The sequence below is a fragment of the Mercenaria mercenaria genome, chromosome 4 (genome assembly GCF_021730395.1).
Source record: "Mercenaria mercenaria strain notata chromosome 4, MADL_Memer_1, whole genome shotgun sequence".
NCBI classification, from domain to species: Eukaryota; Metazoa; Mollusca; class Bivalvia; order Venerida; family Veneridae; genus Mercenaria; species Mercenaria mercenaria.
The window spans coordinates 21,252,410-21,317,630 of NC_069364.1; the positions used below are offsets into that span (position 1 = coordinate 21,252,410).

Here is a 65,221-nt window from a genome sequence, read left to right on the forward strand (position 1 = left end):
GCCGACATTTAGTTAAGTATACATGTATACATTTACTTTACATAATAAAAAATGTAATATAGTAAATGATTAAAACTGATAGTAAAATGCCTTTCGAATACAACAGGTAAGTCGGTGCTTATTCCCTATGGTCATTCGTTGCATTATGTTGTACTTCGCAGTTACAATTTTCATACGAATCATTAAAAGTAGAGCTGTTTTTACATGTTTTTTTTCTTTTTCTTTAAACACCAACCACACCAGAGACACCATTAACATCTCAATTTTATAAACTGATTGAACAATTTTGATATGTGACCCCTACCTTGTATATGCATTTTTAAAGTACCTGATTTTATCATACAAGAGGTCCATGATGGCTACGAGTCATCCGTCTGCTCTTGACTGTTTGACTTTGAATATATGTCATGGACAGAAACCAAAATTATTGTGGTGTTTCAAAAATGCGATTTCTAAATATTAATGTTTTTTTTTTCTATTATTCAACCTAGTGACATAGATCGTGACAACGTATTCTGTAACTTAGGTAGAAAATATTACCTTTAGCGTGTTAACAATGTGTTGTTTCTTTTTATGATTTTACCAGCTGAACTTCCAGCTTGTTGGCCAAGGATGCCCTAGTTGAAAACTTGACCTTGACTTCATAAAGACACAAGTGCATGGAAATTATGGTCTCTATATTTAATTGTTTGACCTAGTTTTTATCCTAGGTAACGCAGCTTAAAATCTGAAATTTAATTCGTAAAGAAAAACATTTATATAGATCTGGCAGAAAATACAGCCTCCAGAATGTTAACAAGACCTTTCTGTGATTTGTTGTAGTGACCTAGATTTTTACTCCAGGTAACCCAGTGTCAAAACTGACCTAGATTTTATTATGACAAATGATAAACATTTTAACTAAGTTTGATTCAGATTGGTTTAAAATTGTGGCCTTCAGTCAGTGACGCCCGATAACGGACAACAACCGTATGCTTTTAGCTCACCCTGAAACTTTAATTTAGGAAAGCTAAAAATCGGATGATATGAATGCGCTATTTAAAACATAGGCCCTACTTTTCTGATGCTGAATTACACAACAAATTATTCATTGATAACAATGCAGCCAGTGTACATTAAATATTATATTTCTATTTCACTTACAATAAATGTTTACAAATTAAATGGATTTTCAGCGCAATGCAAATAAAGATAGCCGTTTAATTTACTTTCCCCCTCTAATCTGATTGATTTAGGCCTACGTTCTTATTTAACACCCAAAGAAATCAGATAAATGAATATCAAAGTTAATGTTGAAATGGTATCAGTACATATTAAACACGTTTTAAATCTCCTTATGTTTCAGGTAGTCAAGCAAGGAGTATTATATTCTATTTGGTTTCACTTTTTTAATTGCTACTATTTCTTACTGACCTGACGATTGAAAACAATTTTAATAATTATCTTGTTGGACACGACTGATTCTGCCTTTGCGACCAGTGTAGATCATGATCGTGCAGTGGTGGTATTCAAATGGCTATATCTTTTTTGCATGTAGTCCGATTTTGATACTTTTTTCGTTTCACGTAGTTCTAATAAGAAATGTTTCTACTCTTTAAATGAAAATGCACACATAAGCACCGACGTAGTATTATGTCATAAATTAACATTGAATGGTCTCTATGAACCCAATCTCGGGACCAAAAATAGTGATAATACTGAGCCCAACACGACGAGGATTTTGACACACCTTTAGTATAACTTGTAATTTAGTTTTATAAACTTTGAGAGAAATATTAAAATGAAGTCAGTTGTGTTTTAGTAGTATTTCAAAAGGATGTGTGCAGCATATATTTTGTCCGAAATTTAATAGTTGCTAAGATTTTTACAGCTTTTGTTGAATACCTGTAAGCTCTCATAATGTAATAAAAAACGATTTTATGATTTATAACATTCACATGAAACGCTAAAATAAACCAATTTAGTTTCACGTCATGTTGAAAATCCTCCTTTTGTAGGGCAGCTTAATTTATCGTATTTATTCTACTAAAGCTTGGATATGTCCGAAAGCAATGCATTGTAACGAAATAAAATTATTTTCTTGGACAAAGAGCGTCCATCCTACACTTAAACATTGATGAAATCTAAGTTTATACTATCTCGGGATCAATATATACCTGGGTTAGAAATATAAAACGTCTTTTCAGGAGGTATATACTTAAAGATGTATTCTGCTCATCTTTCATTGAAATATTTTATATTTAGATATTTACTTCAAATGCAGATAATCCTCATCAAATATATTCAGCTTTACTAAATCTATAAATAAATTGTCTATAATGAGCTACATTCATAATCAAATGTCATGTAGTAACAGCTGATTGTGTAAAAAAAAAAAACTTCCAGTTTTTTATGATAGTATACATTTATACTGCTTTCAGCTGTACATATATACAGTGTGTACTATTATTAACCAAATTCATCAGTGTTAATACACATAAATTTGTCTATTCTATGTTTACATAAACTACTGGTAGTATTTTTTTCATGTTTTCAAATATGAAAATTGGGTCTAGTATACCGTTAAACAACAATTAAACGCAAAACATACGTAAATGCAACAAATTTACAGCTGAAATAAACGAATGCAATATCACTGTCTATATCTATTTATTATTATTATTATTATTATTATTATTATTATTATTATACGTAACTGCTTCCGCTGCTACTGCTGCTGCTGCTACTGCTAATGCTACATTGTACTTTGTGCATTTAAATTACGCCAAATATTATGCAGTCATTTAAAAAAAAAATGTTTTTCAAGGATAGAGGTTTATGAATTGAAACTTTTGAAGCATAAAGGAACCAAAGTGACTGACCGCGGTTTCTAATGCTAATATAAAGATTTCACTCAGTAACCAAACTCCCACCCAATTAGTGCGTTTCCTACTTTTTCTGTGGAGGTCAGCCTTTGAGACAATATCTATACGAAGAAATGCTGGGAAAACATGCATGTGCTTGGTTCTAACATAAGTCTACAAAAGCATTCCGGAAAACGCAGTCTAATTAAGGTAGTTCTACACGTTTGATAAACCGGAAGTATTGGCATAACGTCATTTATGCCGAAAACGTAGATTAAAGCCGGAAAGGAAAATTATTTGATGAATTAATGGCGACTGGTGAGTAAATATTGAAATGCGTGAATCTCTATGTCAAAAACAAGCACACGGACCTATATACTTTATTTTAGCACACTTTATGCCAAATATTTATTTGCAAATATGAGAAGTTTCATTAAAATCTATACAACGTAGAAAAAATTCTATTCGCGAAAATGTTATAAAAATTGTGATTTCACCATACACTCCCATTATGAAAACATGTTTGAGGTCTTTTTTTCAAATTAGTCCAGCAAAAAAATCGAGCACACGACCTTATGGTTTTCATTTGCCGAATTGTCTAAGTATATTCGGCTGGAGTTTTGAAAAATCAGAGTTTTATCAAATTTTACATTGTTGGATTTTTTTTTGTATCTGAACGTTCAGATATACCTTAATTAACAAAGTAGCTTTTGGCGCCACATATGAATACGCAGGCCATCTATTATGTACAAGGTCAGTAATTCAGTCAAAATGGTGTAGTTGAAAGAACTCCAAAGAAAATATATCATAATAATTTCATTTTTACACAATTTCATTTAGAAAGGGTGTGTTAATCATATGTTTTCACTGCTAGATTGTATTCTGCATGAAATAAGACCGTTTTCATGTTAATACCGTACTCCAACGATGGCAAGTTTTGCAAATTGAAAAGAGTTTAAAAATGTGCGGAAAATAGCAAATATGCGTCATTTTAGGATAGCAGACCACAACTCGCTGGCATTTAACATTTACCTATTCATTCCCCTATTTTCTTTCCATTTTTGTTAATTTATGATAGAACATTCATGAAAAGTAGGTGAATGAGAAAGTGATGCGTAAATAAGCTGCAAATAGAAGATTTCAATTAGTGGCCTTTAGTCTGTGATTCTCACAGGTATGTATTTTACAGGCGAACCGGTTGCGAAACGAAAGACAAGAATTTTCCTTTTAGCTATCCTTGCATTCTATCGGTGACGAGGCATTAATACACTATTTCTTGAGGGTCACACTTTAACTGCTTGCAGTCTTACCTGTTATATGCAAATGTTTTGGAGAATGAATGATGACCATAAATAAGTATAAAAAGAATTATCGGATAATGTTGTAACGAGTATATGAATTCAAACACGTCCAGGCAATTAACCTACATACATTGTACAGTAGAGCAAAATCTATCTATAAATCTCTAGGTGCTATAACGTCAGCTGATTCCAAGTGCGTAGCACTGTCGTAAAATAGTAGTTACCATTTTTTCTAACACTGTTGATCTAGTATTTCGTGTTAGATTCGAAATAACAAGTTCCAAGTGTGATTTTATCGTAGATAAACCGAGATTTTTGTACTTAGCGAACTATATCACTCAGGCCTATAGAAAGTCTAATTATACAGGAATGACAATAGAGACCAGGTAATTCTACACAGCTGCGAAATACTTTGCCTCCGCCATAAGGAATCTGTAATAAAATAATTAAAACGAGGAGTTTTGACTTTAACGCTAATATCTTCTATGTTCTAAAATTTACATATTTATGTCTATTTTATTCTCAATTACGCTGCTGCAGGGCTTTTTCTTTCTTCTGCAAGATTAAAATACCGCGTCTGTAATCTCGCATTTTTGTCTGACAAAAAAAGTGTGCAAACCGTAAAATTTCGAAACTTGTTTATCAAGGATCTCGGAAAATTATAGGCTTTATTTAACACTATATTTGCAACATTATACCGCATGGATTGGTAATCATTAAAAGAAGTCAAAATAAATGCATGTATTTAAATTAGTTGTGTATGCTTTGGTTGGGAGCAGAAAATAATTGTATATATCATAATATTGTCCATATGACCGTATAACCAAATGCGCTGACCTTTGATATTTCATCGAGCACAGACGATATTTTAGTGACGATGGTATTTCACGCGGCTAGCTCTGTTTTATGTATGTAACCAAATTATTCATTGTAGAAGATGCACGGGGGGTCCTATCTTTTACGATGTATGGATCCTAATTTTCTCACCTTGTATAAGCATGCACTTTTAATATTTCACGTGGCTATCTTGTGTACCATGTATGTGTCTTGTGAAAATACTCGCTATAGAATGCTGCGTTTGTTTAATTTATCGCGACTTTCTGTAACGGGGTTGTTACAATATATAAGCATTGTAGAAGCATGCGTTAATGACGTTTACTTGGCTATCTGTGACGATGAATACGACCAAAATTTACCCATTGTAGATGCATGCACTATAATAATCTCCCGTGGCTATCTGTGATGATATATACGACCAAAAATTTCCCATTGTAGAAGCATGCCACTAATAAGATCTCCCGTGGCTATCTGTGATGTGATATATACTGTCCAAATATACCCACTGTAGAAACGAAGCAGGCATAATAAGATCTCCCGTGGCTATCTGTGACGATGTTTTACGGACTAAATATACCCACTGTAGAAGCATGCACTAATAATATTTCACGTATCAATCACTGTGGACTTTATTATGTTGGACTAGTAATAAATCACTATAGAAAGCTTGCGATGTTTACTTTTTAACGTGGCTGTCCTGTGACGGGGTATGTAAACAAATAATTATTCATTGTAGATGCATGCCCTAATTATATTTCACTTGTCTATCTGTGACGATGTATACGTCAAAATTACACACTGTTAAAGCATGCTTTAGATGAAAAAATTTTCCCGTGGTATAATGTGGACGTTGTATATGGGACCAATTATATCATTGCGAAGCATATATATAACCGGATGATATTTTCACGCGGCTATTTCTGACTTTGTATGTAATCAAATATGTCCATTGTTAAACGCATGCACTGAAGTATTTCACGTGGCTATCTGTGACATGCTATGACCAAATATACTTACTGTAGAAGCATGAAATTAATTAATTTTTCACGTAGCTATCTGTGACCATGTATGTGATTTGAATTAGTGAGTAAGAATGCTGCGTTGTTATATTATTTAAAACACGTCTATCTGTGACGGGGTATGTAACCAAAAATCTCATTGTAGAAGCTATGCGCTACTGAATTTCACCATGGATATCTGTGAGAATGTAAACGTCCAAATATACCCTACTGTAGAAGCTTGCACTTAAAATATTACCGTGGCTATTTGTGACGATGTACTAGTATGTGACCTAATATACTCATTGCCCTAGTACCATGCACAGAGATATTTCACGCGCCTATCTCTGACTAGGTATGTACCAAATTGTGTTATTGTAAAAGCTTTACACTGATGAATTCCCGTGGCTATCTATGGACGTGTATATGACAAATGCAACTCACTGTAGAAGCTTGGACTAATAACATTTCACGTGGCTCCTCTGTCACTATATGTGAATCTAAACAAAACTCACTACAGAATGCTGCGTTGGTTACTTTTACGCGGCTTCTATCTGTGAAGATGAATACGACTAAATTTACTCCCTATAAAATGGTACACTAATTAAATTCTTCAGGCTTACTGTGAGTATGTATTACGACTATATATACCCACTGCAGAATGTGGAACTTAACAAATTTCCCGTGGCTATCTGGCGAGTACTAATATGTGACAAAATATACTCCTTGTAGAAGCATGCACGGATGATATTTCACGCGGCTATCTCGGTCTTTTGTATGTAACCAAATATATTCATTATAATAGATAGCTCTAATGTTTTTTCATGTGGCTATTCATAACGATGTATTGACATATGTACTTCACTGTAGAAATTGTCAGCACTATTATTTTTTTCCGTAGCTATCTGCTTGCGACGTGTTATGGACTAAAATATTCCACTTACAGTACGCGGCTTATTGACGGGGTATGTAACATATTATTCTCATTGTTGAAGTATGCGCAAATGTTATTTCAAGTGGCTATATGTGACGATGTAAACGGACCAAATATACACATTGTAGATGCATGTAAACTTAACAAATTTCTTGTGGCCATCTGCGACGATATATGTGTATTTTAGAAGCATACATGGATGTTATTTCACGCGGCTCTCTCCGACTATGTATGTAACCAAATGTGTTCATTGTAAAAACATGCACTGATGATGTTTCAGGTGGCTATCTGTGACGCTGTATAATGCCATAATTAACACTCCCTGTGGAGCATGGACTAATAATATTTCACGTACTATCTGAACATTGTGACGATGTTTGTGACTTAACTATATCTCACTTAGGATTGCTGCGTTGTTTTTTTTTAACGCACGGCTTTCTATGACGATGTATACGGCATAAAAATATACCACTGTAGAAGCGTGCATAATAAAACCTCATGTGGTTATCTGGACTATGTATTCGTCCTAATTTTACCCTTGCAGAAGCATGCACTTAAAAAATTTCTCGTGACTATCTGATGAAGGTGTATGTGACCAAATAGACTCATCCGCCCCAATTGTAGAAGCATTGCATGGATATTTCACGCGGCCTATCTCTTGTATTTAACCAAATATATTCTATTGGATACAGTTAGTTCTGTTGATATCTTCGTGGCTTCTATGACCATGTATATGACAAAAATGTACTCATTGTAGAAGCAAGCACTTAATAATTTTACACGAAGCTATCTGTGACGAAGTTTGGGCTAAGTATTATCACGAAAGAATGCGGTGTTCTTTACATTTAACGCGGCTGGCTACATGTGACGGGGAATGTAACCTAATATACTCAGTGTAGTAAGCAGCGCTAATGGGGCTATCTGTCGACTATGTATACGGACCATATATATCACTGCAGAGGCATGCACTTAAAAATTTCCCATCGCTATCTATAACGTTGTATGTGACCAATAATATACTCCTGGTAGAACCAATGCCGGATGATATTAAAAGAGTATCTATGACGATGTACTCGACCAAATATTCTCGCTGTAGAAGGGAGGTCTAATGAAATTAACGTGCAATGTATGACGGTTTTTTATGACCATATATCCAATGATGAAGCATGCATTGATGATAATTCACGTAGCTATCTGTGACAATGGCATGTGACTAAAATACTCACTATATAGAATGCTGCGTTATTTACATTTAACGCGCCAATCTCTTGTGGACGGGTATGTAACCAAATACACTCTTTTAATTGATATTTCATGTTGCTATCTGTGTGATGTACGTTGGATTAAATATACTCATTGGAGAAGCATGCATTGGGATGATTTTACACGTGGCTATCTGTGACGATGTTTTTCATGACCCAAATATTCTCACTGCAGAAGCATGCTTTAATGATAATTTCGCGGTTGTTTAACATTTCACGCGCTATTGTGAACGGGGGTATTGTGACAAATTGTACCCATTATAGATGCATGCATGTAAATGATGATATATTTGACTTAGCTCTCTGTGACAACGTATATGACGAATTCTAATATGCTTGTTCTACTGTTTAAACACGCTTAACGCGTAGAATGCGATCACGTTAACGTGCGGTGACTTTTTCAACGTGTGTTTTGCAAACCAAGAAAGTGCGCCGATACTGTTTTAGATTAAATGCATTTAGATTGAAAAAAATTTATAGCAAAACGTGTTTTAAAAAACTATCTATACACTGGGCGGTAATACGTCGTACAAATAATATCACGCCCATCGTGCATAAATAGTGGTAAAGCGTTCTTTTGCTAAAAATTATATCTTTATTTACTACTGTGGAAAGTTGCATTTATTAATATTACACGTTGCTATTTTGGACCGTGAATGTGACTAAATATACTAACTATGGTTAGCATGCTTTGTTTATATTTCCCCGCGGCTATCTGCTACGGACGTTGTATATGTCCAAATATACCAATTATAGTAGCACGCCGTCTTGTCTTTACGATGACCTTTTTCACGTGGCTATTTTTATTATCATTCTTTTAGTTTTATATCGAGATGTTTATAACCATAATAGTGTTAATGCAAGAAACAGGCGAGGACTTATCCTGACAGTGCTATTTGACGATGAACATGCCAAATATCATAACTACTGTAAACACGCCATTCTGTTCTGATTCACAAGTTTTATCGCATCATATTATAAATAAATTAAGTGAGGTTTATGAAAAGATTTTAATGTCTTTTTAAACATAACCAGTCGCGTTTAAGGGACTCCGCTGAGATTCTTTGGTTTCTGATCATAATTTCCACGAACACCATTTGACAAATGCCAGCCCTATTGCAAACAATAGTTTTTCTTTGATTTGACCGGTTAAAGGTTTTTTACCTACAATGACCCATATTCGGATTTACCTTTGTTTGACACAAACTTCTGCAATGAGTCTTGAAGAAACAGGGTCATAAATGTGTACTCTCGAAGGTAACATAGGTTATTTCATTTATTCTTGGCTATGACACTTTTTTTGACCCACATGACGCAGTTTCAAAACTTGCCTAAGAGTCATGAAATACTTTCTGACCATAAGATTAGGTCATATCTGTGGCCTATAGATTTCTTAACAAGCAAATGGTTGACGCACGAACGGGACACCGGCAAGACGGTCACAATAGTTTTCTTTGCATTTCGTGCTCTGGTGAGGGGGGCTAAAAATTCCAGATTTTTGCTTGAATTAGTTCCTTTTAAGTGTAAAAACTTAATTATGTGCAAAATTTCTGGCCAATAATACAACATATTATTAAGAACCGCATTTTTCATCGTAATCTAGGTGAATTCATTATAATGCGTGGCGGTTTATATTCATGGCCGTAAATAAATATAATTTCTAACAAAAACAGTTGTGGACTTGTTGTTTAAAATTTTTCATATAGTCATCTGAACTGAAGTAAACATAAATATATAAAAACATCTAATTCTGCTCCAGTCACATAATGTCAAAACAAGTGCTCGCCAAGCGGGGCAATACAGCCGCAGGTTTACATCAAGGATGTGAGCAAAATTTAAAGAACTTGATGATGGAGCCCATAAGGACAGGAACAGCATAAGGAAGAAGGGGGGGGGGGGGGGGGGGGGGGGGGGGGGGGGGGGGGGGGGGGGGGGGGGGGGGGGGGGGGGGGGGGGGGGTAATTCCCATAATAAATCTTGAGAGGTAACAGAAAAATCTTTACAAGGGACAGATATGTCCAAATATATCTAAAAATTGGATGGTACCATCCATGTATTTACCATAGAAAGTGGTCTCGATATTTTTATTTCTTTTATATCTTATGTTAAATGTCATACTTCAAAGCAAAAGTAATTAAAATACTATCAGATGTACAAATTCATTTGTAATAATGAAATAATAGTTCTGTCATGAACTATATAATATCCTTTCCGCACCAGTTAACGTAATAAAAGTTTAGGTCCTTTCACGCTTCCGTAGGAATTTATCACTTGAAATCGAAATGTCTAGGTCTTAGCTTCAAATACGAAAATAGCTTACTCCGAGGCATATAATGACTCTTTCAGACACGTCACAAAGGGACCTTTTGAGCGATATGACGATGTTCCAAAAACCTCCATGTATTCTTGCTCAGTACGACCCTTTGGAATTGGTGTTTAATAAGATTCAATATGTAGTCGTTTGATGAAACGTGACAGTCGTGCAATAGCCCAGGTATTTTCAGATAGTTAGAAAACGCCTGGAAAATTGGCTCCCTGTACATTTGGACGGGGTGCAATGCACATGACCGCTGACTATCGACCAATGCAAAGATGACTTTCGTTTTCAGTTCTCACGTCTATTTTCCTTTTCGTTACTTCCGGAAATTGAAGATGTCAAGTTGACCGTCATTTTTCTGTGTTGTCAAAAAAATACATTATGACTGGTATCGTTGCAAAAACAAGAGCTGTCACAGGAGACAGCGAGACCAGACTATTTCGATGCTGGATAGTTGAAACAGGGCACTTCTGATGAAAACTGAGCTGTACAATGGAATGTTTATTGACTCAAAATGCTTGAGTCTTGTGTCAAAAACATTGAGTAATAACACAGGTATAATGATTTAAGTGTATTATAAATAAACAATATCAGTATAATTCTAGCAAAAAGGGGGATAATTTCTTAAAATGTGATGCAAGAGTTTTGCACTTGTGTTATATGATGTGGGTGTGATGGAATAGAACAACTATTTTAAGTTTGAATTCTCAAATCTATTTCGTATACGATATAGTGGAATATGAATCACAATATTAACTTAAATTTAAGTAAAAGGGGCATATTTCATGAAATATTGGTGCCAAGAGTTATGCACATTGTGTATTTTGATGAAGGTGGATTAGGTGGAAAACTACTTTCAGACTGAATCAAATCCAATTAAGGAATTTAAACCGAGATAGAGTGCAACTGCATCAAAAACCTGAAATTCTTAAGTAAAAAAGGTGTTGGGGGAATTCGTCAAAAATAGGATGTGAGAGTTATGGCCCTTGTGCCCATATGATGTGCGTGATGATGTAGAATAACTATTTTATGTTTTTAAAATCAAATCCATCAAAGTAATTAAGAGATGAGGAGAAATAAGTGAAAATGTAACAAGAGGGGTCATGATGACCCTGGATCGCTCACGAAGTCGAGCTTACCCAAGGAACATTCCTGTGAAGTTTGGATGAATTGGCCTTGCATGTTTATGGGAGGGTGCATTTAAAATAAAAGTTTATGGGATCGGACGACGGGAGACGCGGACGGTGAGTGATACACATAGCCCACCTGAGCCTCATGGTGAGCTAAAAGCTTTTAAACCAAATGCTGGGATGGCGAAGGACGCCGAAAGACCGGGTGAGTGGATAGCTTCACCATATACTTCGTATAGCCGATCAAAAATGTGGCCCGGTGTCCTAAAGATATATAACTGCAGAGCTTGCTTCTTCTGGTTTCTGTAACAACTTCACTTAGGTCCAACTGAGTTTTCTAGGCTACGTTTTCTGAACTTTTCCAAAGGCCAGTGCTTGTCCAAGAAAACTGTCTAACCTTGTAAGTCTTTAACTACCAGTACATGATGTCTTTTGTGCAGCTCTGGAAAAAGATTGGATAAATATTAAATGAGAAGTTGGTTATACAAGCATCTTACACAAACGACTTATGCTACAATATTAATGATAAATATACTATTATAAGCATGACGTTTTAATTTTAGGCATTTTTTCACTTAAAAAAATCCCTATCCTTGTGACCAGGGGCGGGCCGGTTTTGGACATTGTGGTGGATAATTTGAAAAAAATTGGTATAAGACCACAAGATGATGCTACTTACAAATATTAAAGCCATGGTGTAATTCTGCCCAGTGGTTTTCATTAAGATTTTTTTTTAGAAAATGCTTACGGCCGGACCATCATGAAAGGGACGACTGACACTGTGCGTCACAAAAGCTCCACCATGAACCTTAGGCTCAGGTGAGCTGGAAAATGATAACTGCTATCGGTGCAGGCAAAGAAATTGTTGACGTGTGTTGGACGACAAGCATCAGGCGGTCCATGAGCTAACTCTACAAGAATAAGCCACAGATAAGAACAATCTGAAGTCTGGATTTTATAAACTTACAACTTTGAAGTCTCTTAAAAACCAATAATCGCGTCTGGGAGGTTTTTCTTCACAATAGTTATTGGTGTGCTAATTGGCAAGCCATGTTGATGGAAAACCTGAATAGACAATATTGATCACAGTAAAAAGTTATTCAATTATAATCCCAGGATTCTATTTAATGAAGCAAAAAACTATTCAGATCCTTTAGATAAGCTCGTGTTTCTATAATTATATTTTTCTTGTTGGTAACAAAGTAATTACATGTTTATATTTTCCTTTTTCAATCAAACACATTTAATTAACAAATCTTTTTTAATTTTTACTTCCATTGTGTTTCGGCAAATGGCATACATACAACCCTGTGAGGACGGTTAGAATAATCTTGTAAAACTCTTGAATATGAAGCACCATAACCTTGGTATCTCTCCTGAGCACAGAAGGTTTCTTTCCATCTTCAAATAAAGCCATTGCTCATGCTGCAAAGAAAAATCGTTTAATTTTTTTACATCTGTGAATAAAAAAATGAACAGCATAGGTAAACAAGACATCAGAGTGTATTTGTAAATTTCATTTGAATCTTACTTTGTCAAGAATGAATGAGGAATACCTTTTGCTAATTGCATTCAGTTCAACAAACATTTTTTGGGATTTTGTCTTTTCCTGGATGATTACAAAACATTTTTGCAATACGTATGATCACATTTATTTGATAGGGGAAAAGTACAATCATTCTTATGTTATTATAACAATAATTGAATTATTGTTTTTCCCATATCAAATAAATGATTAAAGACTCTTTAAATCACCATGTGTAACTGTACTAGTACAAGTATAGTACAGGTATGGTAGTTTCATCACAGATAGCCACGTGAAACTTTATTAGTGCATGCTTCTACAGTGTTATTTTGGTTGATATCATCGTCTCAGATAGCCACGTGAAATACTTCAGTGATTGGCTTATACAATGATTTTATTTGTTCACTTACGTCGACCTGTTAGCCATGCGAAATTTCGCGTTTGCGCATGCTTCTACTGTGAGTATACTTCGTCATGATCCCCGCGTTAAATGTAAGCAACCATATTGATTCTATAGTGTGTACTTCTAGCCACATTTCATGGCACAGTTAGCTTCGTGATATATCGATAGTGCATAATTCTTCAGTAGGTATATGTGGTCATATACATGTCACAGTTAGCTTACGTGGGAAACATCTTAAGGGCTTTTACTTCACTACAGTATAGTATATTAGGTCAATATATCGTCCCAGATAGCTACGCGAAATATCTATCGTCACAGATATGATACGTGAAATATCTTTAGTGCAGATTCATACATTAAGTATATTTGGTCACACACATCATCACAGATAGCTACGTGAATTTTCATATAGTCCTTTTACTTCTACAGTAAGTATATTGTAGTCACATCATAGTCAACAGATAGTACGTGTAATATCTTTAGTGCATACATTACAGTTTAGTTTATTTGGGCCACACAACATCGTCAACAGATGCTCGTGAAATTTCTTTAGTGCATACTTCGACAGTGAGTATTATTTGGTCACCACACATCGTCACAGATTTAGCTACGTGCAATTTACTTTACTTGCATACTTCTACAGTCGGTATTTTTTTAGTGATACTTATTACTGTGCGTATATTTGGCTACTCACATCGTCACAGATAGCTACGTGAAATATCTTTAGTGCATACTTCTACTGTGCGTATATTTGGTAAAAACATCGTCACAGATAGCTACGTGATATATCTTTAGTGCATAATTCTACTCTGAGTATATTTGGTCACCCACACATCGTCACTGATTAGGCTACGTGAAATTTCTGTACTGCATTCTTCTACGGTGAGTATATTTGGTCCACTCACATCGTCAGATTGATACGTGATATATTCTGTTACTGAATACTTCTACTGTGAGTGAATTTGGTCACACACATGTCGTCCTGTTAGCTACGTGAAATATCTTTAGTGCATACTTTACAGTCTGTATATCTTGGGTCACATAATCGTCACAGTTAGCTACGTGGAAATTTCTTTATGCATACTTCTACAGTCAGTATATTTGGTCTCACAACATCGTCACAGATAGCTACTATAAATTTCTTTAGTGCATACTTTCGATGTGAGTATATTTGGTCAAAACAAATCGTCACAGATAGATACGTGATAAATTATCTTGTGCATAATTCTACTGTAAGTATTATTTGGGCAAAAAACACATCGTCACAGATAGCTAGTGAAATTTCTTTACAGCATACTTCTGCAATTAAAGTATTTTGGTCACACACGTCGTCGCCAAAGATAGCTACGTGTAATTTCTTTATGCATACTTCTACTGTAAGGTATATTTGGTACACAACATCGTAAAACAGAATAGCTACGTGAAAAATGTTTACTGCATACTCTGACTGTGAGTATATTTGAGTCACACACATCGTCACAGTTAGCTACGTGAAATATGTTTATGCATTTCTTCTACTGTGAGTATATTTTGTTCACACCGTCGTCACAGATACGCTACGTGAAATAGGTTGCATACTATTCTGCTGTGAGTATATTTGGGTCACACCACATAGTCACGATAGCTACGTGAAATATGTTTACTGCATCTTCTGCTTGGTAGATTTTGTCACACACGTCGTCACAGATAGATACTAGCTATCTGTGGACGTCATTGTGTGTGAACCAATTATACTCACAGTAGGAAGTATGATTAAAGATATTTCAAGTAGCTATCTATGACGATGTGTTATGACCAAATATATCACAGTGGAAGTATGCACTAAAGATATTTACACGTAGCTATCTGTGACAGGTGTTGTTGGACCAAATATACTCACAGTGGAAAGTATGCTGTAAAGATATTTCTAGTAGCTATCTGTCAACGTCTGTTGTGTGACCTAATATACTAAATGTAGAAAGTATGCATAAAGACTATGTCTGTTGGCTATCTGTGATGATGTGTGGGACTAAATTACTGTAGAAGTTGCACCCTAAAGTTATTTCACTTAGCGTTTCTATGACGATGTTGTGTGGACCAAATATATTCACAGTAGAAGTATCACATAAAGATATTATACTGACTGTAAAAGTATGCTGTAAAGATATTTCACGTAGCTGTCTGTGGACGATGTTGTGATGACAATTATACTTACTTAGAAGATATTGCACTAAAGATATTTTCACGGGCTATCTTGATGATGTGTGTGACAAACTTATTGTAGATGTCTGGGTTCCACTAAAAGGATTATTTCACGTAGCTATCTATGACGATGTGTGTGACCAAATATATTCACAGTAGAAGTATGCCTACAGATATCTATATGACTGATAAGTATGCGTAAAGATATTTCACGTAGCTAGTCTGTTGACGATGTGTGTGTGACCAAATATACTTACTTTAGAAGTATGCACTAAAGATATTTCAGTAGCTATCGGTGACGATGTGTCGTTGTGTGACCGGCCAAGTATAACTCACTGTAGAAAAATGCACTAAAGATATTATACTGACTGTAAAAGTATTGCAGTTAAAAGTTATTTCACGTAGATGGTCTGTGACGAGTGTGTGTGACCAAATATAACTTACTGTAGAAGTATGCACTAAGATATTTCACGTAGCTAATCTGTGGACGATGTGTGTGTCCAAATTTACACTTTCCACACTTATAGTTAAAAGAGTATTTGCAATGTAAGATATTTCACCGTGGCTATTTGTGGACGATTGTGTGTGACCAAAATATATCACAGTTAAAAGTTTGCGTAAAGATATTTCACGTAGCTATCTGTGGCGATGTGTGTGACCAAATATACAAACTGTAGAAGTATACACTAAAGTATTTCTCGTAGCTTTCTATGAGGATGTGTTTGACCAAATATATTCACAGTAGAAGTATGCACTAAGATATTTCCACGTAGATATCTGTGACGATGTGTGTGGCCAAATAAACTATGTAGATGTCGATGGCATAAAGATATTTCTCGTAGCTATTCTGTGACGATGTGTGTGACCTTATATATCACAGCTGAAGTAATGCATGTAATATCTTATTTCACGTGGCAATCTGTTGACCGATGTGTGTGACACAAAATATACTCACAGTAGATGTATGCAGTAAAGATATTGTACGTGGCGATCTGTGACGATGTGTGTGACCCAAATTTATTCACCGTAGAAGTATGCAGTAAAGATTTTCACGTGGCTATATGTACGGATGTGTGTGACCAAAATATACTCACAGTAGAAGATGCAGTAAAGATATTCTCAGTAGCTATCTGTGACGAGTGTGTGGACCAATATAATCAGAGTAGTGTAGCACTTTAAAGATTTTCTCGTAGCTATCTGTGTCGATGTGTTGTGACCCAAAATATTTATTACTGTAGAAGTATGATAAAAGATATTTCACGTAGCTAATCTGTGACGATGTGTGTGACCAAATGTACTCAATGTAGAAAGTATGCACTGAAGATATTTCTCGTTGGCGATCGTGAAATGTGTGTGACCAAATATACTCACAGCCTGAAGTATGCATAAAAGATATTATACTGACTGTAGGAGGTTTGCATTAAAGATATTTCACGTTGCTATCAACACTGTGACGATGTTGTGGACCCAAATATACTCTTTTTTAGAAGTTTGCACTAAAGATATTTAACGTGGCTATCTGTGATGATATGTGCGACCAACCAAATATACTCACAGTAGAAGTATGCATGTCAAGATATTTTCACGTGGCTATCTGGGACGATGTGTTGTGACCTAAGTAGATATACTGTTGAAGTTGCAGTAAAGATATTTCACGTAGCTTATCTGTGGACGATGTGTGTGACCAATTACTGACTGTAGAAGTATGCACTAATGAATTATTTCACGTAGCTATCTGTGACGATGTGTTGTGACCATATTAACTCACAGTAGAAGTTGCAGTACAGATATTTCACGTAGCAATCTGTGACGATGTGTGTGACCAAAATATACTCTCAGTAGAAGTATGAAGTAAAGATATTTCACGTAGCTATATTGGACGGATGTGTGTGACCAAATATTACTCACAGTAGAAGGTATGCAGTAAAGATATTTCACGTAGTATCTGTGACGATGTGTAGTGACCCAAATATACTGACTGTAGTTTAAGAAGTATGCAGTAAAGATTTTTTCACGTAGCAATATCGTGACGATGTGTGTGACCAAATAATATTCACAGTAAAATTATGCAGTAAGATATTTCACGTATCTATCTCGCTGACGATGTGTTGTGACCAATATAATCACAGTAGAAGTATGCACTATGATATTTGCGTAGCTATCTGTGACGATGTGTGTAAACCAAATTCAACCCCCCCGTCATCAGAGATAGCTATGTGAATTATAACCAGGATGCTTATAAGTATATTTGGTACATTTGGTCACATACCACGTCACAGATAGCTGCGTTGAATTGTAAACAAGGGCTTACTTATAGTCCGTATTTTTAGTTTTCACACAACATCGTCACTTGTAGAAACGTGAAATAATCTCAGTGCATGTTTTTTCAATGAGTATATTTTATTCTTTACAATCGTCTTAGATTGCCACGCAGATATATCATCAGTTCATTCTATTAATAGAGTACACTTTGGTCACTTACATCGTCACAGATAGCCACGGGAATTTGATTAGTGCATGCTTCTAGAATGAGTATAAGTGGTAACAATACATCTTCATATAGCAGTGAAATATCATTGTGACATGCTTCTAGAATGTGTATGATTTGTCACTTACAGCGTCAGAGAAAGCCATGTTGAAATATTATCCAGATACAGTAAATATATTTCGTTATTTAATTTAGTCAATACGATGGTATTGTTTAGGACATGCATTTTAGTTTTTTATGATTATATTATTTTATGTGCACTATATCTTATCTCGAGCGCTCAGCATCTTATCTCGTGTGCTTGCATTCTTATCTCATGGACGTAACATATTATCTCATGCGCCCTGACATCTTATCTCGAGCAAAGTGCCATATTATGTTACATAGCACAAAAAATCTTATATCAAGGCTCAACATTATATCATGTGTGCACAACATCTTACTTGAGTGTGATCAAAATCTTATCTCGTGTGCTCAACATCTTATCCATCATTCTTAGGTCTTTTGTGCACAACATCTTACCTGAGCGATGAACATCTTATCTCATAACACCACATCTTATCTCGTGCGCTGAACATCTTATTATCTTGCGGTGACATATTTTATCTCGAGGCTCCACATATTTTCTCGGTGATAAGAATCTTTTCTTGAGCACCTGACGTATTATATTGTGTTTGCACTACATCGTATCTCGAGCAATCTAACATCTTTTCATGTGCACTCTCGGAACTTTTCTTGAGCACAACAAAATTCATGACAGCTTATCTCTTTTGAATACGATCGCCATATATTTCATGTTGTGCGCACAACATCTTATCTCCTGCAGACAAAATCTAATCTTGAGCGATCAACGTCTTATCTCATGCGCACGGCATCTTATCTTGTGCGCACAACATATTATCTCGAGCGCTCGACATATTATCTCATTCACATGACATCTTATCTCAAGCGCTTGACATCTTGTCTCGTGCGCACGGCATCTTATCTCGAGGGCACAACATCTTGTCAATATATTTTAAGGCCCTTTTTGGTAACTCAGATCGTCAGTAAATTTAATTAAAATTAATCAAAAAAAATAATTGCATGTCGTAAACATACCACTAATACCGTGGTATCTTTAGGACATGCATTTAATTTTTTTAGATTAAATTATCTTTTGCGCACGACATCTTATCTCGAGCGCACGACATCTTATCAATATAATATTAAGGCCCTTTTTGCTAACTCAGATCATCAGTAAATTTAATTAAATTTTATCCAAAAAAAAAAATGCATGTCATAAACATACCACTATAAGACGGTATCTTTTAGGACATGCATTTATTTTTTTTTATATTAAATTATCTTGTGCGCACGACATCTTATCTCGAGCACACAACATCTTATCTCGTGTGCTCAACATTTTATCTTATTCTTATGACATCTTTTCAGGAGAGCAGAACATCATATATCCTGCGCTCGACATCTTCTGGTGCGCACGACATCTTATCTCGAGCGCTCGACATCTTATTTATATATTCGGGCCCTTTGTGTGAGCTTAGGTCATTAGTAAAAACATACCGACAAGTAGATAATTAGTGTCCCACCTATTTAATTCAGACTTAAACTTCCCACAAGTACAAGTTTATCACATCATTTGGGAGAGGGGTGCACATAATTGGTCATCCTATCTTTTAAACATTAAAGAACATAATTAGTGATGCTTACTGCATGTTACAGTAGCTACTAATCGCAGTTTGACTCATAGCATTAAATTGCACATTGTCAGCATCAGATTTTTGTTGGCTTTTTTGTTCAATTTGTTTATTTAAAATAATACCCTGCAAGCAAAAGTATAAACAGAACAAAAGCAAAAAGGTGACAGTCATACTTATGACCGAAAACCCACGGATGGGGCCTTAATTTTTATAGACATGATGTTGAGCGCTCGAGATAAGATGCTCGTGCGCTGAGGTTAAGATGCCATGGGCACGAGACATAGTTGTTGTGCACTCAAGATAAGATGTTGTGTGCACTGAGAAAAGTGTCGAAGCTGGAGGTTAAGATCTTGTGTGTTCAAAGATAAGGATGTCGTGAGCACGAGATAACTTAATCTTAAAAAAAATAACTGCTGTCTTATACATACCAAACCCCACCATTAGCGAAGTGAAATATTTTCACTGCATGCTTCAATAATGGGCCTAGTAAGTCACATACCTGTTACAGTTAGCCGCTTGATACTTGTAAGTATACAATGCATGTTTTTTCATCACATACATCGTAACAGATTGCTGCTGCATGAAATATCATCAGATCTTTCTTCTACAGCGAGTATATTTGGTCACATATATCATCACAGACAGCCACATGGAATACCATCAGTGCATGCTTCTATAATGTGTGTGTGTGTGTGTGTGTGTGTGCTTGCGCCAAGCCAGGAAGCTAGTAGTACCATTTTTTACCTCTTTGATATGATGTGGCCGGGGATCGAACCCACGACCTCCTGTACTCGAAGCGGACTCTCTACCACTAGGCTACCGAGGCTTCTATAATGAGTATGGTTGGTCACATATGAGTATGATTGGTCAAATACATCTTTACAGATAGCCATGTGAAATATCTTCAGTGTGGGCTTCTCTAATGGGTGTACAGTCAAACTTGTGCTAGCGACCACCCGGAAATAGCGACCACCTGTCGACAACGACCGGTCTTTGGTCCCCCCGTATAAAAATGCTCTTTAAGGGCCGGTTGAATAAGCGGCAACTGGCGACCGCACCAGCGCGACGGCTTACTGTTTCCCAAGAGAGAACATATTGATTGCCCCCAATATCGACCCAGCTGGACCGTTGGGATGAAAATTTTTGAAATCCAGCTGAATTTTCACGACCTTTTGCAATTAATGCATACACAATAAGTACTGCTTGATTGAAAAATTTGCAAGTTTGCACGGACGAAGAATTTATACATAGAACATAATGAATGCTAGAAAGCTTTTTATCAGACATGATAATGGCTTAACTGAGAAGTGTCCCTTCCCCCTGAAAAAGACCACCTGTGAAACACAGTCCATCTTGTATGTGCTTGCTTCGAAGACGTGGTCTTTGTCAATCAGGTTTGGACTGTATTTGGTCACAAACTTGCGTCACGGATTGCCGCGTGAAATTTATATATCGCATGTTCTATTGCAAGTTTATTTTAGTCACATACATTGGTCAAAATAGCTACGTGAAATTTCATTAAACCATGCTTCCTTCAGAGAGTTTATTTGGTAGCATACATCATCACTGATAGCCATGTGAAAGATCATCAGTGCCTGCTGCTTTAATGGGTTAGATTTGAACAAAAATATCATCATAGATAGCTGCATGAAATGTAAACTTCACATGCTTCTATTGAGAGTATGTTTTCATGTCTCTATTTATTTAGTCACATACATCGTTGAATAGCTACATTAAATATATCAGAGCTTTTTTCTCAGTTAGACGAGCCACTAGATGATAATAACTATATTTATATATTTTCCCTTTTTTACAAATTCTATTTCATAGAGGACAAAGCCAGTCTATTAGTGATTTCAAACAAGACTGATGTTGATACTGGACATAGGTTTAGACTGGCTCGTTCACTACATTAATATAATTAGTTAAAAGATATTCATAGTCTAGGAGCTAGTCCTCTTCTACAGTGAGCATATTTAATTTTTTATTATTTATATATACGTCGTTACAGATAACCTAGGGGTGGGACGATTTTCAAAATTTTGAAACGGTTATATCATTTGTATGAAATCGAATATCGAACCGGTTAATCAACCGCCATATTTGAAATGCTGTTTTCTTTACTGACAACCTTATATAGGTTCTTCCATCTGCTGACTTCTTTAGGAAATTACAGACTGTATCTTTTGAAGCAGTGTGATAATTAATTGTTAAGTCATAATTTATGTGGTGTATTTTATTTTTTAGATTATACCATGTTTAGCAAATTCTAAGACTATTGATTTTGTTAAAGTCTATTGTGTTTTAGCGGAAATATACTGTTATGTATAATTACTGGTCAAAGAATTTTAAGAAGATAAAGGTTCAATATGCGATGTTATTGTTTGAGAGCGATTTGCAGTTTTGCAAAATAATTTGAAACCGGTTTCACATAATATCGATTCGGATCCGATTAACGGAGTAATCATCAAAATTCTTCAGATACCTAAGTGAAATATTGTCACTGCATAATTCTATAAAGTCACAGATAGCCGAATGAAATATCAGTGCATGCTTCTAGAATGAGTATATTTGGCACATACATCATCACAGATTGCGCGTGAAATGTAGACAACGCTCATGCTTTTATGGAGAGTATTTTTAGTCACATATTCGTCACAGTTGCTACCTTGAAATATCATCCAGTGATGTTTATTTATTGGTGTATAGTTGTTCACATACCATTGTTCACAGATAGCCACGGGATAAATCTTCAGTGCATGATTGTCAATGTGTTTATTTTGTCACATACATCGTCACAGATAGCTTTGTGAAAAAAAATCATCTGTTTCGTGCTTTATAATGGTATATTTGATCACTTATATCCACACATATAGCCATGTGAATGTTAACAACGCATGCTTCTCCTGTATTTTTTCGTCACTTACATCGTCACAGATAAGCTTCGTGATATTATTAATCAATGCATGCTTCTGCATTGAGTTATCATTGGTCACTACATCTTCATATGCGTGCTTCTATAATGGATGTATTTGTCAGATTAATTGCCGTGTGAAAATTTTAACGACACATGCTTCTATATGTGAGTATTTTAGTCACATACGTACATCGGCACAGATTTTATTACATCACTTTATGTATTTTTTTTCAATCCGTTAAGTTACCGGATCCTTTGTCTACTTAATGAGACCCTCAGGTAGACGATTCTACCTTCTGATTATTATTTGGACTACCTGCTACGGGGGACAGTCAACATTAAATGCCCCTATTGGATGTATGCACGTATTGAGCATAACTATATAGTGACTAAAAAGGTTGGGATTAGGTTTAAACATTGGTTTAATAGCATACATTCAATGGGCAGCAGGTCCACAGGTAAGTCACAAATTAAGCTATATTGCATAAATCTAGCTAGAAGTAGCTATAAAACAGTACCAATACCAATAATGCAAAATATGTGAAAACAAGATGCAAAATGGTTCTTAATTCCGTCCAAGGGTTTAGAGATGAAAGACAAATAAACAAATCCAAGAATCTTTTGTAATCACATTTTCATACACTGTTGCAGTATTTTGCGATTGGAAGTGTCATAGGGTTATGGACCTCCTTTTTCTAGAGATTTTGGTGTTATTTATATGTTAAATTTTGTTGAAAATGAATAACATGTAAGGGCTTTACAAGTCTTCACTTTAAAACGTGGATCTAATAATGGGTTTAGAGATACCAGGCGTTTACCGAGTGTTTACCTTCTTCTTTATCATAAATAACCGTGGATCATCTCCAAATGAATACACTGATCCTATGATTAGTTTGTTGCCAAATATATTGTTGGACTAACAGCTAGATTGATGAATTTATCTATCCCTTATTTTGAAATTTAGCAAAAAAATAAGAAAATAAAAAAATTAGGCATAAAAACGTGCACCTATGTTTTTTGTTAGTTTAAACAAGGTATATTGATAACGCACGGAAAAACTGTTTGTTTAATATTCAATTAAGCGACATTAAGTAATGCAATGTTTGTGAAAACGTCCCTTGTATCTTGTAACGGCTACCCAAATGTCGTGAAAAACATAAATGCACTACAGTCTAGAATAATTATCAATTAAAAATAGTTTTATTCCCCATTCATATTTAATATTATTTTGTTAATCTTATACCTTTTTTTCTGCCAGTTCTTATCTCGTGATTTATTTGGTGTTCCTCGGTTATTTACGTCGAAGGAAAATGTAAAAAAAACGATTGCGTTGTTAATCTGTAACCATTTTGATCCAAGTTTAGGTGAATTCTGATGAAGTGTTATTTGTTATTTCGTTTTCACCAAATTTGAAATTACCCTTAATCTCTATAAAATACGGAGGTCCGTACCCTAGAAAACCTAACAGTCTTGTCTTAGAGGTACGGATCCGTACCTCATAGGAATCAGATTATGACTAATCGCAAATAGACACATGTATTGAAAACTTAAAATGCATAGATCTCCATTCTGGTGATTGTCTTCTGTCTCATAAACCACATGGATTATGGGATAATAATTATTTTTACGTTTAATATTTTTCACCATATGTTAAACAATTGTTATTGGGTTTTATATGATTTTTATAGCTATATATAGCTAGATTGAGTTATATAGCTAATTTGTGACTTTTCTGGGACCTGATGCGTGCGTGGCACTCAATGCGGGAATGTCAACGCTACCAGACCTGGGCATGGGTTGAACTCCGGGCCACGCCATGCCTTGGTTTTTAATAGGATTGTCATGATAGTACGAACCTGGGTTGTCCAAAGTTTTTGGATGTCTTATTGGCAGCGAATCTGCTGTTGGTTTTGCAGCCTTAACTGCTGCAATCTGTTGTATTCGGTTCCATTTGACGTTTTGTTGTTGTTGTTACTGTTTACCTAGTAACCTCCACGCGGAAGATGGATCAAGGGGAGTAATTTCCACATTTTACTATGATTTAGTGTATTTATACCTTGTCACCGATAGCTTCCACGGATAGCTAAAAGGGAGACCCCTACAACAACACGTGTGCTACATTCTGTCTCGGTTGGTATTTTCATGTCGCTTAAAGCCTTTGATCAGTCAGATTCTCTTTTAAAGAAGACGTTTGTAATTTAATTAAGTATACTAGAGAGAATTAACTGTCCTATGTGACACTGACAAAATGTCAACTGTTGATATCCTCGGACATAGCATTATTCGGATACTAAACAGGCTGGTAACATTGCCCGATCGGGCTTTGTATCTGTATGCTCTAGGTGTAGGACCAGTTTCGGTATAGAACACCGGGAGGAAGCGCTAGTAATAATGGAGGGCTGACTTAAAGCCCTGTACTGTCTGCGCACACTACAGTCGATTGGTCAGTTCTGGATCAATCTTTATTTGTTATAGAGCTTCGGAAATATATCTTTTAAAACAAATTTTTGCACAGAGAGAAAGGAAAATCCTTTTGCTTTTTAAATTACCACATTTGGTTTGAAGTAAATAATTATTCTGCAGGAGCAACATTGGTGTCCCCACCTCGGTCAGTTTTGGATCATTTTGGTCAGTCTTTAATCATTTTAGAGTAAAACTTAGATGCACTGTGACACCTGTGAAATGATGATTGTTTTCTATCATCCAACCTAATCATTACATTTTGACAGACTTGAAAGATAAAAATATTTTCTTGTTTAAAAATGGTTTCTCGATTGTGTTGCGTCCCTGTTGCGTGAGTTCCAGATCACATGGATTAAAAAAATACGAATTTTCTTCGCATTCCAGCGATCTGTAAAACTTATATTTTGGTATGTTATTTCTCATATTGAAGCAAAAATTCATGCTAAGAACTAAATGATTATCATCGTCATGTAAGTGTATAAACAGTGCTGTGATCCGGAACCCCTATGATCCAGAACTGACCAACCAACTGTATTTGATCTTCCATATGAGATGGTTCCAATCCTGTGTCCTTTTCACAAAGAAAGAGTTGCGTAATTGCTCAGTTTTACAATGTTTAACCAGAAAGCCACATGAATTATTTATTACTTGTTTTTCAAGAACGTTTTTTGACTCGCAGTCTGTAAATTTCTTAATTTTAATGTGCCTTCTCTGTTTCAGGTCACAGAGATGGCCTTTTTGAACTAGGCTAGTGTAGCGTAGCCGCTCCTTAAGTCCTCTGGATAAATAACTTAAGACACTGTTTTTGTATCTAACTAATTTATTTTCCATAACCAGTAGTATATCTTCTAACTGACAGAGCTAACAAACTTAATTTAACATAATGTGGCCTTCCACCTTTCGACTTGTCGTTCTCAGGCCGCTCTGCCTCTCACTCTGACACTGTACAACTTTGTTTCGTATTTATACAGATCAGTAGCATATCTCATTTACATAAACCGGTAAGTCACTCAAAGTTACACCTGATGTTGATCAATATACTGCATTTTAACACTTCATGACCTGGCTAAATTGTTTAGTGGGCATTTTATGTACTTCGTGTGTAGCAGTGACATGTTTTTCTAACCTGTGTTTCTAATGACACTTATATGACCTGGACCAATGTTTTAAGGGCGTTAAAATCAGGGCTCTCGCGAGTGGGCGACTTGAGCGAAATAGGCGCTCTAGAACTTTAAACTTCGCTCAAATCTAACCTCAAAGGGAAATGCAAGTCGCCCGATTTTCTTTGATTTCCGCACTCACTAATTACTGCTACCCGGACTGTTGACAATTTGCACGGTGTCATAAATGAGTGTCGAATACACAAACACACGCCGGTAGCATAATTTAAGCTCCACCTACCTCAGGTACTTGCGAGATTTTCCCGAGAAGTGTGAAAGCGAATCAAATTATCCGGTACACCAGAGTCTATTGTGTTAAGCCAATCAGTGCCGCGTTTATGTCTTTGACACTTCGCGTTAATTGTCAACATGTTCGAGTGCAAAAAAAAACAAAAACAACACAATGTTTTATTAAAGAAACTGCTGATTAACCATGCGATTAATTGGAATATGGTACACAAATATTTGTTATCTATGATAAAAGAACGACATGTAATGTATTAACTACGTTAAATTGACTTCCATTGATGAATTTATTTGAATTTATGTATTTCTAGTTTAGACATTTTACTTTCAGTTTTATAATTCGAGTGAGATACTGACATTCCTTGGTGAATAACTCGGTGCAAAGAGCTATAAAAATAAATACACTTCTACTTCTTTGCTCGGTGTTAATAATAAACACTTCATGTAAGATATAACCAAAATTCGGCAGGTTACATTTACAGCATCGGCTTGAATTTTGAAAACTATTTTTTTTCAGAATTTTGTAACGAAAGGATTACCACTGTATGGGAAATGATCTAACTAAGAAAATGAATGATCACATCAATGTTTTTTTATCAAGAAACAAGAAAATTTACAGCCACCTTTCGAATCACTCAACATCATATTGCGGTAGAAAAAGTCTTCCCACTTCTCCCTAAAGTCTCCCCACTTCTCCCTAAATCAGCTTGAGGGAGAAGTGACTTTTCCCAAAAATTTGGACCTAGCTAGACCCCTGGGTGTTTTATGTGCGCTTCGTGAGAAAAACAACATGTTTTGATGTAGTGGCGAGTTTATTAATTAACATAGATTTCTCCTTGTTTCGTCTCGCCTTTACTTTCTTATAAAATATATTATATAACACGTTTTTCTGGTTTTAGAAGAAGACTTACAATCATTGTTGATATTCGCATCATGGTATGGATATTTATGATTTATTGGACTTTTACTCATGCAATGTAACTAAATTTCAATGAATTTGACACTAACAACAACCTGCGAATCGCTTTGCAAACAAGTACATTATTTTGTACAATTAGGTCACCATAAATTTTACAAAATTGTTAAAAAAGAATAATGTAGCTGTTGGAAAATCTTAATTTCGGCCATTTGTAAAATCCAAGAGATAAAGGAGAAAGAAAGCACACTAACTTCCGCTGATTTGAGAAGCAGCCGTATATTCGTATCTCCCTGCATCCGTAACTTAAATACTGCAACATTTGTCTCCCTTTATACTATTTTCAGTTTCACCTGCATCAAATGGCTACTTTCATTCACATGATCATAATACAGCTGGGAAAATTGCAAAATGGCGGCGAACTGATAAAGCACGGCAAAATAATGTATAAAAGTTGAAAAATACCGTAAATTTGATGCAAATAACTCCTGCTTTTTTGACAGTTCTAAATTTGTTCCATTTTATCTTTGTTCTGCGGCAAAAATCTAGTCAATGCAGCCTATGTAGCTTGTCTGAGCATGCAGTTCATGCTCAGAAGTAAGCGTCCACGTCAAAACAAGATTGCGAATGTGTTTCTAATCACATATTTTTACAAGTTTTTCATCACAATTTGGCCCATGTGTACATGTCTTGTTATGGGTCAATTGGACCAGCCTGGTTCAAATGAACCAGCTGGTGCGAACAGGCCATCTCTCTGACCTGTGTTTCGCCGGATGCAGGTATTCCGATGGTGGTAGTGCTGGCACCAGACCCTCAGCCACCTTGAATAGGAGGATCAGTCGGTTTGACTGACGGCGTTGCTGTAGAATTAGTAGTTCCAGTGTACTCAACATCCTTGTTTTGTTTTTCTGTTTTAAACATTGCATTCAAACATATTTTTTTTGGACTTCAAAAATTATGCATCATAAAAATATGAAAAGGGGAAATAATTCTTCCAAAACTGAAGGCAACCAAGTTATTTTTATTCTAATTTGTATCATATGTTATGCTTAATAAATGGACCAAGTTTGAAGGAAATATCTTCATTATTTTTCAAGAAATATTAGTTTTTATGTCAAAAGCCCGATCGGGCAATGTTACCAGCCTGCTTAATTATTGTGAAATTGAGCAGTTCACAGGTGGCAGTATCATTGATTGATCACCCCCTCCTGGGAGGGTCTTTTCACCCCAAGACACCTAAAAAAACAATAATTATCCTATTGTTTAGTATCAAAATAATAACATGTTTTGAATAAATCAGGGGCAGCAAATTCAATTGTCCGTATTGCCCAGGTTGTCCCAAAGCCTGTACGGACAAGTGAAATTTGACCAGAATTTACTATATAACTATTATGCGGACAAGTAAAAAATAGCAAATGACAAAAATGGACAAGCAAGTGGAAATCAGATTTCGCCGCCCCTGAATAAATGGTGATAATTTTCATTTATTTTTAATCGTAGAAACGGAAACTGTAGAACATAATAATTCAAGGGGAACAATCCAAAAGCTTATATAAATGTAATTATTACATTCCGATCCAGTTATTTCCCTTCTATTCAAAAGTTACTGTGTTTGTAAAATTTGTTAGTAAATTTGAGCAAAAAAAAAATGTTTTTAACTGTAAAGGCATCAGGCATTCGCAGGATGACCATATCCAAGGGAAACAACTCAATATGTAATTCACATAGTATTAATGTCGGCTTTGCCTCCCATTGATAACAATTTCGTTTCAGCTGATGTTCTTAGATGTATTTCCTTGAACAAACCTATTCTAAAGGTTATGTTATCTGTATAAACATGTCTTAATATATATATTTAATAAATGATACAAATAAATTAATATTCTAGGTGTCTTTGGGTGTTTTGGGGTTTCTTTGGGTGTCTTGGGGTGAAAAAACCTTCCGCCCCCTCCCCACCATAAGACCCCTGATACAAACCTGAAAAAAATCTGACATTTTCAGGTGTTGCTTAATATCCCCCTACATTGAGGCTACAAGACCCTAGTCCAAATAATAGGACGGACAGCGTGAAAACAACTGACTGCCTCTGTTTGTGTATGGGTTGGCGTGGCTCTTATAAAAAGTGTTCTTTGCTGCTGTATTCATGAGTCACGCAACATCAAGCAGTATATAATGAAATGAATGAACTAGCATGCAGAAAAATGCTATTCAAATATTCCAAATTAAATGTAACCACTAAGTAGCCATGTCCAAACATTCAAATGAAGTATGGATAATTTTTAGCTCGACTATTCGAAGAATAGTCTAGCTATTCTACTCACCCTGGCGTCGGCGTCGGCGTCACACCTTGGTTAAGTTTTTGCATGCAAGTACATACAGCCATCAATTAAAGGCATATAGATTTGAAACTTATTTTTTCTTTTTCTAGATCAATGACCTACCTCACTGGGTCAAGTCCCATAACTCTGACATGTATTTTGGGCAAATTATGCCCCCTTTTGAACTTAGAAAATCCTGGTTAAAGTTTTACATGCAAGTTACTATCTCCAAAACTACTACAGATATTGAATTGAAACTTCACATGTGTCTTCGGGGTTATAAAACTAGTTGATAGAATCAAGTCCCATAACTCTGACATGTATTTTGGGCAAATTATGCCCCCTTTTGGACTTAGAAAATCCTGGTTAAAGTTTTGCTTGCAAGTACATACAGCTATTACCAAAAGGCATATAGCTTTGAAACTTATTTATTCTTTTTCTAGGTCAATTACCAACCTCACTGGGTCAAGTCCCATAACTCTGACATGTATTTTGAGCAAATTATGCCCCCTTTTAGACTTAGAAAATTTTGGTTAAAGTTTTACATGCGAGTTACTATCTCCAAAACTAATGCAGATATTGAACTGAAGCTTCACATGTGCCTTCGGGGTTATAAAACTAGTTGTTTTATTTTTAAGGTAGCAGCTTTATGGCAGCAATTTGTTACTATATTTTAAGGTAGTAATTCTAATATTTAAGGTAGCAGTCCTACAGCAGCAAGTTGTATATATATATTAAAGTTTTAATTTAAATAGAAAACTCAAATAAGGTGGCATACATCCTTAGCCTGCACTATAGACACTACCTTTCAGTTTAGCCTGTGCTGGAACAACCCAAGCATATATGAGCCGCGCCATGGGAAAACCAACATAGTGGCTTTGCGACCAGCATGGATCCAGACCAGCCTGCGCATCCGCGCAGTCTGGTCAGGATCCATGCTGTTCGCTAACGGTTTCTCCAATCCCAATAGGCTTTAAAAGCGAACAGCATGGATCCTGACCAGACTGCGCGGATGCGCAGGCTGGTCTGGATCCATGCTGGTCGCAAAGCCACTATGTTGGTTTTCTCATGGCACGGCTCATATGACGTTACACATTCCTTGTGAAAATGTACTGGTGCCTTAAACATGTTTTATTCAGCTACTCAAAATGCAATCAGCACACCAGACATCACTGACTAAGGAGAAGACACAAACAGAGGATAATGGAATCTTTATATTTCATAGATTTAAGCTTTTTATATTTATTTCAGTTGTGTTGTATCAAGTGCTATTCTTTAATTTCAGTTTCCATGTGTTGGTACAGTTGCAATAAAAAATTCTTTCGATATCATTTAGTTTTTTTTTGTGTAGAATCTGCCTTTCTTTAATTTTAGTTTCCATTTGTGTGGGCAATAACAGCTGGAATTTTTATCTTTATATTTTAGTTTCTCTGTTTATAAAAAGTGCAAGAACATGTAACACCCAACTACTGATTTCAGCTGCTCTCAATACAGAAAATGACTTTATTATTTAGTTTCTCTTTGTAAAGGTAGTGCTAAAAACACTGAAGTTAAAAAAAATATTGTGCATATTTCAAGAAGTATTTGACACAGGGTCATCAAACCTCACACTGTACCATAACTGGATAGTCATTCAGCACATAAAGTTATGCAACTGGTATTTTAATTGGGATTTCACTCTGCCAGACCAGAGTTGTGGCCCTTTACTTTGTCAAAAATATGCATAAAAAGAGACTAAAACTTTGTGTCTCATGCATCTCAAAAAATTATTTCATTTCATGTGGATAGGAATTTGAGAATTTCAAGCTTTGAATGGGATTGAATTTCCTGGATTGACAAATCCGTGAACTCAATGAAAAATTTGTTTTTGATGAATGTTGGTGATTTTACAGTAGTTAAATATACAAATAGAGATCTGAATTGGTGATTAATTTTGAATACTTTCATTTAAATGGTAACATCTCTTTTTGAAAGAAAATATACATTTCAGGTGCCGTTAGATACAGCATAATAATGGGGAGATATGCAAGGAAGAAGCAACACAAGGGAGATAAGCCACTGAAGGAGAAGTACAGAACTAAACGTAAAACAAAAGACCATGATCAGATTCATGAAGATATGAAACCAGACAAAGCACAGAAGCTGTTGAATCAAGAAATTGACTATGATCGACCCGGTGCTGGACAGTTCTATTGTATTCATTGTGCGTAAGTATTGCAAAAATGCTTCCCATATACAGTGGAACACAGCTTACCAGACAGGGGTTTCATTAAAAGCCAGGGGCTGGGATTTCCCCTTGCTGTAGGGCTACTTTCCTGTAGAAAATAAAGTTCTGAATTAATAGGAGAGCACCTGACCCTTCAATACTCAGTTTCTGCAATTTTCGCCTATTTCCGATAATGATTAAATGAAACCCACAATAGGATCAATGGCTCAAGTATCAAGGCTGATTTGAGCAAGTCATATGGTACCCGGCTGTTTTCTTTATATTTTCTGTTTGAACCACTCAAAACTCCGGATAACTGTAGCATTGGTTCATCCAGTTATGATTTCGAGTGATCATTGTTTTACTATAGTTTCAAAGACATGTTTGAAGATTAATATCTTTTGGACCTTGGTTTTACCTTGTAAAATTTCATATGTAAGTAAGTTGGTAGCAAAATTAGTTTACAGAACCAATTTTTGATAAAAAAAATTGGAGACACTTTAACTCTTTTTGAAATGGTGGTGCATCCTTCAGCAAAATATAGTGCTTTACTAGATGTGATAAGTTTATTTTGATGGAAAAAAACAGTTGGTAGAACCAGAGTTCTGGATGGAATGGGTGCATTTGTCCAGTAGTAAGATTGAATTAGATCCCCACCTGAACAGCTTAAATTACTGTAAACATTAGTTTGGCTATGTGTCCCTTGTATGGGTTCTTTACATCTTGTATCCCTAAGTACAAGCGTACCGGTAGCTTCAAGAATTGAAGCATGTTTCGTATCTTGCATTATCCTGCAACTAGAATCATTAACATTTTTCTAGGGAAGTCACCATAAGTGTTAATAATGGCAAGTAATGGCTACAAGTACATGCATACCTATATGGATAAGCATTGCACTGAACTTGTAAGCAGGCTACAGTAGCAGTGTGATATGCTGTATTTTTGCTGTCACAATATTTGTTAAAGAACATTTTTATGAAAGCCAAAAAAGTCAAAAATGTGATTTGTTTAAGCAGAGGCAGCTTTTTAGTTAGATTTTTAACTTCCGTGATACACGGATTTTAAGTAGACCATTTTGAATTTTTTCAAATAGTTGAGCTTTTTGTTATCCCCTTTATTAATTGATCACTTGACAGCTCTTGTCCTTGTCTTTGAATCTTATGTCTGTACATAGAACAGTTTTGGTCATAGTAGATATTATATTTTTTTTATTTCAGGAAATATTGTATTAATGAGCAGGCGTTAAAGGAACATTTCAGAGGCAAGCCTCACAAGAGAAGGTTGGTAATTCAGAATTTACTTTTCCTAGTATTTCTATTTCTAGTCGTTTACTAGAATTTCTGTTTTCTAGTGTTTTTAATTACCATTTCTCAGAAGTAATATTCCGGGATAGCCTGCAGCAGGCTAAATAGGGAGAGCGTAGATCTACGGATCATGGGGTCGTGAATTTGATTCTCGGGGGAGATGTATGTTCTCTGTGGCGATTTGGTCTGAAATCATTCATTTGCCACTGATTCATGCGGAGAAGTTGGCATTTACTTGCCTGGAACAGGTTTGTACTGGTAAAGAGTCCAGGAACACTGGTAGATTAATTGCCTTCTGTTATATAACTGAAACCAAAACAAACAAACATATTCCAGGATGTAGCAGTAAGTACCGTTAGGTGTATATGTAGTCAATCTCATTTCATAATAATTAGTGTCTGTTAAAAAGTGTCTGATGTGTTGCTCACTAGACAATAATCTACCGGTTCACAACTTCAGATTGATTTATTTCAAGTAAATTATATGAAAATTTTGATGTTATAACTTTCTGAACTTGGATGCTCGTTAATTTAATTACAAAATGAAATCCTACATGTACCTGTACAAGTATGATATAAAACTTGTCTGTTGTTTGCCAGGCCTGAACCTTTGTTACTGTATTTCTGTCTGATGTTATTTAGAGTTGTTTTCTTGTTAATGGCAACTTCCCCACATAAATATGGCAAGGCCATCAGATCAGACAGGCAGATGGACAGGAAAATAGTTAAATAGTCCAATAAATCATATTCCTTTACTGGATTAGTTAGTTATAACATTTCCCGTCTACGGGAAATACTTGTTCTAAGCAGTACTGTATAAGTGGAAAAGTTTGCAATGTAAAAATGTTCATGAATTTATGGAATTTGCAAAACCATCAGCCAGCGTAAATTTCTACGTTTACCAAGTGAGTGAGTGAGTTGGGTTTTACGGCGAATCGACACAAAATGGTCATATATCGCCGAGACGTTTACCAAGACGCATTATTATAGTCAACGTTTACCAAGACGCATTATTATAGTCAACGTTTACCAAGACGCATTATTATAGTCGAGTAAAGATAAACAAACTTAGCTTTGGCACGTCAGTTTTCAGCGATTTCTGAATATTTCAGGTCACAAAAACATCAGGAATCGGCAATTCGCAAAAGTTTTGACCGGCGAACATATCCACTTATACAGTATCGTGTTAAAAATTGTAATAATTTTGCAGTCATTATAAATGCTATGTTTTAGCAGGAAACATAGCCCAGTTATTGTTTCAACACTTGTAAAACAAGTTGATATCAAAATTTCAGAATAAAAGCCCTCCAGGTTGAGCCATACACACAAGCCGAGGCTGACAGAGCAGCTGGGATGGGTTCATACATAGCACCGAAGTCAGTTGATGTGCAAACACAAGATAACAAGATGCAGGAAGATATTGGATGATTTTTGCAAAATAATTAAAAAACAATCATATTTTAAAATGAAAATATTTACTGTGATATGAAATGTATGCTGGATTAATATGCTGGATAAATGATATTTTTTGCTCACCTACGCATAAAGTAAAAAGTGCTATTGTCATAGCCCTGTATCCGTAATTAGTGTCATAAACAGTTTTACTCTTAATACTCAAGAGGTAATATGTTTGGTCCAATGAAACTTGGATGGAATATTCAACTGAATAAAATCTTGGTGAGTGATGCAGGACCTTCATGGTCGGCTAGTCGGAATATCAGTAGGACATTGAGAAATATATGAAAAAATTTGTCTAGGAATGGTTTATTGAAATTGTCAAGTGTATTGTAAATTTGTTTAGCACTGAGATCTTGCAAATTCTTTAAGACTCATTTTGCTAATGAAAAAATTAAGTAAGCTGTTTTTAGAAACAATTTTTATCATACCTCAAGAGGCTGCTTTGGGGTCATACACAATGCACACATACAAACCTCTTTTTTCAAGAGGTGGAAGATAATTATGACATCTTCATACGGAGTCGAAAAATCACAGGTTTGAGTATGCTTTGAAAATTGAGTAAAGATTTTTAAAAACATGAAAGAAAATAATAAAAAATTGGATTTGATAATATGAATATAAGTTTCTAAACATGTGTTATTTAGATATACATGTAGCATATTGGAATGTCTTTCATAATTAATAACTTCTAGTAAATCTCATGAGTGTGTTATAATTATGCATCACCATTTCTGCCAGTGAAAATTTGAAACAATCTTAAATATCCTATGTTCGGGTCTCTGGAAACCAGAGATAATTGGAGCATTTTGCTCAACCCCTTGTGTTGCATGCAAGCGATTGGTGTTTTACTGTAACTTGGCATAAAGATTCACTTCAGTTCATGTCAGTAGCAAAGTCGGTCTAAAATTTTTAATGTTCCATTGATTTTTTTAGCTTGACTTTTAGAAGAACAAGTAGAGCTATTTCAATCGCCCTGCGGCATTGCCGTTGGTGAAAGTTTTCGATAAAATCAAATATCTCTATTACTTTCAAAGCTTCTGATTTGAAACTTAACTTTGTTATTTACTATTTAATTCTACACCAGGAAAAACAATTCCTATAACCATGATTTAAATTTTGACAGAGTTATGCCCCTTTTTAACTTAGAATTTTTTGGTTAAAGTCTATTTCAGTGAAGCACAGAAAATTCGAGCACGCTGTCATCAGACAAATTTTGTTTGTGCTTTGTGCTGCTCTTAACATGATTTTGGTGATATATGACCATTTTGTGTCGATTCGCCGTAGAACCCAACTCTCTCACTCACTCACTCACTCCCTCATAACATGATTGGTTCTCTATAGTTATGTCCTTTTTCTCCCATTCAGAGAAGAAGATTTGTTATTTGTATATCTTGAATCTTTTCATGCTGGCCAGCTCTTACTCATGCTTATAAGCTCTTACAACTATATACATTTGTCCAGCCCGTAGATGGAGTTGGAACATAAAAAAAAAATCCATATTAGTTGTCAACTACTATTCACAATAATTAAATGTAGTTACAGCTGAATTTTGTGAAAAAAATCTTCTCATGTTGGGTGTAAACCACAGTTTTAAACTTCTGACAACATGTTTTGGTGTTTTCTCTTTGTTATAAAGAATGACAAGCTACATTTTTAATACTTTATGCCCCCTTTCGAGGAAGGAGGGGTATATTGTTTTGCTGATGTCGGTCTGTCTGTAAACCAATTGGTTTCCAGATGATTAGTCAAGAACGCTTGAGCCTAGGATCATGAAAGTTGATAGAGAGGTTGGTCATGACCAGCAGATGACCCGATTGATTTTGAGATCAATAGGTCAAAGGTCAAGGTCAGACTGACCCGGAACACTTTCGGGACCAGAACACTTTTTTTTTTTTTTTTTTTTTTTTTTTTTTTTTTTTTTTTTTTTTTTTTTTTTTTTTTTTTTTTTTTTTTTTTTTTTTTTTTTTTTTTTTTTTTTTTTTTTTTTTTTTTTTTTTTTTTTTTTTTTTTTTTTTTTTTTTTTTTTTTTTTTTTTTTTTTTTTTTTTTTTTTTTTTTTTTTTTTTTTTTTTTTTTTTTTTTTTTTTTTTTTTTTTTTTTTTTTTTTTTTTTTTTTTTTTTTTTTTTTTTTTTTTTTTTTTTTTTTTTTTTTTGAGAACGCTTGGGCCCTAGGATACAAAAGTTTGATAGGAGGTTGGTCATGACCAGCAGAGGGACCCCTTTGATTTTGAGATCAGTAGATAAAAGGGGTCAAGTTCACAGTGACCGTACAGTCAAATGGTTTCGGACCATAACTTGGAACCTTGGGCCTAGGATAACGAAAGTTGATAGGGAGGTTGGTCATGACCAGCAGATGACCCTGTTGATTTTAGATCAGTAATCAAAGGGCAATTTCCGGCCCCGTCATCAAATGGGTTTCGGGCCAATTGAGAACACTAAGATCACATTTGATATGGAGGTCACTTATGACTGGAAAATGATCCATAATTATTGATTTGAGGTCAGTATGTCAAAAGTCCAGTGCACAGTGACCAAATAATTTCTTTTCCTTGTGCAGTTACTGAATGCATCAAGGGGGGCATTCATATTCTACGAGTTCTTGTAACCATTTGGTACCAGGCTAAAGACTTCCACAAAGCATAAAAGCAATGGCATATGAATTACGTACAAAAATGAAAAGTTTTGTACATGTTTCACAAGTGTGATATATGCACATTTACAAGGGAGATAATCATGTAGGTTTAAAGAAGGAAGTCTAGTATGAATTACCTAACATACAGGTACAAAAGAAAACAAAAGCTCCCAATTACTGAAGCACTGTAGATTAATGAAATATTGCAAGACATTAAAATATACTGATAAATTGCAAATAAAGATAATTGCAAATGCATTAGTCTGTTATATTTAAATGCTCATGGATTTGACACAGTGACCTACTGGAGTTCTATTTATAGCATGTCATATACATTGTTGTAAATTATCTATGACCTGCTCAATTGAATCTTAACCCTTACCCTGCTAAATATTTCTAAAATGGACTGGTCCATCATTCAATTTGGACAGCACCATTTATTACTCGTAGGGGTGTTCACTGAAAATTTATTGACTGGACAGCAAACAGTGCAGACCATGATGAGCCTGCGCAGGTAGAATCACTTGTCCCCAGTAGGCTAAAGGTTGATACAGACCTATTTTCTGGATACTTGTGTAGTGGGTGAATCACCTAGCTTTCCCGGCCTTTTGCCAAGTGTCAATATGATATAATTGCATAGTTTTATCAGTACCTTGTTTTAAATGTCCCAGATTAAAGACAAATTTACAATGAAATTTGATCTCTTGATATTTGAAACTATATGTTATTGAAATCTGCCAGTGGTGTTTGCAGTTTTAAAATTATTTTATTTTTGTACCGTAAGGCATAAAAAAGAATTGTTTGTTTCCGGTATCCTGACCTACTAAATTTTTGGCCCGACTTTAAATGTTTTAATGGTCTTGGCGAATTTCTTTTTCAGCTTTTAAACAAAATGTTGCAAACTGCACATTTTATGCTTTAAACATGGTCAGTCATGTTAGAAATCAACTTACTAGTGTTCTAAACGCATAACTCAATTAAAATGTCCCCCCCCCCCCCCCCCCCCCCCCCCCACACACACACCACCACCCTCTTGGGGAGACATATTGTTTTTGCCCTGTCCATCCGTACGTCACACTTCATTTCCGATCAATAACTGGAGAACCATTTGATCTAGAACCTTCAAACTTCATAGGGTTGTAGGGCTGCTGGGGTAGCGACCCCTATTGATTTTGGGGTCACTCTGTTAAAGGTCAAGGTCACAGGGGCCTGAACATTTAAAACCATTTCCGGTCAGTAACTTGAGAACCACTTGACCCAGAATGTTGAAACTTAATAGGATGATTGTTCATGCAGAGTAAATGATCCCTATCGATTTTGGGGTCACTCTGTTAAAGATGAAGGTCACAGGGGCCTGAACATGGAAAACCGTTTCCGATCAATAACTTGAGAACCTCTTGACCCAGAATGTTAAAACTTAATAGGATAATTGGACATGCAGAGTAAATGACCCCAATTAATTTTGGGGTCACTCTATTAAAGGTCAAAGTCACAGGGGCCTGAACATGGAAAACCATTTCCGGTCAGTAACTTGAGAACCACTCAACCCAGAATGTTGAAACTTCATAGGATGATTGAACATGACATGCAGGGTAGATGACCCCTATCGATTTTAGGGTCACTCTGTTAAAGGTCAAGGTCACAGGAGCCTGAACATGGAAAACAATTTCCGATCAATAACTTGAGAACCACTTGACCCAGAATGTTGAAACTTCATAAGATGATTGGTCATGCAGAGTAGATGACCCCTATTGATTTTGGGGTCACTCTGTTAAAGATCAAGGTCACAGGGGCCTGAACATGGAAAACCGTTTCCGATCAATAACTTGAGAACCTCTTGACCCAGAATGTTAAAACTTCATAGGATTATTGGACATGCAGAGTAAATGACCCCAATTAATTTTGGGGTCACTCTATTAAAGGTCAAGGTCACAGGAGCCTGAACATGGAAAACAATTTCTGATCAATAACTTGAGAACCATTTGACCCAGAATGTTGAATTTTCATAGGATGATTGAACATGCAGAGTAGATGACCCTATTGATTTTTGGGTCAGTCTATTAAAGGTCAAGGTCACAGGAGCCTCGTCATGTACTCCAATTTTTAGGTGTATTTTGATATATCTGTACCTTGTAAGAATTTGATCTTGATTATGCTTCTTTGACCTTTTTGTCCTTAAGTGGTGAGTGATATAGGGCCATAATGGCCCTCTTGTTTTAGATTTTTTAATTTCTTTAATTCTTAGTGGTTCTATTTTATTTCAGGTAGATTTATATGTAGCTATTAAATATCCTGATTCAAGTGATTTAGTCTCTTTTAAAATGAAGCATATATCAAGTTTTCAAGTTCTTTGGGTTCCACTTAATTTTTCACAGAAAAACATTTTATGAATAAAAGCTTTTAATATTACTGTCTTCTAAGTACAGCTTATTAGCCTGATTTAATTGTTAAGATCCTATAATAATTATTAGCTCAGTACACTGTGATTAACTGCATTTACTTAAATAGAATAGATGTATTATATTCCATATAAGTTGTTAACCTTTTAGCTCAGCTGAGGACAAAATGCGCATTGTGAGCTTTTAGGATCATGAAATGACAGTCGTTTGTGGTCCATCTATGGTACACAATTACTTTGAAGAACATCTTATAACCCTGAAGCCAGTTTCAACCAAACTTCACAGGAACTTGATGAACAAAATACTTGCATAAAACAGAAAACCATACAAGTTGAACTTTAGCTAGTATTTGCTGAACAAAGTGCTTGCATAAAAAGAGAAAACAATGAGTAAGTGAGCTTTGGAAAGTATTTGTTTGCTAAAGAATAGAAAATAGTACAAGGTAGTGAGCTGTGGGATTAAGTATTTGCTGAATAAAATGCTTGCTAAAGAAAAGAAAACAATGAGTTAGTGAGCTTTTGGAAAGTATTTACTGAATAAAATGCTTGCTAAAGAATAGAAAACTGTGAGTATGTGAGCTTTAGGAAGTATTTACTGAATAAAATGCTAAAGAAGAGAAAAAAATGAGTTAGTGAGCTTTGGGAAAGTATTTACTGAATAAAATGCTTGCTAAAGAATAGAAAACTGTAAGTGAGATTTGGGAAGTATTTACTGAATAAAATGCTAAAGAAGAGAAAACAGCGAGAAACAGCGAGTAAGTGAGCTTTGGGAAGTATTTGTTGAACAAAGTGCTTGCTAAAGAAAATGGGTAAGTGTGCTTTGGGAAGTATTTGTTGAACAAAGTGCTTGCTAAAGAAAACAATGAGTAAGTGAGCTTTGGGAAGTATTTACTGAATAAAATTCCTGCTAAAGAAGAGAAAACAATGAGTAAGTGAGCTTTAGGAAGTATTTGTTGAACAAAATGCTTGCTAAAGAAGAGAAAACAATGAGAGCATAAGATACATTATAAATGTATAAAGTCATAGAGGATAGGTCTTAACAAATTATCATATTTTGCTTATCTTGTGGGGGAGTAATGTGATACTTCAGACGCTGGCACGTTGGTCACTCCTACATCAGTACACGTACCAATAATACCATCAAAGTATCGAGGGTCAAATAAACAACTGTGGTATTCTTTTCCTTTGCAATTTCACGTCCATCTCATGTCAATGTTACATTGTTAATATACCATTATACTTTTTTATTGCGCATTTCATTGGCACTAAATTTAATGTATTTGACCCAAACAGATAATAATGGGAATATAAATTTGTAGATTTCAACTTTGAACATTAAATGAGTGGGACTTTTACTTGTTCATCGGGAACTTTATTTCATGTATTTACTTTTAAGATTAGCACAAATTCATGAAAATTAGTTCTTTCACAAAAATTAATGATTTTACAGTATATCACTGAAATATCATTAAAAATACAAATGGAAGCTAAAATAACCTGTCACCACAGAAACATTCTGCAATAAAGGAAATAGCCATAATTAAATTGATAAATTTAAAATGTTATAAGTGAAATAACAATTAATGTTTTGTCTATGTTTGACATTGGATCTGTTCATACAAATTAACAAATTGAAATTATATTCTCAGAAAACCTTTTTCGATGCAATTCTGGTATCAGGTGAACTAATATTTGTCTATTAATGGTAGCATTAGAAATGTATAATTAAGTTTTATAGAAATTGTTCTAGGTTACTTTCATTTGAGCCGTGCCATGAGAAAACCAACATAGTGGCTTTGGGACCAGCATGGATCCAGACCAGCCTGCGCATCCGCGCAGTCTGGTCAGGATCCATGCTGTTCGCTAAGTTTCTCTAATTCCAATAGACTTTGAAAGCGAACAGCATGGATCCTGACCAGACTGCGCAGATGCGCAGGCTGGACTGGATCCATGCTGGTCGCAAAGCCACTATGTTGGTTTTCCCATGGCACGGCTCATTTATGTACATTAATTTGGATAAAACGCAATTTAGCAGATTTATTTTTGTCACAGGATTGGGAAACATTGAAATATGTTTTACATGAAAATGTATTGTGTTTTGGATAACCCTTATCATGCTGAACACGATTGATTCTGCCTTTGCGACCAGTGCAGATCATGATCAGCCTGCACATCTGTGCAGTCTGATCATGATCTGCACTGTTCACCATTCAGTCAGTAACTTTTTGGTATGCACCCCTTTTAACAGTTGATGGTGTCCAAATTGACAGATGGACATATTCATTATAGAAATTTAGCAGGGTAAGGGTTAAGACATTCAGAAACTGACCAAAATGTCACCTATTTGCTGATTATATTTATACTTTTTGTCCTTAAATTTTTAGCTCACCTGAGCAACAAAGTACACTGGTTAGAGTTTGTGATCGTTCACACTCTGTCCACCTTTCTCCAGATGTAAACTTTTCTGAAACTCTGGTTCAGAACTGCAGCGAACTTAGTCAAAAGCATCCTGGCATATTTCTCTTTGAAGTTTTTTTTTTAAATCTTTCAGATTGGCCACTTTTAGGGGCAGCCAGAGCTAAAAATAGAAAAAAAGCTTTAAGTGACTTGTTCTCATGGAACACTTGATGGATCTGCATCAGATTTAGCCTGTAGCATTACTATAAGGTCCTCTCCCAAATTTGATCAAATGGAAGCAGATGACTCTCGTGCTTTAAATGATGTATTACGAACTACATATATGTAGAAGATTTATGTAGTAATTTATATTTTGTTTAAAAAACGGAATAAAAATTCAATACTTTGACAGTTCCTATTGGTTCCTGATAGTATATTTCTCGATTCAAATCACGTTATTTTATCAGAAATTCATAATGTTACGCTACAACTGATAAAACAAAACCGGAACTAAACGTTGTTATTTGTCTTTGAAACGTCATGACGTCTTTCCTGTTTACGGACGTTGGTTTCCCGCACTTTGTTTAAATACACTGCCATAAGAAATAGTTCTAAAAAGAAAGTTGTTCGATTGATTTTATTTTTAGCTCGACTATTCGAAGAATAAGTAGAGCTATCCTACTCACCATGGCGTCGGTGTCGGCGTCGGCGTCACACCTTGGTTAAGTTTATCGTACCAGTCCACATTTTGACAAAGTCTTTTGAGATAAAGCTTTGAAACTTTCAACACTAGTCTTGTTTACCATCATCATGGCCAGTTATAGGCAAGAGCACATAACTCCATCAAGAATTTTGGCTGAATTAAGGCCCCTTTTGACTTAGAAATCATGGTTAATTTGTACCAGTTCATATTTTGACAAAGTCTTTTAAGATAAAGCTTTGAAACTTTCAACACTTGTTTACCATCACCATGGCCAGTTATAGGCAAGAGTACATAACTCCATCGGGGATTTTGGCTGAATTATGGTCCCTTTCGACTTAGAAATCTTGGTTAAGTTTTTCGTACCACTTCATATTTAGACAAAGTCTTTTGAGATAAAGCTTTGAAACTTTCAACACTTATTTACCATCACCATGTCCAGTTATAGGCAAGAGCACATAACTCTATCAAGGATTTTGGCTGAATTATGGCCGTTTTTGACTTAGAAATCTGGGTTAATATTTCGTACCAGTTCATATTTTGACAAAGTCTTTTGAGATAAAGCTTTGAAACTTTCAACACCTGTTTACCATCACCATGTCCAGTTATAGACAAGAGTACATAACTCTGTCAAGGATTTTGGCTGAATTATGGCCCCTTTTGACTTAGAAATCTTGGTTAAGTTTTTCGTACCAGTTCATATTTTTTGTAAAGTGATTGACATATGGCTTTGAAACTTTTATCACTTGTTTAGTATAATAGTCTCTATCTGTAGGAAAGAGAACATAACTCTGTCATCTATTTTGGCTGAATTATGGCCCTTTTTGGACTTTGAAATTGGTTCTGTTTTCATACAAGTCCATGTTTTGTCAAAACTATTTGACATATGGCTTTTAAATTATCATTATGATTTCCATCTGTAGGCAAGAGTACATAACTATTTTGACTGAATTATGACCCTTTTTGGACTTTGAAATTGGCTCATATATTGCCATTTAGTGCAAGACTTATCGAAATCAAAGTAATACAGGAACATTGTTTGTCTAATCTGTTTATTTCTTTTGTCTGAATATCCGTGGAAATATTTTGACCCCATTCTTTAATCAATTCTTCGAATAGTCGAGCGCGCTGTCATCAGACAGCTCTTGTTATTATTATTTCTTGAAATCGGTATGCAAGAAAAAGATTCTGTCACTGGTTATAGATGCAGATGGAAATATCTGGCTCTCGGGTAACTGTTTAGGCGGTAACACGGCAGGGAGCCTCGTTATCACCTAAACAGTTACCCACGAGGCTGGATATTCCCATCTGCACCTACAACCAGTGAAAGAATCTTATAATCTCAAACCCACAGAATCCTTTGACATATGATCATCAGATTTGATAGGCACATGACTACAAGGCAGATTTTGCTGCGCACAGTGGTGCTCTGTTCAAGTTTTGTGACACTACACTCTTTTAATAAGTTCCTTTATTGTATGTTTCCTGTTGATGGTATGTCTGAAGAGCAAATACCTGCATGCAAAGCTGCATTGAGACAAGATTAGCCTGTCCACAGCAACTGCTTCTGTATGAAGAACATGTTTCAAAGTTGAAGAGGTCCGTTCTCAGATGATTGATAGGTGGGTTACAGTAACATACCTGCAACCTGCAGGAACAAAGTGATAAGGCCTAGCACCCTTTAGTTTGGTCTCATGGCAGGACTTGAAGTAAGCTTTCACAGGTTGCACTGTACTTGATGATTTGATCTGTATGATACCTTAGTAGTTCATGTAGCAAGACTAAAGAAGCTTTTCAACCATAGTTCACATCTCATAGTAGAACTTGAAGTGTCTTTTCAGAGAATGCACTGTTCTTGCTGACACTTGTATATAAGAGGAAGTTTTTGTCGCATAGCAGGACTTGATAAATGTTTCAGGGAATGCACTGTACTTGCTGACTTCTCTATATTAAAGGAAGTTCTTGTCAAATAGCAGGTCTTGAACTGCATTGTACTAATCTGACTTGCCATGTATGGCCTCAATAGTTAGCAAAATACAATAGGGATTGGTATAGCTTTTCAGAGATTGCAGTTTGAATGCTTTGATACTTGCCCTATAGGACTTTCATTGAGCCAAGTTTCTGTCAAATAACGGAAGTCAGAAAGTGCTGATTTTCTCTTAAAACATATGTACTAGAGTTAAAATATTGACTTAAAGACACATTCTGATAGTTTCAAGATCTAGCACCATTACCTATGATTTTAATACATATTTCCGTTTTAAACTTGATTCTCAGTCAGTACACAAAGTTTAAAGAAATTCTGTCTGTAGGAAAATTTTTTACATAACATATAGGAAACTGTCAGATTTGTTTTTAATATGATTGCCCTATAGCTGATATGTAGGGTGCCAGACTAGAAAAGTTGTGCTTCTTCAGTAAATTAATTTTTGCCTTTGAAAGCATTCTTCACAATATGATAAGTTTTTCCTAGAACTTCTGTTGTTGAATTTCTGTTGACAGTTAGCCTATTTAGCATGAAAAAAAACAGACTTCATACATGTGCAAATGACGGATATTATTTGATTTGTGGTAACTTATGATGCTGAACTTCTAATGACATAAATATTTTGCACTCATTTTATTTGCTTAAACAGTACTGATAACAATCTGTTCTAACTGCAAGACATTTTTTTCTACTTTTAGACTTTTGTTCTAAGGTGTCATGGTGCAAGCAGAAAGATATGTAGCATGTCCTATGTATGACTTTAAAACTCCTACTTAGCCTACTAAGTAACACCTATGTAGGACATAGTAAATTCTACATTATAGGGTTTAACTTATAGCCTGGTTCCCATCGTGTACTAATAGCGTGTGCAGCAGTTAAGGGGCAGATAATCCAGACTATTTAACTTGCTGCTGCTACCATGTATAGGACTTAACTGACTTCTGATATAGGACTACTAACTCCTATATGTGATGAGTTACTTACACCAATGTAGGAGTTAGAAAGTTGTTGCATACTTATGAGTCCATAAATGTTTTCTTTTACATTTTTTAAGGTTCAGTTGTTCTTCAAATAGTTTCATATTTCAGAAACTATCATAATTGACCAGAATGCAAGCTTCCAGATACATTCCAGAAACTATCAGCATTGACCAGGAAGCAAGCTTCCAGTTTCATTTCAGAAATTATCAACATTGACCAAAAAACAAGCTTCCAATTACATTCCAGAAACTATCAACATTGACCAGAAAACAAGCTTCCAATAACATTTCAGAAACTGTCAACATTGACCAGAAAACAAGCTTCCAGTTACATTCTAGAAACTGTCAATATTGACCAGAAAATAAGCTTCCAATTACATTCCAGAAACTATCAACATTGACCAGAAAACAAGCTTCCAATTACATTCCAGAGACTGTCAACATTGTCCAGAAAACAAGCTTCCAGTTACATGCCAGAAACTGTCAACATTGACCAGAAAACAAGCTTTCAATTACGTTCCAGAAACTATCGACATTGACCAGAAAACAAGCTTCCAATTACATTCCAGAAACTGTCAATATTGACCAGAAAATAAGCTTCCAATTACATGCCAAAAACTGTCAACATTGACCAGAAAACAAGCTTTCAATTACATTCCAGAAACTCATAATTAACCAGAAAGCAAGCTTCCAGTTAATTCCAGAAACTGTCAACATTGACCAGAAAACAAGCTTACAGTTACATTCCAGAAACTGTCAACATTGTCCAGAAAACAAGCTTCCAGTTACATTCCAGAAACTGTCAACATTGACCAGAAAACAAGCTTCCAATTACATTCAAGAAACTATCGACATTGACCAGAAAACAAGCTTCCAATTACATTCCAGAAACTGTCAACATTGTTCAGAAAACAAGCTTCCAATTACATTCCAAAAACTGTCAACATTGACTGGAAAACGAGCTTCAAGTTACATTCTAGAAACTGTCAACATTGACCAGAAAATGAGCTTCCAGTTACATTCCAGAAACTGTCAACATTGACCAGAAAACAAGCTTCCAGTTATATTCCAGTTACTGTCAACATTGACTGGAAAACGAGCTTCCATTTACATTCCAGAAACTGTCAACATTGACCAGAAAACAAGCTTCCAATCACATTCCAGTTACTGTCAACATTGACCAGAAAACAAGCTTCCAATTACATTCTAGAAACTATCATAATTGACCAGAAAGCAAGTTTCCAGAAACATTCAAGGAGCTGTCAACATTAACCAGAAAACTTTTAAAAAAACTGCATACAGTATCACTAAACTGTTGACATTGGTTGATGTCAATACTGTATAACAAATTTACAGATAAGGCCTAAAAAAATTCTTTGTTCTCGGTAAAAATTAGGGTAGGTAAGTCTGATTTTTAAAAAAAAAAAAAATATTTTTATTTTATTAAGCGAGACTTTTCAGAAATTATTTTTATGCCAAAAAATGACTACAAATAAGAGGGTTATGCCTTTAGAGCATCAGTAAGTTGATTTCTTACATCCCTGACCATGTTTAACACATAAAAAATGAAGTTTTGCAACTTTCTGTTAAAAAGTTGAAAAAAATATTCTCCAAGGCCATAAAACATTTTAGGTCGGGCCAAAAATTGAGGGAAGGTCGGGATTCCAGAAACGAACAAAAAATTTTAACGCCTAAAATCATTGAATGCAAATTTGTTCAAAAATATTTTCATGGCCTAAAACATCAACATATTCTTCATAAATGGGCATGTAGAGAAATGTTTGTTTATAGTAAGATATCAAAATTGTCATTGCCACTGGGGGAGACATTGTTTTTGCCCTGTCCTTCCGTCTGTCGTTCACACCATTTCCGATCAATAACTGGAAAAGTATTTGACCTAGAACATTCAAACTTCATTCGACCCCTATTGTTTTTGGGATCACTCCATCAAAAGTCAAGGTCACAGGGGCCTGACATGAAAAACCATTTCCGATCAATAAATTGAGAACCACTTGACCCAGAATGTTGAAACTTCACATAGGATGATTGGTCATGCAAAGTAGATGAACTCTATTGATTTTGGGGGTCACTCTAGTAAAGTTCAAGGCCACAGGGGCCTGAACATGGAAAACCATTTTTGATCAATAACTTGAGAACCACTTGACCCAGAATGTTGAAACTTCATAGGTTGATTTGTAATGCAGAGGAGATGAGTCTATTGATTTGGGGATCACTCTAATAAAGGTCAAGGTCACAGGGGCTTGAACATGGAAAACAATGTTTGATCAATAACTTAAGAACAACTTGACCCAGAATGTTGAAACTTTATAGAATGATTGGTCATGCAGAATAGATGACCTCTATCGATTTGGGTTTAGTTTTAAATAAAAGTCAAGGTTACAGGGGCTTGAACATGGAAAACCATTTCCAGTCAGTAACTTGAGAACCACTTGACCCAGAATGCTGAAACTTCATAAGATGATAGGACTTACAGAGTAGATGACCCCTAATATTTTTGGGGTTACTCTGTTAAAGGTCAAGGTCACAGCAGACAGAACATGGAAATTCATTTCCAGTCAATATCTTGAGAACCATTTGACCTAGAACCTCAAATTTCAAATGGTGATAGGACTTACAGAGTTGATGACCCCCATTGTTTTTGGGGTCGCTGTATCAAAGGTCAAGGTCACAGGGGGTAGAATATAGAAAACTGTTTTCAATCAATAACTTGAGAACCACTTGACCCCAGAATGTTGAAACTTAATAGGATGATTGGACATACAGAGTACATAACACCTACTGATTTTGGGGTCACTCGATCAAAGGTCAAGGTCACAGAAGTCTGAACATGGAAAACCGTTTCCAGTTCATAACTTGAGAATCACTAGGCTGCTTGGTGGGATGATTAGACATGCCAGGTAGATGATTCCTTTTTGCAGCCAACCATCAGTGTCACTTTGACTTTTTTGCTCCTGTCCGCTATTGACCATTTGCCTATATGACTATGCATTGGGGAAGAGATGCACTTTTCTACAAAAGCATCTTCTAATTTCACTTGTGATTTCACTTGTGATTTGCTCTAATGGAAATATTGGAACGTCTCCCTTAACAGAAAAAAAACTTCTTCTTCGATTTATCATTTTAAAAGCATCTAATAAGTATACTTAACTTCTTTTTCTGAACTTTTACATGGATATTTTTTTATGATTTCTTTACATATTTCGGACTGTACGAGTTACTGCAAAATAGTTTAATTTTGTTTACGTTCCATTTATGGTTTCAGCAAACAGGCAATTTCATGGAGACATTAACCCTTATATTGATGTCTGCCTTTGCTACCAGTGTAAATCTTGATCAGCCTACACATCCATGCAGTCTGATCAAGATCTGCACTGTTCGACATTCAGTCAGTATCTTTTTGGAAAGCTGACCCTTTTTAACAGATAATGGTACTGACCAAATTGAAAGGACAAGTTCATTACAGAAATTTAGCAGGGTAAGGGTTAATTTGTAGATTTAAAATGTTAAGGATACAGTACAAATGTGAGTTTTTTTGTTCAATGTTTGGTGGATAATGGCACAACTATAGAATTCACAGCAAAATAGTTTCCCGATAATATTCATGATTTTACAATATAGGAATTATTTTAACACTGGAAGTGTGATCTGGTTACTTAAAACATGTCTTTACACTTACATTGTCATAAAGTAGTCATTTTCCGTTGCACATGAACAGATTTGCAAATACTTGCCACATTAATTTACAAGGTTATGTTGTCACCTGCTTAAATTACAATTTAAACCAATAAATTATATATAAAAGGGTTCACTGCCCTGAAAACAATTTTGATATCCTCTGTGAAAAATCGAAGGTTGAAGTTTTGGTGTTCATAAGTGTATCTGTCTATCTGCTCATCTGTCCTTTTCGCAGCTATATCTTCCTAACATTTTTCAAAGTACCCGCCCCCTTAGCTCAGTAGGTAGAGCGTTGGTCTACGGATCGCGGGGTCACAAGTTCGATCCTCGGGCGGGGCATATGTTCTCCGTGACTATTTGATAAACAACATTGTGTCTGAAATCATTAGTCCTCCACCTCTGATACATGTGGGGAAGTTGGCAGTTACTTGCGGAGAACAGGTTTGTACTGGTACAGAATCCAGGAACACTGGTTAGGTTAACTGCCTGCCGTTATATGACTGAAATACTGTTGAAAAATGGTGTTAAACCCAAATCAAACAAACAAACATCTAAGTCAGTTGATATTTGATATAAGTTATTGCATTTGCTTGAAACTGTTGTGACAGTCAACCTAGTTTGACTAGAGTTGTTGCCCCTGATTTGGTTTTGCAGATATCTGTATTAAAAAACAAACGTTTGTTTATGTTATATGTAAATGTGTGTATCAGTTGGAGAATAGTTTGTAACAGTTGATTACATTGAGTTGACATTTTGTGCAAATATCTTGTGAAAATCTGTTAAGTGTGACCAGAGTTATTGCTTTTGTTACGATTTTTAGGTTTAGTTATATGTGCGTGTTCCTGTTTTCCAGCAAATACTAAATAGTAAATTAATGTCTTCATATGTTAAAAGTTACAAATGAGTTATTGCCCCTACATGGGTTACTTTTTATCTAGAAATCTGTATACATTGTATTTATTTCTGTGACATTCTTCGCAGGGATAACAATTCAGTTATTTAATAAAATGTTCAATGCATAGTACAGGTATCCGAAGTTTAAATAACAACAGAGATCAGTAACCTTTACACTTCTAAATTTCTATGGACTGGTGCATCATACTATTTGGGAAATACCATTTATAATTCGAATGAGTGTTTACTGAAAATTTACTGACTGAATAGCAAACAGTGCAGACCATATCTGTGCATGCTGATCTTGCCCTGCAGTGGTCGCAAAGGCAGAATCACTTGCTGCCAGCAGGCTACAGGCCAGAGAAAATTTTTGACAAGGCAGATAATCTGTAATGTTCCTTTGTTTTTCTTAACACAGGTAATGAATCTTCCAATGAAATGAAAACTAACTAAATAAAATTTTCATTGTAGCTTCACTAACCCAACATTTGAACTTTAAAGTCACTTTGAGATGGCTGGAGATCAAAAGTTGTATTGCTTTCTGAATATTCCTTTAAGTAGTCCATCTTGGCCATTAAATAAAACTTGTGCCATCAATTTGTCTACGGATTTATCAGATTTGATGGAAATTTGTGGTATTACAGTTCTAAAATTGAGACACTGCATACAGCCTCGACAGGATTTTAATGTCTGTTCAAGACAGTTCAATCTTTCCAAGACAGTGTTCAAGATTGCTTTTGAGACAAGTATTGATGAATGGCACATTTGTGAATTTAAAAGCTACTTCTTCTGTTCAGATTGTGGCAATGATGCTGTCCCCTGGGGTCAAGAGTTTTAAAGAGACACTGTAGATCACAGATCTGGAAGTTTTTGCCTCCTAATTGGACACACACAGGTTTCAATTCCAAGTGATTCTATCTGTGAAGTGCTCCATCAAGAAATTGTAACTTCTGTCTCAGGTTTTGTCTGAATATTAAGCTTTTAGATCAATACCTCTTGTCACTATTCACCAAATCTTTGTATAGGTTTGCAACTTTCCATTTTGTGTGCAGACTAATAGTATTGTATGTGCCTCCCAATCGGGGTTACTTGTACAAAATGCTTCTTTAGGTCATCTGTGATATTATTTCATATGAATTATTCAGTGGTGACATTGATATGACTGTTTCTATTGGTTATTTAAAGACATAATATGACCACTTCTTTGGTTGTTTAAGATGTTATATGAATGCCTCTGTTGGTTAACTGACAAGGTGACATGCATATAGCTCTGCAAGTTATTTGATGATGTGATAAGAATTTTGACAACATGATATGAATGCTTCTGTGGGTTACTTAAAAGTGTGATTATGAATTCTTTTGTGGGTTATTTGATCGTGCAAAATTAATGCTTCTGTGGGTTATCTGATGATGTGATATAAATGATGTGTGAGTTTATTCACAATGTAAGCTTTACAATGAAACTTTTATTTAGCAGCGAATTGGTGATATGCAATGCAAGATGTTTACAACCAAATGCATCAGCAGTTTTCCGGAAATGATAGTTAATATGGCTGTGTGTGAGAATGAGTGTTAGGCTGTGAAGAGATATTACTTGATCTTATAACCATAAGCAACATTTTGTAATTCACACAAAACCCACGGCAATGTGACTAATATGCCAAATCCTTTTTAGCTCCACTATTCGGAAAATAGGGGTGCTGTTCTACTCGCCCCAGCGTCAGCATGAGCTTTATTGGTTAAAGTATTTCGGCAACCTTTGTTTTTCTAGGTTACTATTGCTTATATATTGCTGTAACTTCAAATTAAGGTAATTCTGCACGTATAACTTTGGTACACTATAAGATAATGACTTGAAACTTAAAATGTATCTTTTACTGTCAAGTCACTGAATAGTGGAGCGCACCGTCTTACAGACAGCTCTTGTTCACTTTCCTTTTAATCCCTTGCTCAAAATTAAGGTGTGGGTTATATGCAGGAAACTGATGTCAAAAATGGAGATAAAATGTTCACATTGCCTCGACATTTACCGCAAACCTCCGTCATTAAAGCTGAACTATAAGGAACAAATTTAATATTTGGTGCAAGTTGGAAATGTTGTATTAAAAGTAGTTCCAGTGTTATCACTGCTGGAATCATTTGCTGATTACTGTATCAGATAAGAGAATACCAGAAATCACACTGAAGTTTGCTAGCTTGTTATGTTTTTGATCACTGGGTCAAATATTAATACAGTAAAACTCAGATTTATTGAACTCCTCAGGACTTTGGAAATATGTCCCTTATAACACAGGTTTGCTGTATTGGTAAGCAAACATTTTGTTATTTAGTAATATAGTACATACCAGTTTGTTCTGTATATGGTTGAATCATTTATACCAGTAGTCTGAGACTAATTTGAATCATCTGGTGATATTCTGTTGTGTAGTCATCTAGTTCTTTTTAGTAATTACTGATGTTTCCAAGTGTATACGGTGCTATCTGTAAATGCACTTGTAGATTATTTTGCATCGACATTGACCAAAGCGAGGTCAGACGTTACCCTACGTAGTCTTGCAGCATCCTTTTTACTAAAATAGTTTAAATATAGGTTGCCTAACACTGATCAGACATCACCCCATGGATATGTTATCTTACATTAACCTTAACTTAAATCACAGTCGGACATTACCCTCTGAAATATGTTTTTTAACATCCTTGGCTGAGACAGAAGTTTAATGTAGGTTCCCCTACATTAACCTCGAGCTTAAATCAAGGTCTGACATTCCCTCTTACGTTGACCTTGGGCTTAAAATAAGGTCAGACATTATCCTATGAATGTTTTCTTACATTGACCTTGAGCTTAAAACAAGGTCATACATTACCCTATAAATATGTCATCTTACATTTACTTTGAACTTAAATCAAGGTCTAACATTACCCTGTGAATCTGTGATCTTACATCCACCTTGAACTTAAATCTAGGGCTGACATTACCCTGCGAATACGTAATCTTACATTCACTTTGAGCTTAAAGCAAGGTCAGACATAATCCTATGAATATTTCTTCTTACATTTACCTTGAACTTAAATCAAGGTCTAAAATTACCCTGTGAATCTGTGATCTTACATTCACCTTGAACTTAAAGCAAGGTCAGACATTACCCTATGAATATGTCTTCTTACATTTACCTTGAACTTAAATCAAGGTCTGACATTACCCTGTGAATCTGTGATCTTACATTCACCTTGAACTTAAATCAAGGTCAGACATAATCCTATGAATTTGTCTTCTTACATTTACCTTGAACTTAAATCAAGGTCTGACATTACCCTGTGAATCTGTGATCTTACATTCACCTTGAACTTAAATCAAGGTCAGACATAATCCTATGAATTTGTCTTCTTACATTTACCTTGAACTTAAATCAAGGTCTGACATTACCCTGTGAATCTGTGATCTTACATTCACCTTGAACTTAAATCAAGGTCAGACATAATCCTATGAATTTGTCTTCTTACATTTACCTTGAACTTAAATCAAGGTCTGACATTACCCTGTGAATATGTGATCTTACATTCACCTTGAACTTAAATCAAGGTCAGACATAATCCTATGAATTTGTCTTCTTACATTTACCTTGAACTTAAATCAAGGTCTGACATTACCCTGTGAATATGTGATCTTACATTCACCTTGAACTTAAATCAAGGTCAGACATAATCCTATGAATTTGTCTTCTTACATTTACCTTGAACTTAAATCAAGGTCTGACATTACCCTGTGAATATGTGATCTTACATTCACCTTGAACTTAAATCAAGGTCAGACATAATCCTATGAATTTGTCTTCTTACATTTACCTTGAACTTAAATCAAGGTCTGACATTACCCTGTGAATCTGTGATCTTACATTCACCTTGAACTTAAATCAAGGTCAGACATTACCCTGTGAATATGTGATCTTACATTCACCTTGAACTTAAAGTAAGGTCAGACATTACCCTATGAATCTGTGATCTTACATTTACCTTGAACTTAAAACAAGGTCAGACATTACCCTATGAATCTGTGATCTTACATTTACCTTGAACTTAAATCAAGGTCTAACATTACCCTATGAATATGTCTTCTTACATTTTGCCCCATATGGTTCTGAAACGATATTTGTATGAAAAGAATTGGAACCACTGCCTTACCCTTGCATGATCGTAAGGGGCGACTAATAGGGTCTTAACACTTGGTTTTGCTATAGCTCAGTGATTCCACCAGGTATGCTAATTTTGATTCCATACCTCAGGTTTTTATTTCGATTTAAATGAGATATGAAACCAAAATTTGTAGTCCTGTTTGGCACCATATAACCTATACTGTGCTGGTGTGCCGTAAAACCCAAATAAATAAATAAATATTACCTTGAGCTTAAATCTAGGGCTGACATTACCCTGTGAATATGTAATCTTACATTCACCTTGAGCTTAAAGCAAGGTCAGACATATTCCTATGAATATATCTACTTAAATTGACTTTGAGCTCAAATCAAGGTCTGACATTTCCAATGTGAAATATTAAGTTTTCTTGTAATATATTTCAGGCTGAAAAAACAACACTGGACGACCTTATCCAAAACATGCATTACCGCTGTGTTCAAGAAATTCTACTGAAGTACTACTGTACCTAAGATCTGTGTGTTACATGGGGTAAAATGAAAATACAACAAGAATCACTTCATGTAAATACACTTTATCAAAGTAACACTTAATCTACCATTTTCAACATTATTATTTATAGATTTTTTGAGAACAGTACATAAAATTTATATGCATCACAGTCAATATACACAACATAACATCATCTACACTTCCATTTAAAATCCCTGGCTTGTTAAAACTGGGTTAACTATTTTAGGATTAAAAAATAATAGTATTAGTAGCCTAAACCCACTTCTAAAATCAATTATTACAGAAACAGTGTAGATTATTTCATAAAACTGATGAGCAATCTTAAACGGATTTATACATTTTTTTTTTCTAAAAAATAAAATGTAAACCAGGGTCAAAAAGGAAGGCAATAGACCAAACGCTACAGTCTTGATAATGCTATCTACAATGCTTTTTCAAACAGTTCAATGCAAAGACTACCACAATATTTCAAAGAATTACACTTTTTTTACCAAAATATTTCATCATTTTTTGCTCTATATATTGATTGTGCCAATTCTATTATATGTTTTGTAAGACCTATATAGTATGTTAGAGCTGATAAGTATTGACCTTTACCAAGCTAAATTTCTAAAATGGAGTGGTTTATCATTCGATTTCGTCAGTACCATTTATTAAACGAAGAGGTGTTCACTGAAAATTTACATACTGAACAGCGAACAGCCTGCAAGGCTAATCTTGTCTGCACTGGTTGCAAAGGCAAGTTAGTGACAATGTAGTTATTAATTTTGTTCTGGGAAAGAGGTGTGAATGTGAAAAAAGTCTACGTGCTTATCTCTTAGTTATATGCTCTGCACTTGGGTCTCTTTGCATTCACCCCTTAAATAATATTGAATCAAGAGTATAATATTTCATATAATCCCCGCTTTTCTAAAAAGAACTCCAGTACAAGTATTGAGTAAACACTGATTAATGTTTTAATAAAATTGAAATATTCCTACAAGAATACCAATGTTCTATCATGTGACCTTGTTTGCACAGGAAAACTGAAGTAAGGCATGTACCTTTGCTTGCAATAAAGCAGCTTCTTCAATTTACTGGAGCAGAAATCTTGCAAGATTTTTTTCCACATTAGTGGACAGCTGAACAGCAATGACCAAGTCCATGTTTATAACAGTGGACCAGTCATAAATGAGACTAGTCAAAGGTGTTTCACTGAAAACCAGTCAAAAGCTATGTGACAGTCTCGAACTTTAGCAGTACAGAAAAAACTGAGATATCTTAATGCTGTACAGGATAAAATTTCATATCCTGTGCTCCTTACTGTTTTAATGAAAAGCTTTTCAACATAGCAATGTAAACTTTAAGATATAATATCACTTACAGTTTTGAGATATGATTAAAATTCTGCTATTACAGCAATCTTTGCATTATCCTGTACTGTAATGACAATTTACAATGTAAGATACAAATCAACAATGCCATACAGTTTTAACAAAATTCATATAACACAAAAATTTAACTTGACAATGTTCATAATTCAATGTACGCAAGAATACATTCATTCAATAACAATAATCTATTTCAAAGCTGCAAAGCTCCCTCAAACTTGGGTCCTATATACATTTGCTTTTTTTCCAGGGGCTCTGTTAATAGCATCTTAACTATCCATTGATAGTATAATTATATTCAACTACTTTTACAATAACATAAGATCCAGTCTGTCCTATATGGGGTGAAAGCAAAACAGGCCTATCTGTTTCTTTTATAATTAATAATATGCACTTAGTCACCTTTTGCTCTCACCTCTTGACTGGTTCCATTAAATAAGCCAGCTATATAAAACGATGATCTTTTTAAAAGGTATTTGATGATAGAATTTAATCCAAGTTGATAACAAATGAGTCATTGTCACACCATAACAACTGATACTGAACTATTACTTTATACAGGTAATGTAATGTAAACATAATCAGAATACACCCAGGAGTGCCTTAGTCCACTAAACTGCGTTATTATTATACATAGTGTAATAATAAAAATAATAACGACTTTATTTATAGTGGATAACATAATTTGGCTGAGCCAATTTACAATATGGTCTACAGCGTAGTAAGACACCTACAGGTATTCAAAATTATTTAAAACATGTAAACATAGAATTGCACGCTGGTTCCAAACTAACTTTTGGAAAGCAATTTTACCATTGGTCAATTTAAAGACTGAGCTCAAAATCAACCAATCAGAAGCTGTGTCCCCAAGCACAGTTTTATAACCTAAGATCCTGTATTTCCACCATTTTAAAAAGTACAGGCTATCATCACTGACAAAGAAATAATGTATGATGCAGTCAATAAGACATGACATTTTATATTTCAAAGGTAGTGGGTTTTTTCTCTTACACATAAAACAGTTCATATGCAACCCTCAAAATATCAAATTCAAAATAAATGCACCATTTTATATTAATCTACTTTTGTATTTCCTGCTAAATGAAAGCTTGTTCCAAGGGTTTAAAACAAAATTTGGAGACCAGTCTCAAACTAAAGCTCTTGTCATTGGTCAGTTTCAACACTGAACTCAAAATCGACCAATCAGATGCAACAGTTTTGAGACTGGTTTCAATTTTTTTTTAAACCTTTAAAACCAGCTCATATACCTTAAAGAGACCAAAAGACAAAAAGAATTATAGGGACCAGATGGCAAACAGAAGGTAAAACACAAGTCACTGATAATTACAGATATAATGACTTCATGTCCCTCTACGGTTGCTATGACAAAAACACACAGTATCCATTACATGCGCACTTACTGGTAATATCTAAAATGAAATATTCACTGATTTCTCATTAACAAGCTTCATATTAAATCAACTGTAAATCACTAATTGGGGAATTGTTTCAAATCCAGTAAAATTCCCACCTGTAATTAAGTCTGTTTAATATTTGATCTCCATCCATAGCCACCATCACAGTTACATTATCGGGTGATGTTAAAAAAAATGTTTTGTTATAGAAAAATTCGCAGACCAGCATAGATCTGCCTTGAAAGCAAAAATCTGTAGAACAGAATTATATCAAAAATTTACATTCAGCTGTGTAGATCTATAGAAAATCACGGTTGCACCTCATGCCTTAATGGGTAAACAGCTTTTCAGCACCTTTTATTTTAAACAAATGCTTCATGACTAAAATTCAGTGACTCACAATATATTTACTTTTTATCAGGAAGTTGCACTGAAACAAAATGAATTTTAGCTCAACAGGAACAAAGGCTATAAAGATATGTAACAGGATACCTGAGTTTTTTTCTCAGTAAGTAGTTTACAAATCTAAGTGCGTAAATATGACGAAGTAACGTATTTACTACTTTTAATTTACTTCCTTTTAAGGTAAAGATTAGCACGTAGTCAAGTTGTATAGTCTGGTTTACTTTATTTTGCACCAATAATTGTATGTTGCTTAAAATAGAGAACAAGTCATCTATTCATAATGTACTATGGCTTCTTGGAATGGAAAAAAAGCTTTCATTCTTGAAAATTTGACTCCAATTCAAACCTGAACTGAAAAAATAACACAAAAGCTGTCTTCAGCGATTTTTTGTGAAAAAGAAGGCTTTTCAAAATATGTTAAAACATGATTTTTGAAAAATGTCCACGATGCTTTTCAAAGAATTGTCTGTTTAGGCATTTGTAAGTCTGGTAAGGATCTTATATAAACTGTGTAAATTAAGATATCAAGATATTAAGATTTTTTTTAACCACAACTGCATATGGTTTAAACCACTGCTTAACGCATTGCCTTCTAAAGTCAAAAAATTTAGCAACAGGTCTTTCCTTTAAAGGGGCAGGCCTCTAGTTTTAACTTTAAAAACTGCGTGCTGTCTGCATGCAAGCAAAGCACATAAAAAACAACAAAATGTTAATACAGTTTGCTGTACTTTTAAATCATGTTGTTATATACTTTTTACTTTTACACTATCCTCTGAACAATCAAGTCATTCATTTTAAGAATTCTCTCATTATTTTCACTTTACTTCAGAGTACAATATTAAATATTACTGAACTTAAGGGTAATTAATATCCGATTTTCTTATGATTCAACAACAAAGAGCCACATATGCCCGATATCAATGTTTTCACTAAATTTCTTGTGATTCGAGAACAAAGTGCTAAATATGCCGAATATTCATTAATTTTCTGACCATTCAATTAGGAAGTGCAACATATCACAAAGTATAAGTTAGACTGGCATCAGTCGTTAGAGTCATTGAATGTAAAGCACCTGGCCATAAAATCAATCCTCTCTGATACCACTTTCTAAAAAAATTTACAATATCTCTTGCCTCTGTGTTGAGATGAGCCTAGAGAGAAAATGTTTTTCTGAGAAAATAATTTAGTGTCAGTGTGAAGAAATTAATATTATTACAGACTATTTGATCTCAACAGACTTTGTAAGTCTAAGTATAAGTTTGTTTTCTCTCTAATTTCTAAGTATTCAAGGACATAGTGCCATACTGTATGTTAGTAATACATGTATGATAGAAGAATGAAGTTTGTATAAAAACTTTTACAATCTTTAACGCGCCTGAGAAAATCAACATATTGCGTTTGCGACCAATATGGATCCAGACCAGCCTGCACATCCACACAGTCTGGTCAGGATCCATGCTGTTCACTTTCAATGTATATTGCAATTAGAGAAACAATTAGCAAACAGCATGGATCCTGATCAGACTGCGCAGATGTGCAGGCTGGTCTGGATCCATGCTGGTCGCAAACGCATTATGTTGGTTTTCTCATGGCACAGCTCAATTTATTATTAAAACCAAGCAGTAGCTAGAGTATTAGGTTACAAGAAGAAACAGCAAAGGATTAAATTTTGCAAGTACTTCAGCTTAACACAAAACTTTTTTTAGTCCAACGAAGTATTACATTATATAGATTATTTTATCCCAATAATATGATTATTTTATGAAGTTAATTAATAACCTACCCCTGCAAGTACGAAAGGACTATAAAAGTAGGTCATGTTTCTATTATCTGAGCTGCCAAGCTGTATTAAATGTCAAACAAGATAGACATGTGACAATTACTAACATTAATGTGATTCTCATTATTACTCACAACATTGGACATCACAAGCTTTATCTTGCATTCTATTGTTTTTTTTACTCAAAATTGTGTTCACATGTTTTATTTGATTCAAACATTTTTTTTACTGTAACAAAAACTATTGCTGTAATAACGAATTTTTCCTTTTTGGACTGCTTAAATTGAAGTAAGATCACTACAATGCAGATTTCACTCTGTACCTCGGGTTTTGAAACTAATTTTGGAGACCAGTCTGAAAACTCTAGCTTTTGACTGGTCGATTTCAAACTCAGTCCTGGAATTGACCAACAGCAGGGTTGCATTTCGAGACTGGTCTTCAAACGTATAATTTTTAATCCTGACAGGTCAAATAACATTTTAATTAAATGGAAGATTTAAGAAAATTCATTATCTTGTAAATTTCACCATAAAATATTATAACCAGCTCACTTCTTGATAAACCCTGATGATGAAATTCTAACATTCCGAAGTCGGTCAAAGACATCATCTACTTTTAGTTATAATGTAATGTACTGCTGCAGGTTATTAAACCCGACCATAAATAGACTGGTCTTTACAAACTTGATTCGCTTTATACTAACACATTAGATTGTGAAGAAAACTTATTCATTTACATTTACTGTTGGGCAAATATTGAAAGCACATTAAAGGTAAACTCCTACAGTTTACAGGTGTTATTGAAGAACAACTGCACACCTTCTAAAGCATTTCAAAATGTTGAGCAATCAAAGCCATTTTAAGATTGAATATTAAAAGAAGAGTGCAAGACTGTCACAAAATACGCCCGTCTAAATATTCAGTTACATATCATAAAAACATTTTGAGTAATTCAAGGGCCAAAATCCAAGAGTGCCTGGAGCGATTTGGGTAGTTATCAAACATGGCTGAAATATTATGCCCACAAACATTGTCACCAAGTCTGGTGAAGATCGGATGAAAACTGTTTGACCTAGAGGGCGGACAAGGCTAAATTCGCAGATTTCAAGTAATTCAAGGACCAAAATCCAAGAGTGCCTGGGGCGATTTGGCTGGTTATTGAACTTGGCCGAGATATTATGCCCACAAACATTGTCAGCAAGTTTGGTGAAGATCGGATGAAAATTGTTTGACTTAAGAGAGCGGACAAGGCTAAATTTGCAGTTTTTTTAGTAATTCAAGGGCCATAATCCGAGAGTGCATAGGGCAATTTGGCTGGTTATCAAACTTGGCTGAGATATTATGCCTACAAACATTATCAGCAAGTTTGGTCAAGATCGGATGAAACCTGTTCAACTTAGTGAGCAGACATGCTTTTAGACGCTGCCCGCCCGTTCACATAATACGCCCTGCTCTTTAAGAGACGGGCATATAAAAAAGAAGTTTCAGTCATTTATCTATGTCCATTCAAACTGATAACAAGAATCTCAACTCCTCAGCATCTAGTTGTTGTTTCTGACCATAAACTGACCATTCAAACCCTCATCAATCCCGCTTTGTTGTTTCAAAAATCCCTACTGCTAAATGGTATGCTGGCAGGTTTTCATTTGCATTCAGTCAAGACAACCAGATGGGCCTTTGTCGTTTGCATCACAGCTCATGTTTTTTATGGTAAAATAGAGAAAAAAAACTTTAAAAAGTCAAAAGTACTTGCATGCCCTTCATAATGTATCAATTTTAGTTGACAATTATCTTCCAAATCTAACTGTAGCAAAGAAATAAGCTGGCAAAATATCACATGAGATAATGCTACTAGCTTTCGGCAAAAATACACACTTGTGTTACACCTGAAATGTTGCCAATGTTTACATTTACTTCAAGGAGAATTCTTGCATCATTGCCTATACAAAATATGCCTGGTCTTATACATATGTCTCCTATACATGTAAATGATTAAAGCTTACTGAATAGAGTTCTTCTACTTCTGTTTTTAATGGGAGCTCTTAACAAAAACAGTCATATTTCTACCGAAGGTATTGCTTCTATATAATCAATATAAAATGGTTTGGAAGAAAGCTGTTACTGATACAGGACATCCCTATCCAAAAGTCAGTTACTCTGTTTTTCGAACGTATATGCCATTCCATCATGAAAATAATGTACAAGCAGCCTTCATTTCGGACTAAAAATTAACATACAGTGTAGGCAATAGTGATTCTTTCTACAGTGGGGTGCAAGAAATGCAGGGGAAAAAAAGGCTAACACATACCAGAAACCTACTGGAATTCAGTTTAACTGAGCCAATTTGATTTTAGCAAATGACAGGATGACAGTTTTATGGAAAAGACTGGGCAGATTTTCTTAAAGATACTTCATTATAATTATCATGTGCATGGAAATTAACACCCGATATTAACATGCAATTTAAATGGCTATATCACATTTAGAAAGGTACCTAGTGATGTCCTATCTTGTATCATTCAATATTTAAACATGTTAAACAGCCTTATGGTGATATTTATTCAACCCAAGGTCTCCGCTTTATTATATGCAAATCATGCAATAAAATGCAACGCATAAATCTTAACTGTCAACATTCATGTAGATAACCTGAGGATATGATTGTAGGATAAAATCTTTGCAGGTTAAAACACACAAGTTTCAGAAGCAGTAAATTTCCACTTGTGTGGTGAAGAAAATAAAATATCAAATCAGTAATACGTCTCGTTACTCATTTTTTTACACCACTACAAAATATCTTTACTGGCAAGTCATAAATGAGCCGCGCCATGAGATAACCAACATAGTGGCTTTGCGACCAGCATGGATTCAGACCAGCCTGCGCATCCGTGCAGTCTGGTCAGGATCCATGCTGTTCGCTAATTGTTTCTCTAATTGCAATAGGCTTTGAAAGCGAACAGCATGGATCCTGACCAGACTGCGCAGATGCGCAGGCTGGTTTTGATCCATGCTGGTCGCAAACGCACTATGTTGGTTTTCTCATCGTTCGGCTCATTTTGTTACACCACTACAAAACATCTTTGCTCGGAAGTCATAAATACTAGTATGTGACATAAAACAAATAATTGCTTTTGTGGTTTCTTTGATAACTTTAGGTGACAAGATCTAAAGTACATCATAACAATACATTTTGAAAAGCGAGTCAATATAGTCTTGTTAAACTGATATTAAAATTTCTGAATGCTGTCAGAGATGATATTAAACGCAAATTTGGATAGGGCTCGTTATTGATGAAATCTAATATTGCATTTTATGAAATTTCCATGAATAATAATGATTAAATTTTAACAGAGTAAGAAAGTACTTAATATTTAGAAAACCTTGAATTATGATAACAATGCATGCATATTAACTACATGTATCCAGCTTGTTGCAATACTTTTAAAACATTCAAAACAAATGATGCAACAAAAGCAGTGAATTTCTTGGCAAATATGCCATTTATCTACACATGAGCTTAATAGTAACCTAGTCATGTGCTACAGGGTTCACATACATAACTGAATGGGGCTAGAGGAGATCATAACTAAACCTCTATTCAAAATAAAGTTCTAAGGGAAGTAACAATATGGTCAATTTATTAATAACGGACATACAACATGAAAATCGTACAACATAACTAAATGAGTTACACCAATAATGACAATGTGAAAACAAAATTCACAAGAATATCCCTGGCAAAATATGATTTACTTTAGATGAAGTGAGGCATTCTATTTACAAAATCCATTACGTTTTTCAGACTACATGTATATATTTACATTTTAAAATGTGCAAAAAATAAAATTTGAGCAAACAATACAAATATGTACATATAGTAAGTCTTCAGGGCAATGTCTACAAAATAAACTTTTCAAGTTATTCAAATAGTGACCTAAACAAGTTTCCTTTCTAGTCAAGTTATGGGATGTAAAGATTGAATGAGGCAGATCAAAAAAGTTAGTTGTTATTGACAACTCCATCATCTAGCCATTAGCTAATATTCAAACACTTTAATAGTGCTTTCTTTGCCAGTGTCTATATATAAAATGGTGAGCGCAAAATAAGCTTTGAAAACTCGGCTAAATCTAATTTCTTCACTGTTCTTCATCTGATCAACTGACATAAGGTCTGAATCTTGTACCAGAAAAGACGCATCTACGTCCCAGAGCTGTAAAGACTGATAACAGTCCACATCAATATCTAGGAGAGATGAGGAAAGTAAACCTGGCAGATCATCTTAGAACAGAATTGTTTTTAAAAGGAAGATTTAAAACAAGCTCCTGCAAGATGGCCTGTCCCATTCTAATTCCCAAAGTCACTATGACCTTGACCTCTGACCAAAGCAATAGAGCTTTTCTACTGCCTATAGGCAATCATCCTATGAAATTTGTGGACTGTAGGTCAAAGTATTCTTCAGTTATTGAGCTGAAACTATTTTCAGTATCAAGGTCACAGAGACCTTGACTTTTGACCTTCTGAAACAAAAAAGCATGGGATCATCTTCTAAACAGAAGCAATCATCCAATGAAATTTGATGACTGCAGGTCAAGAATGATCTATGTTGGCTCTGTTAATGTAGTTTTAAAGCCAGACGGCAAACGAGACATATTGTGAAATTAAACAGAATATGTATATTGATAGAACGAGGGCATTACTTTATATGTCATTTTCTGAACATTGCACAGAAAATTCTATACATTACTGAGGGTCAAAGGTTATAAACCTGATTTTTAAAACTTCAGCATCTCATTTGCTGGTTCTGAGCTTAACCTTAAAACTTCTGTCCTTGCATCAAGAGTTACTTCCCTTTTCTAACAAGACACCATTTGCAAAATACAGGTGATGTAATGGTTATGAACAAAAACTTACACTGATCATTAAAAGAAGACAGCAACAACTCTACTGAGAATGAAAAACCTATCATGACAAATAATGACTGTACAAGAAATGCTTAACTGAAGAG

At 35.1% G+C, this 65,221-nt stretch overlaps 1 protein-coding gene across 1 annotated transcript; it reads left to right on the plus strand.

Annotated features, from left to right (window-relative positions):
• The first annotated feature begins 24,921 nt into the window (after window positions 1-24,921).
• LOC123551139 (zinc finger protein 593-like) lies at window positions 24,922-35,604 on the plus strand. Its single transcript, XM_045339857.2, has 4 exons — window positions 24,922-24,963; window positions 31,927-32,143; window positions 33,360-33,422; window positions 34,741-35,604. The coding sequence occupies exons 2-4, from the start codon at window positions 31,950-31,952 to the stop codon at window positions 34,871-34,873; spliced, it is 390 nt and encodes a 129-aa protein (XP_045195792.2). The 5' UTR covers window positions 24,922-24,963; window positions 31,927-31,949; the 3' UTR covers window positions 34,874-35,604.
• Window positions 35,605-65,221: the final 29,617 nt, after the last annotated feature.

Bases quoted from the DNA above. Each gene is read 5' to 3' on its own strand.
- LOC123551139 (XM_045339857.2), top strand. From the start codon at position 31,950: ATGGGGAGATATGCAAGGAAGAAGCAACACAAGGGAGATAAGCCACTG. The intron at 32,144-33,359 runs GTAAGTATTGCA...TTTTTATTTCAG, and splicing joins TTCTATTGTATTCATTGTGC to GAAATATTGTATTAATGAGC. The intron at 33,423-34,740 runs GTTGGTAATTCA...TCAAAATTTCAG, and splicing joins GGCAAGCCTCACAAGAGAAG to AATAAAAGCCCTCCAGGTTG.